The sequence below is a fragment of the Panicum virgatum genome, chromosome 5K, assembly GCF_016808335.1.
Source record: "Panicum virgatum strain AP13 chromosome 5K, P.virgatum_v5, whole genome shotgun sequence".
Lineage (NCBI taxonomy): Eukaryota > Viridiplantae > Streptophyta > Magnoliopsida > Poales > Poaceae > Panicum > Panicum virgatum.
In genome coordinates, this window is record NC_053140.1 from 9,908,229 (window position 1) to 9,979,154 (window position 70,926).

The 70,926-nt window shown below is 48.8% G+C and overlaps 3 protein-coding genes and 2 long non-coding RNA genes across 6 annotated transcripts; 3 read left to right on the forward strand and 2 right to left on the reverse strand.

Annotated features, from left to right (window-relative positions):
• The first annotated feature begins 4,990 nt into the window (after positions 1 to 4,990).
• LOC120710498 lies at positions 4,991 to 6,683 on the forward strand. Its single transcript, XR_005689910.1, has 2 exons — positions 4,991 to 5,673; positions 5,765 to 6,683. It is a non-coding gene; the product is annotated as an uncharacterized LOC120710498 (long non-coding RNA).
• Positions 6,684 to 13,343: 6,660 nt separating this feature from the next.
• Positions 13,344 to 44,816, reverse strand: LOC120706199 (rust resistance kinase Lr10-like). The gene is made up of 4 exons (XM_039990786.1): positions 44,810 to 44,816; positions 34,002 to 34,004; positions 14,820 to 14,843; positions 13,344 to 14,640 (listed from the first exon to the last, which is right to left on the reverse strand). The coding sequence occupies exon 4, from the start codon at positions 14,540 to 14,542 to the stop codon at positions 13,601 to 13,603; it is 942 nt and encodes a 313-aa protein (XP_039846720.1). The 5' UTR covers positions 14,543 to 14,640; positions 14,820 to 14,843; positions 34,002 to 34,004; positions 44,810 to 44,816; the 3' UTR covers positions 13,344 to 13,600.
• LOC120706198 (rust resistance kinase Lr10-like) lies at positions 21,992 to 24,533 on the forward strand. 2 transcript variants are annotated; one of them, XM_039990784.1, is made up of 4 exons: positions 22,022 to 22,354; positions 22,531 to 22,829; positions 22,917 to 23,104; positions 23,199 to 24,533. In XM_039990784.1, the coding sequence occupies exons 1-4, from the start codon at positions 22,253 to 22,255 to the stop codon at positions 24,290 to 24,292; spliced, it is 1,683 nt and encodes a 560-aa protein (XP_039846718.1). In that variant the 5' UTR covers positions 22,022 to 22,252; the 3' UTR covers positions 24,293 to 24,533. The 2 variants fall into 2 exon arrangements, with proteins under 2 accessions (XP_039846719.1, XP_039846718.1); XM_039990785.1 differs by having other exon boundaries at positions 21,992 to 22,829.
• On the forward strand, positions 25,306 to 26,364 carry LOC120706203. The gene is made up of 2 exons (XR_005688224.1): positions 25,306 to 25,665; positions 25,912 to 26,364. It is a non-coding gene; the product is annotated as an uncharacterized LOC120706203 (long non-coding RNA).
• Positions 44,817 to 47,071: 2,255 nt separating the features above from the next.
• LOC120709676 lies at positions 47,072 to 49,295 on the reverse strand. Its single transcript, XM_039995347.1, has 3 exons — positions 48,660 to 49,295; positions 47,775 to 48,432; positions 47,072 to 47,658 (listed from the first exon to the last, which is right to left on the reverse strand). The coding sequence occupies exons 1-3, from the start codon at positions 49,293 to 49,295 to the stop codon at positions 47,072 to 47,074; spliced, it is 1,881 nt and encodes a 626-aa protein (XP_039851281.1).
• Positions 49,296 to 70,926: the final 21,631 nt, after the last annotated feature.

A 70,926-nucleotide genomic window follows, 5' to 3' on the forward strand; every position in this document is an offset into this window, starting at 1 on the left:
ACATATGGTTGGAGTTTCAGTAGTACTTTCTCTCCCACACAAAACTGCCGGTCCGAACGGTGGCGATCGGCCTGTAACTTCATGCGGTTCTGAGCTGTGGCCAGGTGGTCCTTCAGTTCAGCTAACTGTGTCTCCCGAGTCAGCAAGAATTCTAAAGAAGAGGATTGTGGCAGGTCTGGAATAGGTAGCAAGGTGCCTAACTCAGGATCATACCCATAAAGTGCTTTGAACGGGGAGCAACCCAGAGAAGTGTGGTAGTTGGAGTTGTACCATAATTCGGCGAGGGCCAGCCAGGATTTCCATTGCTTCAGGGCTGCATTAACCGCACACCTTAAGTACATCTCGAGACATTGGTTCACCCGTTCCGTTTGGCTGTCAGTTTGAGGATGGTAAGCCGACCTCATCAGCAACTTGGTGTCCACCAGGGAAAACAATGCACGCCAGAAAGTACTAGTGAAAACCCTGTCGCAATCAGACACAATCGACTTTGGGAAACCATGCAACTTAACCACATTGTCCAGTACCACTTTAGCAATCGCTTGTGCTGTGAAAGGATGCTTGATAGGGAGAAAATGACCATATTTTGTAAACCTATCCACCACCACTAAAATTGCATTGATGCCATCAGAAGTTGGGAGACCCTCAATAAAATCCATGGACCAATCCTTCCAAGCTCCCTGTGGTATAGGCAGAGGCTGGAGGAGTCCAGCAGGATGGGTCAATTCATGTTTGGCTTGTTGACATACTTGACATTGTTTGACAAATTCCTCAACATCTCTTTTCATCCCCTTCCAATGGAACAGCTGTTTCAGTCTATGGTATGTTGCCTTGCCTCCTGAATGACCTCCAATAGCAGAAGAATGTAGGGCTGTGATTAACCTTGTTTGGAGAGCTGAATTGTTAGCAATCCAGACCTTGTTGTTATACTTAATCAATCCTTGTTCGAGACTGTAACCTTCTTCATTTGGGCTGTGGACAGCTAATCCAGTGAGCAGGGACTGAGCTTTGGGATCAGTGACATAAGAATTTAGAACTTCTTGTATTCAAACTGGGTGGACCACAGATACTGCCTGTAATGAGAAAAAGTGTCCTACCCTGGACAGTGCATCCGCTGCCAGATTTTCTTTCCCTCTTTTGTAGACTACCTTAAACTGCAGCCCCATAAGTCTGGTCATTGCCTTTCTTTGCAAGTCTGAGTGTAAATTTTGTTCACAGAGATATGAGAGACTCTTATGATCTGTTCTGATAGTGAACTCTTGCCTTTGCAAGTAGGGTCTCCATTTTTCCACTGCCATGATTAAGGCTAAGAATTCCTTCTCATAGATGAACAACTTTTGATGTGCTGGCCCCAATGCTTTACTCAGGAAAGCCACTGGTTGGTCTCGCTGCAGAAGGACAGCACCCACTCCTATTTCAGAAGCATCGGTTTCCACCACAAAAGGCACATTGAAATCAGGCAGAGTCAACACTGGTGTAGTGGACATGGCTTGCTTGAGATTATCAAAAGCTTGTTGAGCATCAGGAGTCCAACAGAATTGTTTCTTCTTTAATAATTGAGTCAAAGATTTGGCAATTAAGCCATAATGCTTGACAAACTTCCTGTAGTAGCCAGTTAATCCCAAAAAACCCCTAAGTTCAGTGACAGTAGTAGGAATGGGCCATTGCACCATAGCTGCTGTTTTTGCTGGGTCAGTGGACACTCCTTGGTCAGAGATGATGTGTCCCAGGTACTTTAACTGATGCTGAGCAAAAGAACACTTGCTTCTCTTCATGTACAATTGATGTTCTCTGAGCTTAGATAGTACCTGTTCTAGATGGATCACATGATCTTGTAGAGTAGGGCTGTATACCAGAATGTCATCTAAGAATACCAACACAAACTTCCTTAGAAATGGACTCAGGATGTCATTCATGATACATTGAAATGTTGCTGGAGCATTGGTGAGGCCAAAAGGCATCACCCTGAACTCAAAATGTCCATGATGTGTTTTGAAAGATGTCTTGGGTTCCTCTCCCTTCTTCATTCTGACCTGGTGGTAACCTGATCTCATGTCCAATTTAGAGAAATAGCTAGTGCCTGCTAGTTCATCTAAGATCTCATCCACTAAGGGCATAGGGAACCTATTCTTGGTGGTAATGTCATTCAGACGTCTATAGTCTACACAAAACCTCCAACTACCATCCTTCTTCTGGACTAGCAGTACTGGAGAAGCATAGGGACTAGTGCTGGTGGTAATGAGTCCAGCAGCCAATAATTCTCTCACTTGCCTCTCAATTTCATCCTTGTGCAAAGGAGAGTACCTGTAAGGTTTGCAATTGACAGGAATGGCATGTGGCAATATCGAGATGGCATGGTCATACTGTCTCTCTGGAGGAAGGCCCTTTGGTTCAGCAAAAACATCTTGGTATCCAGTTAACAACTGTTGCACTTTGTCAGGGATAGCTTCAAGAGCAGGCTCTGATGGAAACACATCCACTACAGCCAGAGCCCAAACATCATTGCCCACCATCCATTTCTGTAGTCTGTCAATAGGTAACTCTTCCAGTGTCTTACGTGAAGTCTGGACCCCTTGTAAAGTAACAGATACACCTTTGTGGTCAAATAACATAGTCTTGGTGTCCCAATGATGAGTAATGGGACTGTGGGAACTCAGCCAATCAAAACCCAAAATAGCATCATATGCAGGCATATCTAAAACTCTCATATAAGTGACAAAAGAATGCCCTTGAATCCACCATGCTAAGTCAGGTACACACTTATCAGAAATCAATATATCCCCATTGGCCACTCTCACCTGTTTTGGTGGAGCTGGTACTGGTACAATACCCACCCTCTGCAAGAATGTGGAACTAACAAAGGAGTGTGAGCTGCCACTGTCAACTAGGAGCAGAAACACTTTGTTTTTCACTAAGGATCTTAACTTCATGGCTTCTCCATGCTCAGTCCCAGCCAAAGCATTCAAGGATAAGGTGCAAAATTCCTCTGCTAGAGCATCTTCCATGTCTAATTGTTTGAGAACTTCATCAGTCAAAGTGATATCTAAATCATTGAGAACTAAAGCATTGACCTGATTTTTAGGCCTTTTTGTACATTTTGCAGCATGTGTAGCATCATAAGGTTCTCTGCAATAGAAGCACAGATTGTTTGTCCTGAAATAATCTCTGAGTTGTCTCTCTTTTGTCAGCTGGAGAGGTGAAGCTGATTTGGGTTGATCATACTTAACAAAAGTAGTAGAAGCTTGTTTGGAAGGCTGATGAAATCTAGACCCTGTATGCTTGGTCTTATCTTGAATGGATTGTTGTATTTTTGCCAACATCACAGCTTCTTCCATTGTTCCTGGAACTTGGCCCTGGACTGAATATCTGATTTTTGGTTTTAGCCCTTTGATAAACTGTGAGACAAAGTAAGTATCACCCATGCCTAGATCATGCATAGCAACCTGATATTGTAAGGCTTCAAACTCAGAAACATACTCCTCTACTGTACCAGTTTGATGTAACTCTAGCAAGTCATCAATAGCATGTTGATAATCATAGGCTCCAAATTTCTGCTCGACTGCTGTCATGAGTTCAGTCCATGTGCCCAGACCATGTTTCAACTTGTATACTTGTAACCATTTTTCTGCGTTGTCGTCCATGTACAACGACGCTGCGGTAGCCCACATTGACTCAGGAATGTTCATCAGCTGGAAGTAGTCCTGGCATTTATCCTTCCAAATCCGTGGGTTTTTGCCATTAAATCGAGGAAAATTCATCTTGGGTGCAAACCCCTTGGGCAGAGAGCGATCAGGCTGATGATCCCGGCTGTGTGCAAACGGATTGCGACCCTGCTGCCCCCGCGAGAAGTACCCTGGCGACGTGGTCTGAACGGTGGTATGGTGGAAGTTTCAGAAGAAGCTGTACTACCTTGTATCTCTTCTTCAGTACGCATCTGTCGGATTGTCAACTGAGCCACTGCCTGTCCTATGGTCTCGATCTGTTTGGCCAGTGTTTCCTGATCCTTAATCATCTGATCTAGTACAGACGCCGAGATATCCACTTTGGCCTCCAATTTGTGTTGCATTTGGTCAACCTCTTCCACTTTGGCAAACAGCAAATCGAAATTCTCATGAATGCTTTCCCAACGCTCCTTGTCCAAATTGGCCTGGTCATCCATCGCAGACAACAGAATTTGGGTTTGCGCGGAAGGCTTAGGGGGAGCCGTGGTGTCTGCACCTCAAGCAAGCGGACTACGATTCGGATTGATGTAACCTCAAAGCACCACGCGAGGCCCAAATCAAATCACACAAGCCGAAGGAATACAGCAAACACTCACCAAAATCCCCGAGCGTGCGTCGAAGTGTTCGAAGCCGCGCCCGTCCGTGAACCCGGATTCGCCGCCGCCAAGCGCGACGAAGTCGACGTCTCCCAGAAGTGTCCCCCAACTTGTCCAGGACGCGGTGTGCGGCCACGGATAAGGTCGATCCCCCCACTACAACCTAAGCGGCGCGATAGGAGTTGGTGGTCGACGGCGCCGGGCGGCTAACCGTCGATTTGCGGTGGCCGACGCGGACTGGGAGTCGGTAGGCGGGGCGTGGACGCCGGAATCGGAAGGATTCGCGGCGGAGTAGGTCGAGATCGCCGTGGTGACGAATCGAACCGAGATGGGGATCGGCGGGTGGACGGAGCGGAAACGGCCGAGGATAACCGAATCTGATACCAACTGTCACGACCCGTGGCCGCCGGCGATCGCCGTGGCGTGAGAAGATCCAGTAATGGCACAGAGGTGGGAGAGGGGGCGGGCGGCGAGCCCTGAGCCCAGCAACTTGTTTCTCAAGAAGGTCAATGCTCATTCACGATACAAGGAGCTCGGCCTATATGCGCGAGTCCGGACACTGACACTCCGGTCCCATTACAGACGACAGCACTAGTAAAGTAACACAAATGCCAATCACACATTCGATGGCGTAGTGTAGGTTCCCGCTTCCTCCGTGTGCGTTACACTGCAGCTCAAACAGGCGCATGCCGTGGGAGCAGCGGGGGGCGCGTTGCGTCCCGGGCAGCAGCGAGCGCTGCGGCGCGTGCCTTGGGGCGACGGATGGCCCCGCACTAGCGGCCGGCGGCGGGAGGCTCGTGGGCCGCGGCTGCCCACGCGCGCAGGCTCCCCGCGCGCCGCCGCAGCCATGCCGCCGAGCGGAGCTGGGAACCCCTCCTCCGGTGATTCGCCGCCGGACCCTAAACCCCCTCGCGACCCGCCCGTGATGGCAGTGCCGCCGCCCCCGCTGATGCTGATGCCGGTGCCGAATCGGGCGTGGAATCGGGGTGGGAGGAGGAGGAGGGGGAAGAAGGCGAGGGACGAGGACCTGCCACCTCTGCCATGGCAGGTGTGGGAGGCGGCCAACAAAAAGGTGGCTTGACGAGCGGGGGAAGGGCGTCGGCCACGACGAGGTCCCGGACGACGCCAGGGCCGTGGCGACCGTAACACCACGGCAGCGGGCCCGGAGGTGGTGCTCCCGCTCCTGCGCTTCCATAAGGAGTGGCTCGCGTGGGTGTTGCCGCACGAGGCCTCAGTCTCGCGGGGCGAGTGGGCGACATCCTCGCCGACGACATCCTCGCCGACGAGATGGGGATTAATGATTAATCCCCTCTCGAGATTCAAAGAAGAAACCAGCCGTCGAAATGCTTGGTCGTGGGGTGAATTCCTCTGGCAATTTCAGCTCTTCGTTGCTAGGGAGAAATTTTGAAATGCTTGGTCGTCGCCGTGAACGCAGAGATGTATTTGCAGACTGATAGAGAAGGTGTGGCTGCTTCGTCCGTCGCCGTGGACGCAGAGATTGGTGAAGTCATACGCCATGCGCGCCGGCACGGAGCGCAGCACCGTCGCCTCCTCCTCCGAACGCAGCTTCTCTTGGCGCCTGCGGGTGGCCACGGACGGAACTGAGGTATGGACGCGCTTGTGATTTGAGAGCATGCATTCAGGGAGGCAGGGAGTGCTTTCTTCGTCCGTTGCAATGCGAGGTGAAAAGGGCATTTCTTCCGAATGGCTTAGTTAGTTTGATGTGCCTTTTTTTTCCTTGCAAAAGAGGTGGTGCTGTGAGTCTGTAGCACAATACTGCTCAGGTATGGCCATCTACATTTATGTGAAATGCATCATCCAAAGGAGTACACAAACCCCAATCTGTTCTGCTACTGTTCTGCTTAGCAGGCTCCATTTATTCAGTGCTGTTATTTTGGAAGCCGAGAAGAAAACTGTGTTCTGCTACTGCTACAATCCTTGAGCTACGCCGCTCGACAGAATATTGGGCGTCAGAAAGATATACTAATTGCTGGCAAAGCTCAGATCACTGGGTGGTAGGCAATCCATTATCCCTCTAAGAAGAAAATCCCCCAGAGATGTCGATCACAGCAGTGAAACCCTGAAAATGGTTGCATGGGGAAATCAGCACAAATTACAGAAATCCAAGAGCCGGTGGTTGGGGGATGGGGTGCAATATAGATAGATAGATGATGGGGTGATCATGCTTACAGCAGAGCATGCATTCCATGAGTGTGATTCATGCAGTTGTTCAGGTCCATTTAATTTGTGTTGGAGAATTAAACTACATATCGCTGACAGCATTTTAAAACATTGGCATGGCTATGCCATCTATATCTATGTGTCCTCTTTTTCATGGATCTTAAATACATCATATTTGATGCTTCAATGTCGATCAAATTATATAGTTTTTTTATTTGATTTAACAGCCATCAATGTCTGTTTCCTTTTCTCCATGGATCTTAAATATATCCTACTTGATGCTTCAATATCAATCAAAACATATAGTTTTTTTTCTTATTTCATTTACAAAGTATCACCAGGGAAAACATATATTTCTTATTTTGGCATGTGGATCATATGTTGTTTTTTATATCTGAAATGTATCCGTAGCGTTAGCACGGGCACATTTACTAGTCAAACAAAGTGATCGGATTTCGGATGGGTGTGAGAGAGCAGTGGGCCTGTTTGCATTCGTGCAGCTCGGCCCAGTTTGGCCATAAGCCTACTTTGACCGGAAGATAACTCCAGAAAACAAAATTTGAGAGAATTTTTTTTGGAAAAAGTCTTTTTTTTCTGACTTCCGAAACTGGTCGCACGACCTCCTTAAGCGGGTTTGAGAGCAGTTTTACTATTTTTCTTTTATATTTATTTTAATTTAATCTTTGAAAAATCATAATAAATCATAAAAAAATCATAAAATAGAAAAGAAAAAATTCTGTATCACCCCCCACCTATAGGGTGGACAACATAACCCCTCAACATATTAAACGGTCTATATCACCCCCTGAATTTTCCAAAACAGGTCAAATTATCCCCTAAAGCAGTTTTGAAAAATCATAGTAAATTATAGAAAAATTATAAAATAAAAAAATCAATTGTGTTCGACTCCTAATGAGTATATCTACAAAATGAATATATAATATAATTTAGTATATTTTTTTATCTTTAGATTTATACTTTTCTTCATAGCTGTAAAACAAATATAATAAAGCATAATATATTATATGTTCACCGAGTAGATCTACTCATTCGGAGTCCAACACAATTTGATTTTTTATTTTATGATTTTTCTGTGATTTACTATAATTTTTGGAGTATCAAATAAAATATGTTTATAAATTTTTTTTTGACAGCCGAGGGCTAATTCACGAGACGAATCTAATGAGTTTAATTAGTTCATAATTTACTACAGTAATTATCCTCTAATCATGAATTAATATACCTCATTAGATTCGTCTCGCAATTTGATCCAAAAATTCTACAATTAGTTTTATAATTAATCTTTATTTAATATTTTTAAATACTAAAGTTTTTTTTGATGTGACGTAGACAAAATTTAACCCCCCAAAATCAAACAACCCCTAAGCGAACTCTGAATACATTTCTACATGGGCCCAACCGAGCCCATGGGCCATAGACCTCCTTGCGCTCATAGGCGACATCGCCACCTCGCGACCTCTCCGGATCCGCATCCTACTCGGTGCTGACAGAGGTAACAGTTGTTCGTTCAAAAATAATAATAAAATACACAGTGGCCATCTGAACTTGTAGCGCTGTGTCAAATAGGTCCACGAACTTAGAAAACTAGACATTTAAGTCCTCGAACTTGCGAACCCGTTCACCCGAGCTCCAGCCCGGTTTTACATGGCTTCCGTGGCACTGTGCGGCCGGGATTTGCTACAGTGACCCCGGATTTGCTACAGCACCGAGATTTTGTTTTTTCCTTTTCTAATTTATTTCGGCTGGATCTTCGAAAAATCATAACTCTTCGATACGACATCGGATGAAGATAATTTTTATATAAAAATTGTAGCCCTCGACGAGATCTACAACTTTCTAGTTTTGAATTTTTTCATTTGACGATGTTAAGGTGCTCAAAAAATTATATAAAATTACAGCAGCATAATAATCACGTACTTTTGCTGGTCGTATTAGAAAATTAATATATTATTTATTTGTTGTCAAATGAAGACATTTTGTATACCAAAATTTTAACACTTTTAATGATCTAGATACTTGTAGTTTTGAGTTTTTACATTTGAAGTTGTTAAGATGTCAATAAGATTATCGACATCTTAACAACTTCAAATGTAAAAACTTAAAACTATAAAAATCTAGATCTTTTATAGTGCTAAAATTTTAGTATACAAGTGTCTTCATTTGACAAAAAACAAAAAAATATATTAATTTTCTAGTGCGACAAGCAGAAATACGTGATTATTATGGTGTTGTATTTTTGTACAATTTTTTTGGGCAACTTAACTTCATGAAATGAAAAAACTCAAAACTAGAAAGTTGTAGATCTCGTCGAGGGCTATAATTTTCATATAAAAATCATCTTTATACGATGTCGTATCGAAGAGTTATGATTTTTCAAAGATTCAGCCGAAATAAATTAGAAAAGAAAAAAACAAAACCGCGGTTACTATAGTAAATCCGGAGTCACTGTAGCAAATCCCGGCCTCACAGTGTCATGCAAGCCATGCAAAACCGGGCTGGACCTGGGGTGAATGGGTTCGGAAGTTCGAGTGGCTAGATGTCTGGTTTCTAAGTTTATGGACCTATTTGACACAGCGCTGCAAATTCAGGTGCCCACGGTGCATTTTACTCAAAAAAAAAAAGACAGAGGTAACAGTAACACCCTTGCTCTTACTTCTGCGTTGCTAGAACTCAGGATTGTTGTGTTACCTGGGGTCTGGGGAGTGGGGAATGAGCACGCACAATTTCGTAGCCCAGGAAGATGATAATTGTCGTGGTGTGGCAAACCACAGCCGGGTGGCGGAATGCACCCGCATAAGCCCAGAGGGTGAGTAATCGGGGGTTAGCTAGGACTAGTTCGATCTCGCTCAAGAACACGATGAACACAACAGGTTTAGAGTGGTTCGGACCGCCGGAGCGTAATACCTTACATCCACTGTGTGTTATATTGCTTGAGTCTGGGTGAGCTTGGAAAAAGCTTGGTGTGTACAGCGAGCGCCTCCCTTTTATATCTCAAGAGAGGCGCGTACATGGCCGTTGGATCCCCGACAGATGGGCCCAACGATGCAGTACAAAATAATATACTGTTCATATATTATGGCGTTGCAGGCGAAGGAGATCTTATACCAAGATTTCCCTGGTTTGTCCGCGGGACTCTTTCGACCGGCGCGCTTTGCCCTGTCTTGTCGAAACGGTGCCAGGGGCAGCTTGCGGCGTCGCCTGCAGCGTAGCTGAACGGGCCGTATAGCTTGCAGCGTAGGCGGCATGATGGAAAAGTGCCGTGCCGTCGTATCTATTTAATGCGGCAGACGGGCTCTGCGCGGATGCGGCGCAGGCGGCTGCACTGTGTACCTTGGTAATACGCGGTCTACAGTGAGACCTGACAAAGGCTGCCCCGCGTGCCGCGGCGGCAGAGCACATCTCAACCACCCCGCATTAAATACGGTGGGTGGGCGTGTCTTCCAGCGAAAGACCCGCGCCTGCGGGACACGCGGCGGCTCCGGACCCCCCCCCCCCGCGGCGGTATGTTGGTTCTACACGCATGGGAGGTCCGGACGGACGCGGGAGGTCCCGGACCCCTATAGGGGGTTTGTGGCCTCGGCTGTTGGCTCGGAGCTTCCCTTTCTCAGAGACACGTGGCGTCACCGGACCCGTCCCAGAGCGGAGAGTGGGTCCGGGGCCGTTGGCCCGATGAGGAAAGAGCCTGACCCGTGGGGCCCGGCTGCTCCGCCCCTTGTCGCACAGTTACGGATGACTACGCGAGTCCTGCCTCGCTGCAGTAGGAACGGGTATCCCTGTTACAGGGTACCGACAGTGGCCCCCGGGCCCACCTCGGCAGAGGTGACGAACACGCAGGCGGGGCCACTACTGTGATTTGGCTCTGCATAACTTGAAGCCTCTTACTGCAGGAGTCTTGACCGGCTTTGACCATCCATCGAGTTTTTCGCTGCGTCATCACATCGCAGCGGCTTACTGACTCGTGCCCCTACGCATAGTGGTTCACCTAGTCACGCGTGCGACGCTCGGCATTGTTGCGGCCGGAGTAAACGGGATATTTCCACCAGCGCAGTTTCCGAAAAGCTTGGTCATGCCAGCGCTTAATGCGCGCACGTCGGCTCAGCTTCCGCCTCGCTTCGCGCGCGGGCGACGGTTTAGATCCCGCATTTTCACACCTTTGTTTGTTACCCGTTCTCCCTGACAGGTGGGCCTGGGCCCCCTTGTCATGGACTGGGCGGTTAACACTAGGTGCGGACGTCGCTTGGGTTCCAGCGATGGTTCCGGGGCGCGCTGGTTGGGTCAGGCTTCATAAAGGGTCGAACCGCATACCGCGGTTACTTTCCCGCATTCGCCCTCTTCCTTCCAACCTTTGCGCCCCTTTGCATTCGAGCCTCCTCTCCCTTTGCTCCTCTGCGTAGATTGCTCCTCGCCTCCATAGCGAGATGGCATCCCTTGCTCATCCCTGCCGTTTCCAGACTGAGGAGGAGCTGAACACGGTGCGCCGCCTGCTTGGGTGGAGTGCATAGGAGACTGCTTGGGGGATTCGAGCAGGCTCGGTTCCCCTCGGCAACCTGTGCACCGGGGAATTTGTGCTGTTCATCTCGCCCATTTCCACCGGATTGGGGTTGCCGATCTCCTCATTCTTTCTGCTGCTGCTGGTATGCACTGGCGAAGTTCGCAGTGAACCTCACACAGAGCTCCTCCCAGGACTGAATTGTCCCAGGAGTGAGGTTCATGAGCTAAGTCCGGGCTGGCCCAGCCAAGCCTACATGAAAGTAACTCGCCATGACGGCGTCATTACCACCAGCTGCTGTGATGGCGGTAACGTACACCTGCAGGAATTCCGACGGGTTAGTGGTACCGTCGTACTTCTCCGGCAGGTGCGGGCGGAACTTGGATGGCCATGCCACCGCGCGGAGGTGCTCCGCCAGCGCAGCGCAGCCCACCCCACCGGAAACTTGGGTGCCGCCACGTCCAAGTGGGCGTTGAGGTTGCGGCCCTCAATGTTGAGGCGGCGCTCCCGCGCCCTCCCCACGGAGATGCGGGCGTACTCACCCGCGCGCCTGCGGTTGAGATCCGCCCGCAGGTCTTCTGTTTGTGCACCCCTCACTGTGGGGGAGCGCACAGACGCCGACGCACCGCCCTGGCTCCGGTGGTAGGGTACCACCGCATTGCCAGGCGGAGGTCGTTGCCCAGTCCTTGCAGAACTGGGGGAGGCCTGAGCCAGATAGAGGAGACGGTCAACGTCGTCCCGCCACTGCCTCAGGGCGTCTGGCGAGGCTGCAGCTGCCGGAGGGTTGCGAAGCAACTCCCTAGCCGCCGCCAGCGCTCCGCCACTCGCAGCTTGTGAGGGGGCCCTTGACGGGCGCCCTGACTCTTGCCGACGTGCAGCGCGCGCCGCCGCCAATGGTGGCTGCTCCACAGGCACGGTTGCCCCTGGAGCAGGAAGGCGAGAGGCGTGTGGCGCGGAGGACGCCACACCCTCTGTCATCTCCACGTTGTCCACCCGAACCATGGAGACGAGCAAGAGATGAACTGAAACCAGCTAATACCCCTACCTGGCGCGCCAAATGTCGTGGTGTGGCAAACCACAGCCGGGTAGCGGAATGCACCTGCCTAAGCCCAGAGGGTGAGTTCTCGAGGGTTAGCTAGGACTAGTTCGATCTCGCTCAAGAACACGATGAACACAGCAAGTTTAGAGTGGTTCGGGCCGCCGGAGCGTAATACCCTACATCCACTGTGTGTTATATTGCTTGAGTCTGGGTGAGCTTGGAAAAAGCTTGGTGTGTGCAGCGAGCGCCTCCCTTTTATATCTCAAGAGAGGCGCGTACATGGCCGTTGGGTCCCCGACAGATGGGCCCAACGATGCAGTACAAAATAACGTACTGTTCATACATTATGGCGTTGCAGGCGAAGAAGATCTTATACCAAGATTTCCCTGGTTTGTCCGCGGAAATCTTCCGACCGGCGCACTTTGCCCTGTCTTGTCGAAACGGCGCCAAGGGCAGCTTGCGGCGTCGCCTGTAGCGTAGCTGAACGGGCCGTGTAGCTGGCGGCGTAGGCGGCATGATGGAAAAGTGCCGTGCCGTCGTATCTATTTAATGCGGCAGATGGGCTATGCGCGGATGCGGCGCAGGCGGCTGCACTGTGTACCTCGGTAATACGCGGTCTACAGTGAGACCTGACAAAGACTGCCCCGCGTGCCACGGCGGCAGAGCACACCTCAACCACCCGCATTAAATGCGGTGGGTGGGCGAGTCTTCCAGCGGAAGACCCGTGCCTGCGGGACACGCGGCGGCTCCGGACCCCCCTCGGCGGTATGTTGGTTCTACGCGCGTGGGAGGTCCAGACGGACGCGGGAGATCCCGGACCCCTACAGGGGGTCCGCGGCCTCGGCTGTTGGTTCGGAGTTTCCCTTTCTCAGGGACACGTGGCGTCACCGGACCCGTCCCAGAGCGGGGAGCGGATCCGGGGCCGTTGGCCCGGTGAAGAAAGAGCATGACCCGTGGGGCCCGGCTGCTTCGCCCCTTGTCGCGCAGTTACGGATGACTACGCGAGTCCTGCCTCGTTGCAGTAGGAGCGAGTATCCCTGTTACAGGATACCGACAATAATGCTGGCATGTCGCCACATTTCGATGAAATTCCAACCTGTGGGTAGGACATGTATTAAAACCTTATTGAGGTTTGATTCCTTAACTGCCCTGCGGTCTGCATGACGATGCTCTTCTGATATTTCGGACGCATTCCATGAACCGGTAAAGTAGAACACCTTAATGTGACGTGTGGAGGGAATTAGAGGAGTAGTACACAATATTATAGTAACAGCTTTTCTAGGTAACCTCAACAATTGAACCATGACACTGGAAATCAAATTCGATGTGATATGTTTCAGATTAAGTTATTACACAGCAAAGACTGACAAAGGCACACTCATGCGACGTGATACAGTGGAATGATCTAAATACATTCTATGTCTATGCATTACAATGTTCAGATGTTCACATGTGAAATTAAGCATAACTCCTGACCATGCTTGCTAAATCACGGTACACTTGAAAAAAAAAAGACCTCCATGTTTTATGTCATAGGATGGCATTCAGATTTAGACTAGATATACGGCTTAGGTGGTATATGTAGATTCTGCAACCTTCCTGTTAGCATGTTTACCACCTTTGTCATTGATGGACGGTTTTGGGGGTTCCACTGAATGCACCAGAGTGCCATAATGGCCATCTGCTTCACCTTTTCTTTCTCCTCTTCTGTAGTATCCCTATTAAGTACCAGGTTTTGCCCAGCGATTACTCTCTCGTAGATCCACTGTGGGAGGTAAACCTCGTTTTGGTTCTCAATACCAGGGTCTGAGTTCCTTCGTCCACTCACCATCTCTAACACCAGCATGCCAAAACTGTAAACATCTGACTTGTATGATATCCCACCAAAATTCCGAGAATATATCTCTGGGGCAATATAGCCCATTGTGCCTCTTGCTGCAGTCAAGGTAACAATGCTTTGGTCCCTTGCACACAACTTAGCAAGGCCAAAATCCGAAATTTTTGGATTGAAGCTGTAGTCTAACAAGATGTTGTGAGGTTTGATGTCAAAATGGAGGATGCGCTGGTTGCATCCTTGATGTAGGTACTCCATTCCTCTAGCAATGCCTTTAGCAATCTCTAGCATTTTGTGAAGTACTAGAAGCTCTTGGGAAATACTGGAATCATGCAAGAATATATATCTCTCCAATGACTCGTTAGGCATAAATTCGTAAATAAGCGCGCGTCTTGTTCCTTCAGAGCAAAATCCCAGGAGGCGGACAATATTTGCATGGTGGATTTGTCCAATGGTTGCTACTTCGTTGATGAAATCTTCTCCCTCGCCTGTAGAGTTCTCTAACATCTTGACGGCCGCTGGTACACCATTTGGTAGCTGTCCTTTGTAAACACTTCCAAATCCACCCTGGCCTACTTTTTCCTTGAACCGTCTTGCTATCTTCTTAACTTCAGAGAAAGTGTACCTTGTGGGTTTGGAGGTGCCATATGTCTTGAGAAACATCTCAACTTTCAAATGTATTTCTTCATTATATCTTTTCTTCAGTAAAAGATAGAGTGCAGTGGTCACCAGAACAACGAAGGTGGCTACCGATGTTGTAGCTGAAATAAAAGAAAATAAATGAGCAAACTGCACAATGAGCAGGAATAGCTATGTCCAGTGGCCAAATTACTTGTTTGGAAAATAATATAGTGGTTGTTGTTGAACATTATATGATAAAATTTAGGGTGTAACAACAAAAAAATCAGTCAGAAAGGTAAATTTTCAGTGGCAGTGTTACCTGCAATGAGTTTGACATTCGAACCTGCAGGTATGAAGAGTGAAAATTAGTCTTCCCATAGTTTGTTTTTAAAATAAAAATTAAAGCACTTCTAAAATGCTGCCTGCAACAGTACACCCTTGCTGCTCTCACTCAATTGAGGTTCTTAACCTTTTGCAGTATCTATTGCAAGATATCGACAATTGCTTTTTATAGTTGTATACTAGTAAAAATGTATATTATAGAAGTGTTTTACATATAATAACATTATTTTCACTTGTACATGCAGGTATATGAGAGCTATTACTCCATCAGACACAAACTTTCGTAATTAAATCACTAACCAATTTACTGATGATTCCAAATGTTCTTGTACAAATGTATCTTATTTCTGTTTACCTGTTTCACCGACCATCACCATTATAATTCAACATTATCATCTGTTGCCTTGGATGACTCTACAACCTTATTGTGTGTCCAGAAGCTAGCCACTGGGCATTGGGTGTCTCTAGTCTCTACTGACTCTACATTAACTTTAAGCTGCCGCAAAGATCTACAACGGAACACTAGCCAGTGACCCAGAAGAACCAATTTCGACTTATTTGCAGTTAAGTTTTATAAAACAATTTATCACTATGCAAAAATCTGTATAATGTAGGTTAACATAATGCAAAGTTCCCTTACAACATAAAATAGATAAACAAGGAGAGTTAACATGATCTTACTGTGCAGAAACAAAAGGCTCGCATTATAACTTTGTAAAACTATTCAGCCGTTGGTGACCTTGTGGGAAGTGTGAGGACATGGATATTTGATAAAGTAGTACTGAATCAACAATGCCTTCTTGGTTTGTTGCTACCGAATCAATTGAGCAACCTACTAGTACTGAATCAAGAAAATCCTGCTGAACAGGTCTATACACATCAGTTGATTGATTTGTTGAGATGAGCTTCTGAAGTGGGCAGCGTGATGATGAGGACACGTGTGGGATGACGTTCATGACAAGATGCCTGAAATATATTGCAGTCACTTTGCAGGAACCAAGAACTGGGTGATCTAGGATTGTGTCATGTCCAGAGCATGACAACTGCATCCCAGGTGCACCGCATGATCGAGGGTGGGTTGAAAGCCGAAATGGGAACCGGATCTCTGGCCCATGATGTTTGCTGCATCTATGTGGTGGACAAGTTTTGAGGAAGTCTTCTTCTTCCCATGATTTGGCAGGATAGGATGCATGGTTCAGAAGTGAAAGCAGCAGTGCTGTGAGAAGAAATCTATGCAAATCCATGGAGTATATGTGGGGATGGACTATGGAGGTGGACGAAGAGAAGGTTTGCAAGTGCTTCAGAATGAGCACCTGTTTGCTTTAACCTCTTGGACGGACGGATGCCGTTCTTATCATTATAGCTGCTTGCTGGAATTCCTGCTGCCAATGGAACTTCAATTGCTGGGATAGTAACGGGGTTTCAGGAAGCCAGTGCTAATTTATTTGTTGTCACATCATACGAAACTATTACGGCACACCCACGGAAAGTCGAAGCTTTCATGCCCTAAAGACTCATGACCAGTCACTCGTCTATCACAAACCCATCATAATTCAAAGCACTCCTGGGTAGCAGTGTTTTAACTATGGAAAATATTAGTCAAGAGTTCCCTAAAAAAAAAAGAGTCAAGAATGCATCTATACCTTCCCTCAAAAAAAAAGTCAAGAATGCATCTATACCAAGCATCTGATAAGAATATGTGGACGGGGGCGTACTTGGTTCGGCACCTGCGCAACCACGACGGCAGTGCACAACAAAAAGTGGTGGGCTGGTCACTAACTACTGCCTAGCAGCCTATGGGATTGGTCGTATGTGAAAGTTAAATGACGACATCAACAAATGGGGTGAACAGTGAAATCTAGTCTAGCCGTCTAGGCCACGCAAAATGGCCCAGGTCATAATTGCACCTCCCGAGTCAAGATGTGTGAGTGTGACCTATTTGAGCACTTCGCAAAATGTATGAATTTCTTGCAAGTTTTATGTTTCTTCGATGTGATTTAGTGCTTAATGTATCCACCATGTGTATCTTCGATGTGATTTAGTCTTACTATTATTAATGCCTCCTATGGGCAAAATAAAACATGGAGTCAGCATCCAAATTAGTTACTCTCTCCATTTTAAATTAGAAAAAAGTCCACTTTTGATCCCTCAACTCTTCGGGAGGTCTAAATTTGACCCCAAACTTCAAAATCATCTAATTTAGGTACCTAAACTTGACAAACTAGTCAATTTATACCCTCAGGCCGTTTTTTGGATTTCACACTGATGTGGCGACGATTTTGGACACGTGACACTCAGGTGGCCGTCAATTTGGGGCTGAGGCCCACGTGCCTAGGCCTGGGCATTTGGTTCTAACCGAACTGATCGGTTCGGTTCATCGATTTTCAGAGAAGTTCGGTTCTTCAAAAATAGGAACCGTTCGGTTCTTTTTAGGATCGAGAACCGAGCAATTTTGGTTTCGGTTAGTTCGGTTCGGTTCCGGTTTGAACCGAACTAACCGAGCTTCGCCTTGCCTGCAGCCCCGTGGCAAGTCCTTTTTAATCCTTTTTGGGATTTTTTAGTCATTTTTAATCTAATATTTTAATAATAATCCGTCCAGATCTAAATTTTCAAGAACTAGTCCTTTTGGTAGCGCCAAGTCTCGTGGCGCGACTCCCTGAAGAGTCACGCTACATGCTTCGGCGCGACCGAGCTGCCACCCTGGTACACGCGTGCCAGCGAGCCTGACGTGGCAAGGCTGAGTCGCGCCACATGCTTTGGCGCGATTGAGTCATGCCATGCGCCGTGGCGCGACTCAGCCTAATACAGGTCCACCCAGCCAGCCTTCTCTTTCTTCTCCCATTTTTTTCCTCCACTCCCCACTTGACCCGACCTCCATGGCGCCGCCCCTCCCTCTCTCCCTTTAGATTCACTCCATTCTCTATCCGATTCGAAGGGAAATCGATCCTTGAAGGTAGCTCCTCCATTCTAACCGATTGATTTTCCTCCATTTCGCGGATTTTTTAGGGTTTGAGTTGGTTAGAGTTTTTGTAGGGTTTGAGTTGAAGTGGGGGATTGAGTACGAATTGGGTCATGTTGCGGCTGCTAAGCTTGGCATAGGGCAAGCTAAGATGAGTGCAAAGTTGGAGAGCGAGGAGATGATATGGGAGGTTCAAACGGAGGCAATGAAGGTTAGGGATGATAAAGGAAAGGGGGTCGCCATTGATAGCAGTTATAATGACGATGACTGTGGTGATGACGAGTTGCTTTACGACAACAATTCCGACTAGATGAAGAAAGCATCTTTTGGTGCATATGAACCTTGTTTATCTATCATGAACTGCTGTAATTTGAATTATTTTTGTAGTGGACTTGTAATGTGCACTTTGTGGTCATCTATTGGTACTACTATTGTTAGACGTGTAATTGAAGACACTTTGTGCAATCGAGTATATTGTAATGTCCTATCAAACTGGTAATGTGATATCTACAATCTTGTGATGGGCAATCAAATATCTTGTCTTGCAAGGAGTCAGACCATTTCTCTTGGCACCAAAGTATCTTGAGCCAAATCTGGTCGGCACCAATGTGAGGATGTCGCGCCATTTCCCTTGGCGTGACTAATTGGTGCGTAATTACCCTACCCCAGATCTGGTCGGTGCTATCACGTGGTGTGACTCCTTTACGAGTCGCGCCGAGTGGCTTGGCGCGACTCTTCAAAGAGTCACGCCATTTCCAGCGGCGCGACACCACTGAGTCGAGCCAACCTTTGACCCCGACCAGATTTGGCCCAGGCCAAATTTTTGCTAACTACTCACGTCAAGATAAATGACGCGACTCTTGATAACTGAAAAGAGTATGAAAATAAAATATAACAACAATTTGGAAAGCGAACATAGTAAAGGAAGTGCTATGCCAAGTTTAGCTTCTCATAAGGAAATCAAGGCCAAAACATCTATCATTTAAAAAAATTGCTCTCCACAGCATTACAGGCCAGGTTTATGCTTTCGCGGGCTGAATGTATCGGTTCTTCGGTTAACCGACTTAGGAACCGATACCGAACCGAGTACTTCGGTTCCTGATGTAAGGATCGATGGACCAAGAGGGGGGTGAATTGGGCCTTTTTCAAATTTCTAAAACAAAATTAAGCAACCTTAACCTATGCAATACTAGTAAGGCTTAATTCACCAACCGGCTAACTAAGCAAACTACACAAACTATAAAGAATACAACAAGATATGAAACTAAGCAAGGTAGAGCTAAGTTATGATCTCTAAGGTCAAGCACATGAATAATTGCATGAAAGTAAGTGCTTGAAAGTAAAGAGTGGGCAAGAGACGACCGGATTTTTTCCCGTGGTGTCGATGTGTTGGCACACATCCCTAATCCACATTGTGACACTCACTAAGAGTCTTGTCACCTCCCAAGTCACCGAGACGAGGGTGCTCACTAAGAGTCTCCATTCACCATCCCGCGCGTGGTGGAGCTCAAGCCACGTACACACTTTTTTGGGCTCCCACAATCAACTTGGCAAGCTCCGGAAGAAACACCTCAATCACCAAGATCGCCTAGGTGCTGCCAATCACCAAGGGTAACAAGCTAGGGCCTTCACTTGAGCAAGAACCGATCACCAAGAATGGATGCACACAAGCTTCTCTCTACTCAAGTCCTTAGTCTTGCTTCTTGAATGATTGAATGGTCAAATGAGTGGAATATGAAGCTCAAGGTGGCTCTCAACAATAGTATGAGTGTATGAATGTTGCCTGGTGTCAAGAGACTTCAAAATGACTCATTGGAGGGGTATATATAGGCAGCTCACGCGGATAGAGCCGTTGGAGAAAAGCTGCCAGAAAAGTACGCATCGCCGGTTAATCCGACGGTCCTCCAAAAGTTATCGTCGGTTTAACCGATGAATGTAAACTGCCCATTTGGAAAACTAGCCGTTACAACTCGGGCAATTTAATCGACGTATCATCGGTTTAACCGGTGAGTGTAGTTGTCCACTGATCAACTGAAAAACCAACTCTCTGGACAACTGCACCGACGCTAACTCAAATCCATCGTCGGTTTAACCCGTGAGTGTAACCTTAGAAACCCCTGGAAAATCCAACGTTCTGGACAACTGCACCGACGTTAATTTCAAATATCGTCGGTTTAAACGGTGAGTATAACCTTAGAAATCCCTAGAAAAACCAACGTTCTGGACAACTGCACCGACGTTAATTTCAAATATCGTCGGTTTAACCGGTGAGTATAATCTTAGAAATCCCTGGAAAAACCAACGTTCTGGACAACTGCACCGACGTTGATTTCAAATATCGTCGGTTTAATCGGTGTATGTACTTGTCCAGACTCTAATAACTGCGTTTAACCAACGTATAGAAAATTGGAGTCGTCGGTTAAACCGGTGTATAGACTTTTTCTGATTTTACCTTTTCTGATTTGAGTCTTGAAATGAAATCCAAATATTCTTGAGATATAAGTTAAAAACCACTTATTTGATCTTCTAAGAACCTGAGTGACCATAGTGTGCATCCATTTTTGATTGACCATGTCCATGCTCAAGTTACTTGGCCTTAACCCCTCTTAATAGTGCGATCTCTACAAAACTATAAAACCTATACTAACCTAAGTGTCCTTCTCATCCTTGCGACACTTAGGACTAGAAAGATCCTTAGTCTTGTTATATACTTGAGTTGAATACTAAGATCACCTTTTTGCATGATGAAATTTAGGGGCCTCTTTAACATATGATCTAATGAGCGATAATATTTCATTAAGCTGCACAAACTCATTAGTCACAATAATGGTTGTCATTAATCACCGAAACAAACCTTAAGGGCCTAGATGATTACACCTGAGAATCAGGAACCGAAATGAACCGAAATTCTCAGTTTCGGTTCGGTTCGGCTCCGGTTCTCGGTTTTTTCGGTTCGGTCCTCGGTTCTCGATTTTTCGTGCCCAGGGCGACACGTGCCATAGTGAGAGAGAGAGACTCAGGCCCTGTTTAATTTCTAAAAAAATTTCTACAGTACCCGTCACATCGAATGTTCGAACACATACATGAAACATTAAATGCAGTTGAAAAAATAACTAATTACACAGTCTAACTAATTAGCACGAGATGAATCTTTTAAACCTAATTAGTCTATAATTAAACATTATTTGTTAAGTAACAACGAAATGTGCTACATACCAAAACCAACAACTTTTTACCAACTAAACAAGACCTCAGAGAAAGGGAGTAGAGCTGCATCGATGGCGGTGGCGCGGGCACGCGGGCCGGGGCTGCCGTGGCCTGCGCGGGGGCGAGGAGCTGGTCACCCTGCCCGACGCAGTCATGCGCAGGGTGGCCAGGACAGTATTTTTCTTACAATCTTTGAATTTTTTTATTTTCTACAACCAATATTAATGAATTATTTTTTCATTTGTATTTATTTGCTGGTGGCCTGATGCCTGCTCTGGTTCTGTAGCCTGCGGAAAATTCATATCATGCCGCTAAGGATGCATATTTTTAAAACACACACCAGGTGTGTTATTTCCCACTAAGGAGTAAAACTTACATAACAGGCTGATTGAAGGTAGTTTAGCTGGCAAAATTTCTTGCGGTGGAATTTGTTTGTCCGAATTAAAAAAATAATATTATACTCCTACCTCAATTGAACCGTTAAACTTGTTTGTTCCTCTTTAGTCCCATTTTTTATGGGACCATGCGGACCAAAAAAGAGAAACGGAAAAGAAAGACACTACCACGTCAAAAGTCAGTGGCATATCCACAATCATGTAGTGCCATTCGGTCCGTCAAAGGGGCCATGCGCATGCGGACCAAAGAAGAGAAACGGAAAAGAAAGACCAGCAAGTCAAAAGTTAGTGGCATCACAAACATGTAGTGCCAGTATATTCAGGCCTTATTTAGATGCATAAAGTTTTGGGTGTAAAATACTGTAGCATTTTCGTTTGTATTTAGTAATTATTGTCCCGCCATGGATTAACTAGGCTCAAAAGATTCGTCTCGCAAATTATAGACAAACTGTGTAATTAGTTATTTTATTTAATTATATTTAATATTTCATACATGTGTTAAAAAATTTGATGTGATGGAGAATCTTGTAAAATTTTGAAAGTAACTAAACAAGACCTCATTTTTCTCGCACAAATAGTGATTGATTGCTCCTCGGCTGCTACCCACTCATCTTTGCCCTCATTCGTTGGTTTGCCATTCTGTGTAGCACGAACCTTCCTGTGCCGTGGCGATGTCTGCGACATCTCATGGCTCTACTACTACTTCCCTGCGAGCCTTATCTGTATTATTATCTGTGTTTGCAGTTCTTGTTGCAGATGTAGGGGGGCGGCATCATGTTGTTTGTCCTCCTTTCTCCTGCGGTGGTTTGAGCAACGTATCATACCCCTTCCGTCGGCAAGGTGATCCACATGGGTGTGGTGTTCAATCGTACGAGCTGGTTTGCACGGAGACCAGTGCTACGATCCGCATCGGCAGTGGAACATACAACGTGCTTGGCATCGACTACACAGGTTCTTACTTCTTGGTTGTTGACGTCAATTTGGGCATGCAAAATAGTTGCCCCCTTCCGCGGTGGGATTACGGACCTTATTATTATCATCATCACTACTATGGCAAGTCACATGGCAGCATTGAGCTGTACCCAACCTGGAGTGGTCCATGGGCTACCTTTATGAATTGTTCGCAGGAAATAAAGTACAATGATTCATGGCCGGTCAAATGCCTGAGCACAGCAGATTCTTTCATCTACGTGTCAATAAGGCCCGACTATATTGCCGTCGAAGCTGAGTATTTTGCGCCCTCATGCGGTTTCCTGGCTATGACTCCATTGGGCGGTCCAGAGACGATGCCTGAGAATGAAAGCTATTCAAATGTTTTTGAGGGAAGCTATATAGATGTTATTAAGCACATGAGGAAAGGATTCGCTCTTCGATTTCCTTTTAAGGCTGGTCGGAACATCAGAGACTGCCTCGCAGAGTCGAAGCGGTGAGTATCTGATCATTATATGCGAAGGGTAAATGCGTTATTTGGTTCCCAATGTAATTCCTTTCTATGCTATGCATGATCTTGCAGTGTATTTCGTTATAATTTTCGTAACGATGGCACCAAGCATCGGACTTCGGACATTCTTACAATTGATCTAGATTTCTGGTACTGTGTTACTGAGCAATTTATGTCAGCTAATCGTGCGGCATCTTTTCTCCGCAACATCATCAGTACAACACTACCGGTTGCTATGTTGGTTCTCCAGTTTATTCATGGTACTCACTTTAGATACCCAAGCATCATTCTATTGTATTAAAACATTCCCGCTAAATCATTTTTTGCACATACACAACCTTGGTTTCTATGCAGTTCTTATCAGGTACATATTGGTGCCACTAGCATTGTTTGCCTTCCTTGCCCATAGATACTGGAAAACAAGAATAACCATCGATGCAGTCGAGAAGTTTCTACGAATGCAGCAAATGCTTGTAACAACGAGATACGCCTACACAGACATCATTGCGATCACAGGCCATTTCAGAGAGAAGCTCGGCCAAGGAGGCTATGGCTCCGTATACAAGGGTGTGCTGCTGCCAGGCGGCGTTCCCATTGCTGTCAAGATGTTGGGCAGCTCCAGCTGCAACGGAGAAGAGTTCATCAGCGAGGTCGCCACCATTGGCAAGATCCACCATGTTAATGTGGTGCGCCTCATCGGGTTCTGCTCCGAGGAAACGGTCAGGGCACTCATCTACGAGTTCATGCCCCGTGGGTCTCTCGACAAGTACATCTTCTCGTCAGAGAAGAGCTTCTCGTGGGACAAGCTCAACGACATTGCCCTGGGCATTGCTAGAGGTATCAACTACCTGCACCAGGGGTGTGACATGCAGATCATACACTTCGACATCAAGCCGCACAACATCCTTCTCGACAGCAACTTCGTCCCAAAAGTTGCTGATTTTGGGCTCGCCAAGCTGTTCCCAAGGGATAACAGCTTCGTGCCGCTGAGCGCTATGCGGGGAACGATCGGCTACATAGCTCCGGAGATGGTGTCACGGAGCTTCGGCGCCATATCCAGCAAGTCCGACGTGTACAGCTTCGGGATGCTGTTGCTGGAGATGGCCGGAGGGCGCAGGAACGCTGACCCGCATGCTGGGAGCTCCAGCCAGGCGTACTACCCATCGCTGGTGTATGGCCAATTGACCGGGGAGCAGGTTGGGGAGATTAGTGAAGATGTCGACATGCACGAGTTGGAGAAGAAGATCTGCGTTGTTGGGCTTTGGTGCATCCAGATGAAGCCTTGTGATCGGCCGACCATGAGCGAGGTCATAGAGATGCTCGAAGGGGATGCGGGCACTCTGCAAATGCCCCCGAGGCCGTTCTTCTGTGACGAGGAGATGCTTCCTGAAGTGGCTCCGTACTCTCTGTCCTCCGAACTGAACGTGATTGAGGAGGAGGATGAGTGAAATACTTTGTTCCTGCGTGTCTCAAATGCATGTATGAAGACATATGTTTGTCCGTTTGTAGCTTGTCATACTAAGCTCAGGGTTGTCAGTGTGTTAGACAGGATTGTGTAGTTTCCTAAAAAGATCTCTGAGGGGACAAGTTGTTTTCTCTTGCCTCATGAGTATTTGGCAGCTATGCTTAATATAATGCAGAAATATTGATGCTTATTAGCATCACGTACTGCCATTTAATGTTTTATCATTCCACTGTATTATCCTCCTGTGGCAAGAGTTACCAGATTTCAGTTCCAAATTTCCAATTTAGCATTTCACTAGATTCCTAACACTTGTTGACATGATTTCTGCACCCTTGCATATACGTGTGTACTACTCCTCTCTCCTTTACATGGGTAAGGAATTCAGGATGCGCAGTCGAAATGCCTCCGTTAACAATGAGGACTTGTTGATTAGGTCACGCAATGCAAGTTCTGAAATGTGAGCGAATGGATTGGGATGATTTTTTTACTGCAATTGAACACACAGACAGCGCTCGAGCTACTCTCGAAGATGTAGCTATAGGCGTCTAGGTACATTGGATGAGGAACACCGACTCAGTGGTGGGTTCGCAAGTCTTGGCAGTTGGCACCATCCCTATTATTGCAGCAGTTCTTCTCCTGATCGAACACCAGGCACGCGTTGCTGCGGCTTCCCGGCGGCAGGTGGAATGAAAGTTAGTATTTAACCCAGCGGGCACGGCATATGTGAAAGCTACTATTCAGATGCAGCCGCACGGCATATCGCTTTGACTGACCAGTGATGCCCTCAACTATGGGGCAAGACGTCTCATTCCAAGACATAACCTTGAGATTGTGAGGTAGTCGTCGGTCATTGCGGGTGGATTTTTTTCTATGACTTGGCTACTATGACATTCTTGTGATCTAGCTAGATTATGAAATGTTTGTACGATAGCATCTCCAACAGCTTTTATATTCTGCCTCCGGTGGCTAAAAATAGAAAAGGAGAAAAAACTCTATCCAACACCTACGACATCCTCCTCGCTATCTATCCGCGCTCGCCATCCTTCACCTGCCCTTTAGCATTTTTTGCTAGCGCCGCACGCTAGCCATCACGCTCTCGGCCTCACCCGTCCTCCTCTGCCGGGCCTCCCGCGTCGGCGCCTCTCCTCCCTCCGCCGGCGCTTCCTCCCCGTGGCCTCATGCCATCGGAGAACGGCGCGTTGGAGGCCAACGCAAGGCGGCTCGGGGCGGCGAGCGGAGGCTGCGGCGGGCCCGTTGGAGGCTGGCGTGAGGGCGGCCGGGGCGGCGAGCGGCGGAATGCAGAGGTAGGGCGGCAGGATGCAGAGGTGGGAAGGAAGAAGACAAGAAGTATGACATGTGGGGCCCATTAGCACTGTAATATACAGATTTTTGAGAGTCTGTTGGTTTACCACTCAGTTTAGATGGCTTTTTATGTTTTTGGCTAGTTTCATAATCTCTAAATAGCTAGAATTATTGCTAGTCTCTTGGAGATGCTCTGACAATGATAATGATACGCATGCCATGCTATCCTATGGAGAAAGGTCAGAAACATAAGAAAATTATTGGCAGTTGATCTTGATCGTTGGGCTCTGGTGCATCCAGATGAAGCCTTGTGATCGGCGCGAGGTCATAGAGATGCTCCAAGGGGTGCGGGCGCTCTGCAAATGCCCCGAGGCCGTTCTTCTGTGACGAGGAGATGCTTCCTGAAGTGGCTTCGTCCGAACTGAACGTGATATGGAAGGATGAGTGAAATACTTTGTTTCTGTGTGTCTTAAATGTATGAAGACAAATGTGTGTCCATCTCTGTAGCCTGTCATACTAAGCTCAGGTTGTCAGTGTGTGATACAGTGATTGTGTAGTTTCCTAAAAAAGATCTCTGAGGTCACATTGTTTTCTCTTCCCTCGAGTATTTGGCAGCTATGCTTAATGCACAAATATTGATGCTTAGCACTATCATTTAATGTTTTAGCATTCCACTGTATTATCCTCCTGAGTCCTGAGACGAGAGTTGCCGCCGGTCTTCACCATGTAATACACTAGAAACATATTGCATCAGATTTGAGTTCCAAATTCCCAATTTAGCATTTCATTAAATTCCGAAAACTTGTTGACATGATCTCTGCACCCTTCCATATGTGTACCACTCCTCTCTGCACATTCCAGTAAGGTGTTCATCTTGTCCTTTACATGGGTCAGGAATTCAGCTAGGATGCACAGTCGAAATGCCCCGTATCATGCGAAGCGGCAGTTAAACAATGAGGACTTGTTGATCAGGTCACGCGAGTCCTGAAATGTGAGCTACTAATGGATTGGGATGAATTTTGACTGCAATTGAACACACAGTGCTCGAGCTACTGTCGAAGATGTAGCTGCAGGCGTCTAAGCACATCGGATGAGGATCGACACCGAGTCAGTGGTGGGTTCGCAAGTCTTGGCACCATCCCTATTGTTGCAGTTGTTTTCCTGATTGAGCACCATGCACGCGTTGCTGCAGAGCAGCCTCCCGGCAGCAGGTGGACTGAAAATTAGTATTTGACCTAGCGGGCACGGCATATGTGAAAGCTACTATTCAGATGCAGCTGCATGGAAACAGATCAGCCGTAGTCGCTTTGACTGACCAGTGATGCCCTCAACTATGGGCCAAGGCGTCTCATTCCAAGACATAACCTTTGCGATCGTGATGTCGTCTGTCATTACGGGTGAATTTCTTTTTCTATGACTTGGCTACTAGACATTCTTGTAATCTAGCTAGATAACGAGATGTTTCTATGACAAGGATATGCATGCCATGCCTATCCTATGGAGAAAGGCCAGAAATAGAAGAAAATTATTGGCAAGTTGATCTTAATTGAGGCGAGCATCTCCAGGCTCATGTGGTTTATGACTGTGTGTCCATTTCATTTGATATGGAGATCTAGAGAAGCATGATGGATGTTGGATAAGCTTTTTTATGTCTGCGTACTGCATGCTATAGAGAGAGGGTATTTTCATTCAGTCATGCTTCTGCAGGTAACACTGTCATGTCATATGGCCACTGGATATAACTGCAGGTAACATTGCGAGATGACAGCCCTTGTATCAGACTCTTAAGGAAGAAGTACTTGGGGCAGCAGAGCATTTTCCAAAAGAAGACTAGAGGTGGCTCGTTTTTCTGGGCAGGGCTCCAAAAAATTAAAGAATGGTATAAATTTGGAAGAGACATACTTGTTGGGGATGGAATCAGTGCAAGATTTTGGCTTGACAGCTGGAGTGGAGGCGGCCCTTTAAAGTTGAGATACCCCAATCTGTTCAGAATCTTTGAGGGACCGAAACCGACGACCAGAGGGGGATGAATGGGAGCCGATCAAACCTAGGACGAGAGAGTAGCTATGGACCAGCTATCTCCTTGTGGAAAGTCCAAGGAAGCTACGCGGAAGCAAAAGAGTCAATACGATGCAAATTGCAGAACTCGACTGCCTGGACTGGTCTGACCGGTGCAATGGACCGGTCTGACCGGTCGTGGCCTGAACAGGTCTTGACCGGTCTGACCGGTCTTGCCGTCCGGTCTGACCGGGGCCACCCAGAAAAACCCGTGAACAAGACTTCAAAAGAAGAATCTCGAGCAAACGAAGTCCAAATCCAGTGAAACTTGGAGGATACCTCCGCAACTAACCTGCGAACATATCCCCAAGAGATCTTTCCCAAAAGATCAAAGAAACTTGAGAATTTAAGGAAAGATCAAGAAGGATAGGGGTTTTCTCAAGAACTCAAAAACTTCAATTTGTGAGAACTCATGATTCCAAAGGATTTGGGATAAGGCTAGGGGTACGGGAATCACTACAAAAGCTCTACGAACCGTCACGATCATGTGCACCAAAAACGAAACAAAAATCCATCACAAAAGAGCACAAGAGGGACGGGATTGGATTGATTCAAAAGCCCAAAGGGCACAAGGAGGAGAGGGCCCCCTTTCCCAACCAAATCCAATACAAAGTCTCACGAATCCATAAGCAAATCCTATTCTAAAGAGAAGAACGGGAGGAGAGAGACACAGGGGCGGCGGCCTGGAGGAACAAGCAATCCACGGATAAGTTACAAAAGCCACACTAACCTAATACAAGTGAAGGGGTATTTATACCCGCGGAGACCCGTCAGACCGGTTCCATGGACCGGTCAGACCGGTTGGTTAGACCGGTCAGACCGGTGCCAGGGACCGGTCAGACCGGTTGGTCTGCAGTATCCCCCTGTACACGATCCCATCTGACGGCTGAGGTTCTTTCTTCGGAACAAAGTCTTCTCCACGATGCCGCCATCTTGATGATCTGGTCCACGGTTTTGGAAGGTCCATGAAACCCGGGTAGGTGGCCGGTTTTGAGAAAACCGCCAAAACTCCTCGCGCGGGAAGATTCCTGCTTCCACGCCGTGGCCCTAGACGCCGTTCCCACCTCGGCCTTCTGACGGCCCTAGACGCCGCCCGACGCCCGTCACCTCCTCGCCCGCAGCGAGGCCCTAGACGCCGTCGACGCCCGTCGCCTCCGCCAATCCCGAGACCGACGCCCGTGCCTCCACGACTTGGCGTCTTCAACCGCCGTCCGCCTCCTTGGTTTTTTGGCGCAAACCAAGAAACCCGCCTTCCGTCGCCGCTCGCACCCTCGATTCAGGAGTGGACGCCACAGCTGCCGCCCAGCCTGAACTCCTCCACGGCAGCTCACCGTCGACACTCGACGCCCGTGTACCTGCAATCCAAAGACCAAGTGCACGATCACACCGCACGGTTGACAATTCACTCATCACAGGCAGGATAGAGTACTCAACATTCCTCAATCTCCCCCTTGATGAGTGCATTGTCAACACACCACCTGAAAACAGAGAAGTGATAAAATAGAAGCAAGAAAGTGAAGAACTCAAGCAAGTGACAAAAAGCTCAGAAAGTCAAGAATAGTCACTTACTCAAGCACAGATCGATTCCCTAAGACAAGGGCAACGGCTCGACGCAATCGATCAAAAGCCAAAACATGACTCCTCAAAGACAGAGGTAACACTCGACGCAGTCATGCAAGAAGCAGAGGGAAAACGAGGAAACCAGGAGCCACAACCAAAGCAGAAACTCCCCCTAAAATGCATTTTCCCTTCACACGTGCAACTCTCACAAAATGATGCACTCTCAAAGCCCTGTGCACAACAAGTTTTTCAAAAATCAAACAAGTCTCCCCCTTGTTCGATCACTTCTCCCAAATTCTCCCCCTTATTGGCACATGCACACATCAAGTCTAAAAAGACCTAAAGCTCCGCCTGAAGCTGAAACTCCCCCTGAACAGATGCTATGCAAAAAATGCAATGCAAGAGGTGTAAGTGAAAGCATTCAGGGATACAATGATATGAGCAACATCTAGTCACAAGCACGTGTGCATCCATAAACAAGACCTGCATCTAGCTCAACAGGGTATATCAAATCAGTCTAGAGCTAGGCAAGTTTAGTTTAGGAGAAATAAAAGCATCATCCATGATCTATCACTAACAAGTAGGGAAAGGAAAGCTGTGCTAATCATACTCATACATGTGAGCCAAACTAGCCAAAGCATGTTGCAAATATTCATTTTTTAATCAAATTATGTCAAGCAACTCTTAATGCCAGGGGTTGAAAGCTTGTCATAATTTACTTAGCAACGAGGCCAAGCCCATGCCAAAGACAATCAGAAGCTTAAGGCACTCGTTTCAGTCATGCACAGCCTTGCCCGGGTTCTCACAAGTGCAAAGTGAGCCGTCCCGAAAACTCGATCAGTGCGACAAGCAATCCCACCTGGATCTTTTCAATCCATTTCAAGAACAGTTCAAGCAATTTTATTAGATTTAGATCATTTCAAGTATGAATTGCTGAACAAAAAGCTACACTAGCATGAATAAGATAGCAAAGCATATCAACACGCACTAACATGCTAGTAGCCAAGACAGGGTGATCATGTTTTCAGATTTTCAAATCAAAATAGCTTAACTCAGATGATGTTATATACACAGTGGAGCAAGCTATACATGATCAAATTTATCAACTCACACTAGCAGGCACTAGAGGATCATAGCAATGTATACAAGAATGCTAGTGCAAGTGAGGCAATGCAAAATACAAACATGTACAATGCATATGCACAATGCAACTACCAATCCTAGAAAACAAAGAGAAGAGCAAACAAAACCTACAAAGCTAACCAAAGAAAAGTCAGCGATCAAAAGGGGTAACAAACCCCAAGCTCCCCTCGCAAGCGAGCAAAAGTATCCTGCTCTAGCGGTTTGGTGAGGATATCTGCGGTTTGCCTCTCTGAAGGGACATGGATCAGGTCTATGTGTCCTCTCTCATGATTATCTCGCAGGAAATGGAACCGGATATCTATGTGTTTGGTTCTGGAGTGTAGGACAGGGTTCTTTGCAATGCTAATAGCTGACATGTTGTCTACAAAAATGGGAACCCTACCGAAACTCAAACCATAATCCTGCAAGGTTTGTTTCATCCAAAGTATCTGGGAGCAGCAGCTAGCAGTGGCAACATACTCAGCTTCTATGGAAGAAAGAGCTATACTAGCCTACTTGCGAGAGGACCAAGACACCAAAGATGTACCGAGAAATTGACAAGTGCCGGATGTCGACTTGCGATCCAACCGACACCCACCGAAATCGGCATCAGAAAAGCCCACCAAAACCAGAGAAGAATCAGCAGAGTACAAAAGACCAAATTCAGGGGTGAATTTCAAATACTTGAAGATGCGTTTCACCACCTGCCTATGGAAGGTGCGCGGCGAAGCCTGATACAGCGCACAGAGGCCGACGCCGAACTGAATGTCCGGCCGCGTCGCCGTCAGGTACAGGAGAGAGCCGATCATGCTCCTGTACTCCTTCTGGTCCACCGCCTCACCGTCCAAGTCCTCATCAAGCGCCGTCGAAGTGCTGATCAGAGTCGGCCAAGGTGACAAGTCACTCATGTCGAACTTCCGCAGCAAGTCCCTGGTGTACTTGGCTTGATGGATGAAAGTGCCCTGAGGAGTTTGCTTAATCTACAGCTCGAGGAAGAACTGCAGCTCACCCATCATGCTCATCTCGAACTCCCTGGACATCTGCTCAGAAAACTTGGAGACAAGAGCGTGAGAAGAGCCACCAAAGATAATATCATCCACGTATATCTGAACTAATAAAAAATCAGTGCCAGATCGCATGAGGAACAAAGTTTTATCCACATCCCATTTTAAAGCCCCGAGCCAACAAAAATATTTTCAGTCTATCATACCAAGCTCTAGGTGCCTGTTTCAAACCATAAAGTGCTTTCTGAAGTTTATAAACACGGTTTGGAAACTTGAGATTTTCGAAACCAGGGGGTTATTTCACATAAACCTCTTCTTCGATAAAACCATTTAAGAAGGCAAATTTAACTTCCATTTGAAAAACTTTAAAACCCATAGAAGCAGCAAATGCAAGAAAAATCTGGATCGCTTCCAAACGAGTAACAGGGGCAAAAGTTTCCTCAAAATCAATCCCTTCTTTTTGGCAAAACTCCTGGGCAACAAGACGAGCCTTGTTTCGAACAACCAACCCATCCTCACCCTGCTTGTTTTTGAAAACCCACTTCGTTCCGATGGGATTACAAGTAGGTGGAGGCTCGACTAAAACCCAAACTTGATTTCTTTCAAAATTTTCAAGTTCCTCATGCATAGCATTGACCCAATTAGAATCAGAAAGAGCGTGTCCAATATCCTTGGGCTCAAAAGAGGCAACAAACGCTGAATGAGCAAAGCCAGCGATACTTGTTACCTTGGACCGTGTGACTCGCTCATTGAGGTCACCTAGCATCTGTTGAGGTGGATGACGACGCTGAATGTGTCGCGGTGCTTCCCTTGTCGAAATCGCCTCCTCCTCAACCAAGTCTGGTGGCTCCTCAGGTGCAGCTAGTGAAGCCTGAGTCACCTCCTCGATCGGCCCCCGTGAAGTAGACGTAGTCGGATCGGGGCCGTCATCATCGTCCGAGCTCGTGGCGGAGGCAACTGGGTCCACAGCACGCGTGGTAGCCTCAGCCTCGCCCTCCGCAGCTTCTTCCTCCTCATCTTCAAAGATAGAGGTGCCGAGCTCATCATCTCCTGCAACTTCAAAGACAGAAGAATTGCACAGTGCAGTCTCGTTGAAAGTGACTTCACAAGTCTCTCTGACGATGTTAGTATCAATAATCAGCACACGGTACGCTCTAGAGTGAGAAGCATAACCAAGAAAAATGCCGTCAGACGAGCGAGACTCAAACTTATCAAGATTTGCATCTTTCAGCACAAAGCACCGGCAACCGAAAACTCTGAGATGATCAACACGGGGCTGGCGTCCAAATCGCAACTCATAAGAAGTTTTTGGCATGAAAGCACGCAAGAAAATGCGGTTGGACACATAACAAGCGGTGTTAACCGCCTCAGCCCAGTATTTGTGAGGTGTCCTATGCTCATCGAGCATCGTCCTCGCCATCTCAACCAGCGTCCGATTCTTTCGCTCTACAACTCCATTCTGCTGTGGAGTGTAGGGAGAAGAATACTGGTGTTCAAGCCCTTGATCACTGCAAAAAGTGTCAAAATGAGCATTTTTGAATTCCGTGCCATTATCAGTGCGAATCGCTCGCATAGCCTAGGGTAGCTCATTTTTCAACCACAAGATCAAGTCTCGAACAAACTCGAAAGCCTCATCCTTGGTTCTCATGAAAAAGACCCAAGAATAGCGAGAGAAGTCGTCCACGATCACAAGAACGTACCACTTCCCACCAACAGACATCACCCTAGAAGGACCAACTGTGTCCGTGTGTAGCAACTCTCCAGGGTGAGCGGTCATCACCTGATTAACAAGCGGGTGTGAAGTAGCAATCATCTTCCCGTGGCGACACGGATGGCAAATAAGGTCCTTTTCAAACTTCAATTTGGGCAATCCTCGGATTAGGCCAAGTGAGCTAAGTCTCGACAACAAATCGAAACTCAAATGTCCAAGTCTCCTATGCCACTTCCACAAATCAGAAGAAGGACCAGCCAACAAGCAACGAGAAGGGCCAAGAGGAGTCCCGAGAAGTCAACCAAGAAAACCCGATCGCGAGGTGTAATCCGGCAAACCAAATCTCCTTTGGAATCCAAAACACACGAACAACGCTCCTTGAAGCGAACCTCAAACCCCTCATCAAGAAGTTGCGAAACAGAGAGCAAATTGAACCCAAGGTTCGAAACCAAAGCAACCTCTCTCAGGGTAAAGCGATCAGAAACTCGAACAGCGCCAAGTCCACATACCTTTCCTCTTCCATTATCTCCGAACACAATGTACTCCTTTGAGCATATCGGGGTGAGGCTGGAGAACCATTTGTCATTCCCGGTCATATGGTGTGAACAACCAGAGTCCATGATCCACCTGTTCTCCAAGCCTCCAACCTGCACATCAGTAGTGAGACAAAGGGTGAGCAAATGTCTCAACACTGGGGTTAGCAAAGTGAGAAGCAAACCAGTATCGAGTCATTTGCTCTACAGAAGGGTTAGCAAAACCAGGCAAAGCGTATCCCCCGTCCCGTCTACCGCGTGACTGACGAACACCACTGCGAGGAAAGCGTGGTGCATCGTAACCTCCTCCAAAACCTCGGTCCCGTGGTCCATAGCCGTACTGAAAACGACCAGGAGCACGACCGGCAAAGCGACCACCCACTGGAGCACGGTAACCACCACCGTCTCCCTGACCTCCACCTACACGGCGTGCCCTAGCAACTTGCCTACCATCACGCCGAGGAGGACCATGTACCCGAGCAGAGTACATGTTCGAGTTCCGTCTCTCCTGCTCACGCCTCACAGCCCGCTTCCTCCTGAAGCAAAACTCCTCCAAGTGACCCTCTCTGTCACAGTACTCACAGTGGTACCTCACCTCTCTCTTGGGAGGTGGAGGCCTAGCCTGCGGATAGGGAGGAGCAGCCCCCTTCTTCTGGACAACCTGGGCTGTGGCAGCAGGGAGCGCATCGAGGGGATTCCTCAGCTCATTGGGCTTTGGAACCAAAACCTGCTTCTGTGGAGGTGCTTTTTGTGGTTCTTTTAGCACACCATCCACGGGATCAACAAGCGAAGGCTGTGTGCTCGTACTAGCAGTGTTTCCAGCAGCCTTGCTGATCTTACCATACAACTTGTCAAAGTCTGACTTTGTGTATGTGTAACCGACCCCTAACCCATCACCACGCTTAAACTGTTTGATCATCATGCCCAACTGCGGCTCACTAGCAGAAACCCAACTAAGAATCGCCCTAAGATAGGTATTCTCATTCTCCAGGTTGGCTTTCTCTATCGCAAGATTATCCAAATGTGAGATTAAACCAGGGCAAACATGACAATCAATAGGTGAGCTAGACTCCACAACTTTAGTCTTCCCCAAAGACTTAATCAAAGTGTTTTTCTCATCTAGCTCCGACCTAAGCGTGGGACAAAGCTTGCAAGCACCAAGCAAAACTGGCCTAGACTTTATCTCCTCTAGCTCGCACATAATAGTAGCAAACTTGGACTGCAACGAAGCTAGATCGGACTTAAAGATGGGACACTCATCACATTCAAGCACATCGCTAACAATAGGAGCGTCCTTAACCAGTTCTAGTTCATGCTTGGCCTTAGCGAGCTCATGAGACACGTCCAGCAAGCGTAGTCTTAGCAACATCTAAGTTCGCAACGTTCTCATCATGCTTGGCACGGAGAGCAACAAGATCATTCATGTGAGATATGCAGCCAACGCACTGATCCTCACTAGATTTCTCCCTAGCACAAGCCAGCTCAGCCCTATGCTTTCTACGCTCTCTAGCTGCTTCCTTAAGCAGCCTTTTCTGATTGTCGAGAGCGGCGTACAACTCCCTAACCTCTGTATCTAGCAGGTTGATCGTGGAGTTTACCTCTGAATCACTCTCAGATCCAGGAGAAGAGTCGGCGTGCGTCGGTGTAGCATGTCCACCTGAAGACGCTCGAGCACCATCGGCTTCGCCCGCCATGGTGCAGAAACCCTTGCGCTGACCGGCCGCCAAGCATAGGCCGATGAAGCCAGTGGCTTTCTTGTCCCGCTTCTTCTTCTTCTTGTCGTCGTCATCGGAGGTCGGTGAAGAAGAGCGGTCGGTATCGGAGCTCTTGTCGAGGTCGCTGAGCTGAGCCAGAAAGGCCTTCTCCTGCTTCTTGGCCTTGTTCTGGAAGCGCTTCTTGAGCGACTCCTTGTCGAAGCGTCCTCCCCGGTCACGAATGCGGTGCTTGTGGCGCCGACGCTCCTTGTTGGAGCCTCCCTCATCGCGGTCGCGGTGGCGGTAGTAGTCGAAGTGGTTGTTCTGGCCGCCGCCGAACTTCTTGGGGCAATCGGCGATGAAGTTGTTCAAATCGCGCAGTTGTAGCACCCGGGGTTCTTCTTCCTCTGCCTGTTGTGGTAGACACGCTGGAACTTACTGATGAGGAGGCACAAGTCGTCATCGCCCAGCGTCTCCAGCTGCTCATCTGTAATAGAAGGCAAAGAGGCAAGAGAAAGACCAAGAGCAGAGTTAGCGTTAGAGCTCGATCCACCTGGGCCAGTCACAAGAGTGATGCTCTTTCAAGGAGGGGCACCATTGAGCTTGGCTCATGTCTGGTTATCCACCTCCGTGGCCTTGAGCTTGCTGAAAAGCTCGTTCACGGTCAGAGTCTCGTAGCCAGCAGACTCAATGATGGTGTTCACCTTGAGATCCCACACAGAGCGGTCAAGTGCGTAGAGCAGCTTGAGGGCCTTCTCATGCTCTGTGTACTCAAGGACATCAGTAGATCTGTTAGCATTGACCTTGTTCACAATCGATTGAAACCGATTGAACATGTCGCCAATGCTCTCACCCGGCCCCTATGTGAAGTTCTCATATTCACGCCGGTGAGTCTCGAACAGTCTGGCCTTCACCTAAGGTGTGCCCTCGTGGTAGTTCTCAAGGCACGTCCAAACTTTGTGGGCTTCCTGAAAACCCTGGACGCGTGAGAACTCCGCACGAGAAATGCCAGCGAACAAGGCATTGACAGCCTTGGCGTTAGCCTCATGCTCGGACACCTGAAGAGGTTTGGTCCGAATGGCAAGCACCTCGTAAGCCTGGTTCCTGGTAATCTCCCAAACCTCGGCTCCCATGCTTTGCAAGAAGGCTCGCATACGCACCTTTCAATAAGCATAGTCCTCGCCGGCAAACAAGGGGATCTTACCAAGACTCACCATGGTCGGCAAGTGGTTTTCGAATCGGTTAAGGTACTGAAAACCTCAACCAAGCTCTGATACCAATTGAGGGACCGAAACTAGTGACCAGAGGGGGGTGAATGGGAGCCGATCAATTTTTTTTCGAAATCGATCCATCGGCCTATATCCCAAAAATCACCACAAGCCCTCAAACCTAGGGCGAGAGAGTAGCTATGGACCAGCTATCTCCTTGAGAAAAGTCCTAGGAAGCTACGCGGAAGCAAAAGAGTCAATACGATGCAAATCACAGAACTCGACTGCCTGGACCGGTCTGACCGATGCAATGGACCGGTCTGACCGGTGGTGGCCTGAACAGGTCTTGACCGGTCTTGTTGTCTGGTCTGACCGGTGCCACCCAGAAAAACCCGTGAACAAGACTTCAAAAGAAGAATCTCGAGCAAACGAAGTCCAAATCCAGTGAAACTTGGAGGATACCTCCGCAACTAACCTGCGAACATATCCCCAAGAGATCTTTCCCAAAAGATCAAAGAAACTTGAGAATTTAAGGGAAGATCAAGAAGGATTGGGGTTTTCTCAAGAACTCAAAAACTTCAATTTGTGAGAACTCGTGATTCCAGAGGATTTGGGACGAGGCTAGGGGTACGGGAATCACTACAAAGAGCTCTATGAACCATCACGATCATGTGCACTAAAAACGAAACAAAAATCCATCACAAAAGAGCACAAGAGGGACGAGATTGGATTGATTCAAAAGCCCAGAGGGCACAAGGAGGAGAGGGCCCCCTTTCCCAACCAAATCCAATACAAAGTCTCACGAATCAATAAGCAAATCCTATTCTAAAGAGAAGAACAGGAGGAGAGAGACACAGGGGCGGCGGCCTGGAGGAACAAGCAATCCACGGACAAGTTACAAAAGCCTCACTAACCTAATACAAGTGAAGGTGTATTTATACCCGCGGAGACCGGTCAGACCGGTTCCATGGACCGGTCAGACCGGTTGGTTAGACCGGTCAGACCGGTTGGTTAGACCGGTCAGACCGGTGCCAGGGACCGGTCAGACCGGTTGGTCTGCAATATCCCCCTGTATACGATCCCATCTGACGGCTGAGGTTCTTTCTTCGGAATGAAGTCTTCTCCACGATGCCGCCATCTTGATGAAGATCTGGTCCACGGTTTTGGAAGGTCCGTGAAACCCGGGTAGGTGGCCGGTTTTGAGAAAACAGCCAAAACTCCTCGCGCGGGAAGATTCCCGCCTCCACGCCGTGGCCCTAGACGCCGTTCCTGCCTCGGCCTTCTGACGGCCCTGGACGCCGCCCGATGCCCGTCACCTCCTCGCCCGCAGCGAGGCCCTAGACGCCGTCGACACCCGTCGCCTCCACCAGTCCCGAGACCGACGCCCGTGCCTCCACGACTTGGCGTCTTCAACCGCCGTCCGCCTCCTTGGTTTTGTGGCACAAACCAAGAAACCCGCCTTCCATCGCCGCTCGCGCCCTCGATTCAGGAGTGGACGCCACAGCTGACGCCCAGCCTGAGCTCCTCCACGGCAGCTCACCGTCGACACTCGACGCCCGTGTACCTGCAATCCAAAGACCAAGCGCACGATCACACCGCACGGTTGACAATTCACTCATCACAGGCAGGGTAGAGTATTCAACATTCCTCAAATCTGCTGGGAGCAAGAAGTATTTGTGGAAGCGGTGATCTCTAGAAAGAAAAGGTTAACATTCAGGAGGCGTTTTGGGCAGGTAGAACAAGAGGAATTTGCTCTCCTACAAACCGAATTGGAGATGGCAACTCTGACAGATGACTGTGACAGGGTAGTGTGGAGATTGAGCAAAAATGGAATCTTCTCAGCCAGATCCTTATATAGGTTCATGATCGACCCCGGATGTGTTGATCTCAGGATGGTGGAGATCTGGTCCTCGAAACTACCCCTGAAAATCCAGATCTTTCTATGGATGGCGTGGCATGAGAGGCTCCAGACTACGGTCCAACTAAAAAAGAGAAAATGGGATGGGTAGATCGGGTGTAAACTTTGTGGTGAACAGGAAGACATCAGCCACCTATTGTTTAGGTGCCCGATTGCTGTTTTTGTTTGGTGCTGGGTGAGGGACAGCCTACAGTGGTGGAGTGTGCCGATCAGTATAGAAAATTTCCAAGCTGAGATGCTAGGGCCAGCAGGGTCCAAGCAAAACTGTTTGCTTATTTTCATTTTTGCAGGCGTGAGCTGGGCGCTTTGGCGTACCAGGAATGACTGGGTGTTTACAAACACCTTGGTGAACCATCCAAAACACATTGCTCACAGGGCTTTTGGTTTTCTTCAGCACTGGATCCAGCTTTTGTCGGTGGAGGCGAGGAGGGAGATGGAGGTTCTATTGAACAAGCTTCACAATGGGCTCCAGCAGCTCTGAGAGGTGCAGCCATGGTGGGCTGACCGCGCGTGCTCACTACATCGTGGAGGAAAAGCGTGAAGACAGTGTCGGAGCGAGGACTGGGCTGCGCCAACGATTACGCGAAGCCAGCTTGGAGGATGTTTCCACTTTCCCCCCTGCTTAGACTGTGTGCGTTGAACTATTTTTCCCCTTTTGTTGGGTCTGTTCTGGGGGTGGATGAGAGTAGCTTTGTTTTCTACTCGTTGTCGCGTACTGAACCTTGTCTTTGTAAGTTGGTGTCTCCAGCAAACAAAAACTCTCCGTGCTTTCGTTCTCTCAAGAGTTTAGATTTATTTTTAGTTTACATCATCTGAGTTACACATTCATAGCTTAGATTTTGTTAGATACATCCAATCAGCTATCTCAAGCCGGTTTTGTCGTTTAGTGCATCGGCTGATCCTGCCGACGCGCTCGTTTATTACACGCTTATATTCAATATTTTTTTGTCGTCTACTGTATCGACAAAGCCTGCCGATACGCCTGTGTGAGAGATATTCAGAATCCTAACCGATACACTCTCGAATTTGACTTTATTTATCTCCTTGTCAATTTCAGGTCAAATTGACTAGCACGCTTGGTTGACTTTCCGGAGCTTGGTGAACACTTGCCCTCGGATTCTAGTTTGTTGATTTTTTCATCAACACATCTTTTGGCTCGCCCGGTGGGACAAAAAGCTTCAACATGGTGGAACTCACTGATAAATCTGAGGTCAATGAAGAAAACCAGATTCCTATTCCTGAAGACAAGCTCAAAAAAGAACAAAGGAAGGAATATGAAGAGTTGGTGGAAAAGTTTAAATGTGAATGCCTCAAGTTGTACAGCATCACCAGATCTGGTGAGGTGATCAAGAAGTTTAATCTTCCATCTTTCCAGCCATTGACAGAAACTCAACGTGAAAACAAGATGATGGACGCGGTTGGCCAAGCTGTAGCACAAGCTTTCCTCAAGAGTGCAACAGTTATGTGCAATACGGTGCACAACGCAGTGGTAAAAACTTTCGCTGAAGGCACGTTTCCAGGGTGTATGGATCCTTGTTATATACAGCCAGATCAGATGCAGTATGTTCCTTTGGAAGTGTCTATGGGAGCAGCTCTGTCGGCTCAAAATAGCCAGGCAGGAACGAATAACAGTCAGGTGCCACCACAAATTACTACTACAACATCTGCAGCTACGACAACTCCTGTTTACACGACCACTCCATCCATCCCTATAGCCATGCAGGGTGGATCTGCATCTGGATTCCCCAAAGGGTGGGATCCGATGACTGGGTATGGTATGCACCCAGATTTCTTTACCACACCAGTCAAAGCATAGTTTAATGCATCGGCTTCTCAGCCGATAACCTCTCAGCCTGATCCATCGGCCACCCAGCAGATGGGTACTCAGCAGGATGCATCGACAACACAGCTGAATGCGCAAGGAACATGGAGCCCACAGATGACTGCGCAAGCTAATGCATCGGCACCACCACTGATGACCCCACAGCAGCGTCTTGCTAGCCTGCTTCAGCCCCAGTCTCCTTCAGAAGTGTTGATTTTGCAATCTCCTCATTAGAAGGGAGTCAACTGGGTTTTCCACAATCAGGCAACTGGACAGATACAGTGTGTCAGTATACCATACATGGAATCTACTGATCAACAATCGGCTAGTCCATCAGTTCCATAGTCGACGATGACTCAGCAGACACCTAGTCGGGTGCCCTAGCAGGTACAACAGATGCAATCGGCTGGACAGCCGATGATGCATACACCACAACAGCTTGCGATGATGACCAATACAGCAAGCATGGCTTCTCCTCAACAGATGCCAGTAGTTGATCAGCAAGTTGATTGGTGTACAAAAATAGCTAAAGTGATGAGAGGGCAGTTTGGCTTGAGGCCAAAGCAACAATCTGTTATGTACAAGACTCCCTAGCCTCCGGCTTACAATCAGATTCCTCTCCCACACAAGTACAAGATGCCCGACTTCACAAAGTTCTCGGGGCAGGGAGAAGTTTCTACAATGGAACATATTAACAGGTTCCTTCTACAGTTGGGAGAAGCGGGCAACCATGATGCACTAAGAGTTCGTTTATTCTCCTTGTCTTTGTCTTGATCGGCCTTTGCTTGGTTCACCACTTTGCCAGCAAACTCCATATTATATTGGGCCGATTTGGAAAGACTATTTCATTAATTCTTCTACTCTGGGATTACTAAATTGAAGTTGACCGATTTGACTGGTTTAAGGCAGAGAAACGGTGAATCGGTTGCTGCTTTCATTCAAAGGTTCAGAGATGTCAAGAACCGATGCTACAGTTTGGTTTTGTCCGATCAGTAGTTGGCAGAGGTAGCATTTAATGGACTCTTGCCACACATTAAAGACAAGTATGCGTCTCAAGAATTTGACAGCATTAGCCAGATTGCAGCCAGGATGTCAGGAGAGACTCGATCCTATGAGTCCAAGAAGCCTTTTCAGAAAAAAGATAAACTATGTGGAATATTCTGCTAATGATAATTCTGAAGAGGAGCAAGAAATGGTCGCATCGGCCGAGTGGATACAAAATAGCAAGAAGCCGGTGACGTGTCCATTTGGAAAGAAAGAGCCTGAGTCATATGGGTTTGACATCACTAAAGCCGACAAGATCTTTGTCTTGTTATTGTCGGAAGGGTTAATCAAGTTGAAGCCATATCACAAGATCCTGTCGGAAGAAGAGCTCAAGCATATGAAGTACTGCAAGTGGCATAATGCCACGTCGCATGATATAAATGAATGCAAAATCTTCCGGCAGCAAATTCAGATGGCTTTCGAGCAAGGGAGGTTGAAGTTTGAGATTCCAAAGAAGACGATGAAGATTGACGGGCATTCTTTTGCCACAAACATGGTTGATGTGGCCAGAGACAAAGGTACTTCTCAAGCCAAGGTTTTGACATCATCATCGGCCAAGAAATCTAGGGCTGTTGACCCCAAAGCGCAGATAACGGCCGATGAAGTCAAAGAGAAGGGTTCACAAGAGGATGCTGGACGTTCATCGGCGCCACGTAGGCGTGTTACGTCTCAAATGTTGCTGAATAGGTTTCAGCGTGATCGTGAAAGGCAGCAGCGCAGAGAAGAAGAGGAACATCGTCAGAAGGAACATTGGAGGTGTCCTTTCTTTGTCTACTGTTTGGAAGAAGGGTTGACATTGCCATCGGCATATGATTGTCCCGAATGCAATGGTCAAGGCAGCCGATCATATAAAAGGCCACGTCATATTGATGAACCCTATCGACGTGAGCGCACTCTCGTGCATGATCGGCTAGGAAAAAAGGTATCGGTGTATGATCGACTGGGGGGCAGGACCATGCTACGTGACCTTGCTAGAAGAAGAGTGCCTGCACATGATCAGCTAGAACAAATGGCCGATGACAAAGTGCAATACTATCCGCCGATGCAAAGAGATCCAAAGCGTGAACCTGATCGCACGAGTCAGCCTCAATGGTGTCCAGGAGGTTTGTCCAGATCCCAAAAGTGACATGTTCAAAGGCTGCGCCAGTTGGAGATCATAGAGGAGGAAAAAGAGCAGACTCTAAACAAGAAGGGAGTCAAATCGCAGATCTGGCATGTTAAGGCTAAGGCCGATGATGAATCGGCCAGTAATAGTTCCGCACCAATCCAAGCAGTTGGTTCTTTAGAAAGTTTCTAATGGATGAGTTCCTAGAAGAAGAAGGGAAGTTGGGACATGGGTTTACGTCGGCCGATTTACAAGAAGAAATTGATATCGAAGATGGTGATAGACCCAGGCTGATGTTTATTAGTGCTAACCTGGATCCCGAATACAAGCAAGAATTGAACAGTTTATTAAAGGAATACAAAGATTGCTTTACTTGGGAATACTATGAGATGCTTGGCTTGGATAGATCTATTGTGGAACATCGTTTATCTATAAAATCGGGATATCGGCCATATCAACAAGGAGCAAGACGATGCAATCCTAAGATTTTGCCAGATATAAAGACCGAGATTATGGTTAATTGAAGCTAATTTTATTCGGCAATGTAGTTATGCCGAATGGATTTATAATATGGTTCCTATTTACAAGAAGAATGGCAAATTACGAGTGTGCATTGATTTCAAGGATCTCAACAAGGCTACGCCGATGTATGGTTACCCTATGCCGATAGCCGATATATTGGTAGATGCCGCTGCTGGGCACAAGGTGATCCGTTTTATGAATGGTAATGCTGGGTACAATTAAATCTTTATGGCAGAAGAAGACATCCACAAGACTGCGTTTAGATGTCTAGGACATCTTGGCTTATTTGAGTGGGTAGTCATGACCTTCGGACTGAAAAGTGCCAGTGCCACATATCAAAGAGCCATGAATTATATTTTTCATGAACTCATCAGTAAAATTGTGGAAATATATATTGATGATGTAGTTGTTAAGTCAAAGGGGCACTAAGAACATTTGGCCGATCTGCATAGAGCTTTGGAATGCACAAGAAGGCATGGTTTGAAGATGAATCTGAATAAATGTGCCTTTGGTGTGTCGGCTGGCCAATTCTTGGGTTTTATGGTATATAAGCGAGGGATTGAAATTAGTCAGAAGACTATATTAGCCATTGACAAAGTCGAAGCCCCTACGACAAAAGTTGAACTTCAGTCATTGATCGGCAAGATTAATTTTATTCGAAGATTTATATCTAATCTGTATGGAAAAATTCATCCGTTCAGCTCTCTACTGAAGTTGAAGGCCGATCAGGAGTTTGTATGGGGAGAGGAACATCAGAAGGCATTGGATGAAATCAAATATTATTTGGTAAATCTTCCAGTGTTGGTTCCTCCCCAAAAGCACAAGCCGTTTAAATTATATTTATCGCCTGATGAGCGTGCTATCGGATCGGCCCTTATTCAAGAATTTGAAAGAAAAGAAAGAGCTATATATTTTGTGAGCAGAAGGTTGCTGGATGCCGAAACCAGGTATTCTCCTATCGAGAGATTATGTCTTTGCTTATACTTTTTCTGTACTAAGCTTAGATATTATTTATTATCGGCTGAATGTGTTGTCACGAGCAAGGATGATGTTATTAGATACATGCTCTCGTTGCCGATTTTAAATGGGAGAATAGAAAAATAGATTTTGGCCTTGTCAGAATTTGATTTGAGATATGAATTGGCTAAAGCAGTTAAGGGTCAGGCCGTAGCCGATTTTGTCGTACAACATTGTGGGCCAGAGCTAAGCATGGTAGATATTTATTCTTTGATGGATCTTCATGTGGGAATGGTTCTGGAATTGGTGTGGTGTTGATTTCCCCTCGGGGGATAAATTTTGAGTTTTCATTTCCAATTGAGGCATCCGCAACCAATAATCAAGCTGAATATTGTGCTATTCTCAAAGGAATTCAATTACTACGAGAAATAAAAGCCGATGTTGTTGAAATTTTTGGAGATTCAATGCTGGTAATTAATCAGTTAATTGGACAATATGAATGCAAAGATGATATTTTACAATTATATCATGAAGAATGTCTCCGATTGCTGAAAGAGTTCAAGAAGGTAACCATTGAGCATGTTCCAAAATTTCATAACAATGATGCAAATCGGCTAGCTCAGCATGCTTCAGGGTATTGGCCGATGGAAGGGGTGATGGCCTTGGAATTAACGGCCGATGACTGGAGGAAGGAGATTGTTGATTACTTGAAGGATCCCTCCAAAAAAGTAGATAGACAGATCAGATTCCAAACAATCAAATATGTGATGTTGGAAGAAAATTTGTATTATCGGATGATTGATGGAGTTTTGCTCAAATGCATCGATAAAAAATAAGCAAAAGTATTGATGGGTGAAATTCAAGAAGGTGTCCGTGGGTCCCATCAATCGGCCTATAAGATAAAATGGATGATCAGGAGAAACGGGTATTTTTGGCCAACGATGCTGGAAGATTGCTTCACATATTACAAAGGTTGACAAGAATGCTAGAAGTTTGATAGTGTGCAAAGAGTTCCTGCATCAGCTATGAATCCAATAATCAAGCCGTGGCCATTCAGAGGATGGGGAATTGATTTGATCGGCCAGATATACCCCCATCTAGCAAAAATCATAAGTTTATCTTGGTGGCCACTGATTATTTCACCAAGTGGGTTGAAGCAATTCCTCTGAAAAATGTAACATCGAAGAAAATGATTGAATTTGTCAAGGAACATATCATCTATCGGTTTGGTATTCCACAGACTATTACGACCGATTAGGGTACTATGTTTACATCAGATGAGTTTGAGGAATTTGCCACTGGAATGGGGATTAAGTTGCTAAATTCTTCTCCATATTATGCCCAAGCTAATGGTCAAGCAGAAGCATCTAATAAAGGAGTCATTAAGTTGATCAAGAGGAAAATTGATGAATATCCTAGAAAGTGGCATACTGTGCTTAATGAGGCTTTGTGGGCATATAGAATGACTTGTCATGGTGCTACAAAGGTGTCTCCATATCATTTGGTATATGGACAAGAAGTTGTTCTCCTATGGGAATTGAAGCTTGATTCACGACGTGTCACGTTTCAGGAGCAGTTGACGGCCGATGAGTATTCTGCTCTAATGAAAGATGAATTGGAAGATTTGGCTTGCCATCGGCTGAAAGCTCTTGTGAATGTTGAAGCGAACAAAACTTGAATTAGCCGATGGTGAGTCAGATGGACATGGCACGAGACCCGCTCAACTTGGGGAGGAAGAAGAAAGTGCTTAGTTCATACATTGTCTGATGTCCTCTCGTCTCGATCGGAACACTATTATAGACTATTACATGGGCTGGGCCCAAGTACGTGCACGCAGGCACTAGCGTTACTTTGAATCCTGCCTTGGGCTTCCTGGCCTCTTGCTTATCATTGGCCCATTCTCTGGTAGTTGATCCCTAACATTCTCCACCTCTTAAGATTCGGCTTGCCCCCAAGCCGATGCATAATATCAATTCAACCGGGATCCTAGGAAGGTTCCAAGTACTTAGTGCTTGTCACATTCTTCATCTGAATAACCATATAGGAAACAACTACTAGAAGATGCACTTACAATTTGAACATAGATTCGACAACCAGCAATGGAAGCCACTCTATCACTTGCACTTTGGTCAGAGGAAAGCTAATAGAAAACAGAAGGATAGAACCAGGCATATTGCACCACGAACCACCAAAAGGTTGTTGGAGTATCTCCCAGTAGACAAGCAAAACTGAAATATTTAGTGGAACCAGAACTGCTTGTCTAGTATTTCATTGGAAATTGAGAATCCATAAGCACTGACCATGGCTGTAGCAGAGCCATATGATTTGACAATAATAGGACCACAGGTTCAGTGAATGAGCATACATCTTGTGATCCTTGGAATTCTTCAAGAAAGCCCAATACAGATAGCTGTATATGCAGTTCCACAGCGAGAAAGTGGGAATCCAACATTATAATACCACCAAGTATCACCTCAAGAAGGGACCTAGAGTGTACAGAACATCCTTTTGTGAATGCCATAACTTCTCTAGGTAGCCTGTGCTGTTCATCGCAAAGCTGTATGGTCATTGTTTTCGAATAGACAAATGATAAACTTTCAAAAAAAAAGACAAATGATGGCTTCTGGAGCACACCTGCAACTCCAGTTGGAGAGCACTGAAGGAACAATTGCACATGAATAGGCACTATAATTACACAAATTCATCTCCGACCAAACATATCACTGGAGCTTGTGACCAAAGGAGTTTCCACTGTATCCATAAAACATGTGCTTTGCAGTTGTGAGACTTGGAGCTATCACAGTTATCCATCAACGACACCACAAGGAGCAGTACTTGCTTCAATATCGTCTTGCTAATATCCAACCCAAACATAAATAGAGAATCACCACCTAGATCCCAAGGGATCACTTGCTGCTCCTCTATTAAGCTAGACAATAAGACATAACATAACCGAACTTCTGTTGTGGGTTTACCAGATATTTGTCAAGGGCGTTGGCACCTAGGGTAGCTGGCCCTCGACTACGAAGCTCGTAGACACGGCCGGTATGGTCGCCCGGTGGTTGTTCTGGCCGATCTATGGTGAGTAGGAGGGAGATTAGGAAGAAGAGAGGTTTGGGAAGGTGTTTGTATTGCTTGATTTGATCCTCACAATTACAACTGAATAAATAGAGTCTTTGCCCAACAAACTAGGAAGGAGATCCTATCTTTCAGGCTTGGACGGCGGTAGCTTCCAAGCTTGCGGCGGCGGCATCAGATGTGGGCCAGCGGTTCTGGCGGGTGTACTGCCGGCCCCACATGACATCTCTTCCCCCTGGAGAAGCAGCTCGTCCTCGAGCTGGAACGTCGGGTGTTGCTCAGTGAAGGAGTCAATGTCCTCCCAAGTTGCTGACACCGGCGACTCGCCCTTCCACTGAATGAGCACCTGCAGAACGCCACACGCCAAGCATGCACATACCGCGCGTTCTGGCTCGGGAACAGCAGCCCCATGGTGGATGTTTGGCAGCGGCGGTGGAGCTTCCGGCGGTGTGCCCACATACTTCTTGAGGAGGCCGATATGGAAGACATCATGGAGACGAGCGCAGGGAGGCAGCTGTAGACGAACAGCGACCTCATTGATGCACTCGATGACGCGATACGGCTCGTAGAACCTAAGTTTGAGCTTGCCACGCGTGACGGAGGGTAGTGAAGCCGGGGCACGATGTCGAAGACGTAGCCAAACCCAATCGCCGATGGCGTAGGAGACATCGCGGTGACCCTTGTCATAGTGGCGCTTCTGGACCGCCTGAGCTTGCTCCAGCCAATAGCGAACGTTCGCCAAGAATTCATCCCTGTCCACCATGTTCTTGGCCACCGCAGCGACCCGAGTGTTGCCTGGCTCGTAGGAGCGGATCGTGGGGGGTCACGGCCATAGACGATCCGGAAGGGCGTGTCCTTGAGCGATGACTGGTATGCGGTGTTGTACGTGTACTCCGCCCAGGGAAGCCAAAGAAGCCATTGCCGCGGACGTTCGCCGGTGAAGCAGCGCAGGTACATGATGATGACCCAATTGGCCGCTTCGGTTTGGCCGTCCGATTGCGGGTGGAACATTGTGGTCATGTGCAGCTTCGTGCCCATGAGGCGCATGAGCTCCCGCCAGAACGCCGATGTGAAAATAGTGTCACGGTCGGAGAGCAGGGACTGCGGCACCCCATGCAGCCTGACGATGTCGGAGAAGAACGCCTGCGCCACAGGCTCGGCCGTGTATGGGTGAGCGAGCAGAATAAAGTGGCAATACTTACTGAAGCGATCCACCACCATCAAGATCACGGACTTGCCCCCGACGCGAGGCAGAGCTTCCACGAAGTCCAGACCGAGATCGGTCCAAACCGCCGTCGGAACCAGCAATGGCAGCAGCAAGCCGGCCGGGTGGAGATGTTCAGATTTGTACCGCTGGCAGGTGGTGCATTCGCGGATGAAGTCTTGAATAGTTCGTCGGAGGTTGGGGGCGTGGAAGTCACGGCGCAGCCGATGCAGCGTGCGCTGGATGCCCTCGTGGCCGTCCTCATGGACCGCGGCGATGATCTTCGCCAACAGAGGAGACGACGGCGCAATATAGAGGCGGGCAGGCGTCGTAGGCGACAAGGCCGTCGATGATGGACCACGGCACCAAGCATTGGCCCGCGGCGATCTCCTCCTAAAGCGCGACCAGGGCTGGGTCCGTGGCCTGGGCCTGGCAGAGCTTGTCGATGAAATCAAAGTACGGGGCTGACATGGCGAGGACGGAGGTCTCCTCGGTGTCGCGGCGTGACATTCGCAGCACCTGGCTTGTAGTCGACGGCGAAGTCGAACCCCAGGAGCTTGCCGATCCAGTGGTGCTGTGGAATGGTGGCAAGGCGCTGATCCAACAAGTACTTGAGGCTATAGTGATCAGTACAAACTAGGAAGCAGCGGCCCCAAAGGTACGGTCGCCAGTGTCGAATAGTGTGGACCAAGCCGATCAGCTCGCACTCGTAAGCCACGAGGGAACGATGGCGAGGCGCCACTAGTCGGCGGAAGAATGCCATCAGGTGCTTGTCTTGCAGGAGCACAGCGCCGAACCCGTGAGTGGAAGCGTCACACTCGACGACAAAGGGCTGGTCGAAGTCCGGCAGGCACAGCACCAGAGTGGACGTGACCGCTGTCTTGAGGGCCTCGAACGCCGTCGTGGCCTCGGCGGACCACTGGAAGCCCTCCTTGCGCAGCAAGGCGGTGAGAGGCGCCGCGATCGCCCCGTAGTCGCGCACGAACCGGCGGTAGTATCCCGCGAGGCGAAGCCGCGTACTGCCCGCGCAGAGTGGGGCTATCGCCACTCGCGCACCACCTGCACCTTGGTGGGGTCCATGGCGACGCCGTCCGCCGAGATGATGTGGCCCAAGTACTGGATGGAGGCGACCCCAAAGGCACATTTGGATTTCTTGACGAAGAGCTGGTGCTGCTAGAGCGTGCTGAGGACGATGCGGAGATGGCGCAGATGATCAGCCCATGAGTCGCTGAAGATCAAGATGTCGTCGAAGAAGACGAGGACGAAGCGACGGAGGAAGGGCCGCAGCACCATGTTCATGAGTGACTGGAATGTCGCCGGCGCATTGCAAAGGCCGAACAACATCACCAGGAACTTGTACAGGCCTTCATGTGTACGGAACGCTGTCTTTTGCACATCTGCAGGAGCCATCCGTACCTGGTGATAGCCGGACCGGAGGTCAAGCTTTGTGAAGAATTGCACCCCGCGGAGTTCATCAATCAACTCAGTCACCACCGGGATGGGGAAGGCATCCTTCACCATGATGGCATTGAGGGCCCTGTAGTCGACGCAGAAACGCCAGGACCTGTCTGGCTTCTTGACGAGCAGCACCGGCGAGGAGAAGGCGGATGAGCTATGTCAAATCAGCCCTTGTGCGAGCATGGCAGCGCACAACCGCTCTAACTCATCCTTGTGGGAGACGGGGTAGCGGTTTGGTCTGACCGCTACAGGCTGTGCACCAGGTGTGAGCGTGATGTGGTGGTCGCAGGTGCGGGCCGGCGGGAGGCCCTGGGGCTCGGCGAAGATCGGTGCGAACTCGGCGAGGACGGCATCTAGTAGGTTGTCGGCGTTGCAGGCGTGTAGGGACACCGTGGGCGCGCCAGTCACGCCGTGCCAGAGCACACGGTGATCGCGGTGCCAGAAGGACATCGTGCGGGCGCCGAAGTCCCACAGGATTGGCCCCAGCGTGGCCAACCACTGTGTGCCCAGCACCACGTCATGCCCTGCTAGTCGCCGCACACTGTTCGCGCAACTCTAGCTTGCGAGCCAGACTCATGGCGAGGGCGAGAATCTGGGGGTTGTGGATCTCGATGTCGAGGGAGTGCGGCGGCTGCAGGCCCACCGTGAAGATCTGGATGCGCTGGGCTTCAAAGAGGATGCCGGCGCGCGGGAGCAGGGCCTGGAAATAGTCCTGGTACTCGACAATGAAGCTAGAGCGCTTACACGACATGAGCTCTCCCAAGGGGTTGGAGCGTGTAGGCGGCCCGAAGCGCAGGTAGAGGAGCCAAGGCGGCGTGCCCTCATCTTGCTGCACCTGGATGTACCACAACTGAGCGCCATCTTCCAAGTTGTAAGATGCCATCCAGACCTTCTCCTCCTCGGCGATCCGCTACTGCCGGAAGTACGACTCGCAATGGTTGATGAAGATGAGGGGGTCGGACTTGCCGTCGTAGCGAGGAAAGTCCATCTACTGGAATCGCGGCGGCCGATCCATGTAGTGATCACCGGCGTGTGGCCCTCGGCCCCCCGAGGACGAGGAGTCGGAGGTTCGTTGTTCGAGCGTGTCGAACTTCGCTTGCAGGGTCTCGACGGTCGCAGCCAGCTTGGTGATGAGAACCGCGAGGTCGGCCGTCGTCGGGTCCGTCATTGGCGATGAGATGGATGGCATCGGGGAAGGCGGTGCAGCGGCGGCGGGCAGGTGGAATGGTAGCGCAGTGGACGAGGATCGACTGGAATGTGATAATAGGTTGTCAAGGGCGTTGACACCTAGGGTAGCTGGCCCTCGACTACGAAGCTCGTAGACACGGCCGGTATGGTCGCCCGGTGGTTGTTTCGGCCGATCTATGGTGAGTAGGAGGGAGATTAGGAAGAAGAGAGGTTTGGGAAGGTGTTTGTATTGCTTGATTTGATTCTCACGATTACAACTGAATAAATAGAGTCTTTGCCCAACAAACTAGGAAGGAGATCCTATCTTTTAGGCTTGGACGTCGGCAGCTTCCAAGCATGCGGCGGCGGCATGAGATGTGGGCCGGCGGTTCCGGCGGGTGTACTGCTGGCCCCACATGACAATATTGCAATTGAAATGAATTCTGAAGAAAGTGCTTTCTGGCAAGTTGTTGACTGTATATGACATAGAATTTAGCACAAAACCTGATCTGGTCCAAATTCTGACCCTTCCAAGACATATTGCTCTTGCTAACAGAAAACAACACATAGCCACTGAATATTAAAAATTTCACTCCATTTTGGTAGCACTGAAACAACAGAAACTTCCTTGTTGTTACTGACACCATAAGTTCATCTCCTAGCCGAAACGCTAGACTTCTCATGTGTCCAGATGGTGTAACTAGCCCCCCTTTTCCAAGTTGCAGGAGGGTCCATCTATTAGTAATGAAATGCGCAAATAATGCAACTATACACTGGAAATTCCAAGGAGACCAACTGAATAGGCCTGCCCTAAGCCCTTTGCCATGCAACTGATAGCACTCAACTTCATCTAAAGTATCATCCTGCAGCAGCTGAATAAACCCAAACTGCACTTATTCATGGTAATAGGTGAGTACTAGCCATTACAGTTATAGTGTAATAGCAATATCCATAGGAACAAGTGATGATTCTGGCCCTAAGTGTAGCAGCCTTATATCATCATGAAGCAATTTTGCAAACTGATCCATATGCCGACTATATGATAGAGCTTGCACTAGTTGCGCAATTGTATCACAACCAAAGGAGGGCCAAGGTGTGGGCCTAAGCTGTACACAGGTACTTTGAATCCCCGGTCATCTCCGGTAGCTGGCCATGGCTTGCCTTTGATGTACAATGACCCAATCCCTACTGAGTGGCAGCAACAAATTGAAGCATAGTGAAACAATTTCCAAAAGCAAAATGTAGGAGTGTTCCTTAGCTGGTGACCCAGGTCCAATGTCAAACACATGAGCAGGTAATGGACCTAACATTATTGCACTCTGACTTCTCATGCCCTCTAACACCTCAGTGACAGTACCCAATTGAGCCACGCCTACATAATATGCTGGGGCAAAGCTGGTGATATACCTTTGCTGTATTTCATGGAACACCACCTGAGAATCCATGGAGGTGGATGAAGGCTTGCTTGTAACCCCCATCAAGGTTGTCGACAAGGGCTTGGGTATGTCCTGGAACTCAACCGCAGGATGCATAAGTGTGTCCTCAACATTCAGGGAAGCAAGTGCAGTAGCCGGCGAGGTGGTCATCGACGAAGTGGCCGGTGCCAAAATAAGCATGGGCAATAGCTCGTTGGTGCCGCGACTGGGGCAATCAGTCGTGCACCTGGTAGGCGTGCTGCCAGTGCTGTTGTCCATGGCACTGATGAAGATTGTGGTGTTGAGCGTCGTGGTGGCGGGCGGTGTATATGATGTAGCCAATGTTGCCGCGTTGATGATAGGTGTAGATGTAGGAGTGGGAACATTTGTCGAACACCTTGTGGGCATGGTGCTGGTTGGTGTCATCCTCAGAGACGATGTGCTGCGTAGTGGAGCGCTCGCTGCCGCAGTCAACGAAGATGGTGTTGCGGATCCTCGTGGTGACTGCGGCTGCAGGTGAAGTAGTGGGTGTAGCGGTGGTTGTGGCCGACGGCGAAGTGGTTGGCGAGAACGTGGTGGGTGCCGGGGCGGCCCCCGGAGTAGTCAGCTCGTCGGAGGTCTGGGCCGGGAGGGTGCCCACGCGCGAGGCCAACCGCTGATCCCACCTAGCATCTTGAGCACCGAACCACCGATCCCATTTGGCGTCCAGTGCATCAAAGTGCTTGCTAAGCGCATCGAGGATGAGCTTGGTGTCGAGAGACATGGCAGCGTAGTAAAAAAAATCCAAGAATTCCAATAGCTCTGAATACCAATTGTTAACAGCAGGGTAGCAGGGAATAGAAGAGAGAATGGAATTTGAGGAAGACAGCAAGAACAGAGAGAGAGTCAGATGGACATGGCACGAGACCCGCTCAACTTGGGGAGGAAGAAGAAAGTGCTTAGTTCATACATTGTCTGATGTCCTCTCTTCTTGATCTCCACAAGCTCGCTGCTAGACTCTACACGTCTCTTACCAGTTACCACTTACCAGTCACAAACACGGCCATGCCAGTCTTGATGGCAAGCAGGATCTCCAGCTGTGTCTTGTTAGCCCGTCCCAAAGTCTCGGCTGTCAGGTCTGATCGATGCTCCAGCTTCCATTGGAGGCTTGACAGTTCATCTCTCCTCTCTGGAGCATCAATCATGCTCCGCACCGTCTCCCGCGGCACCTCGAGCGTTTCGCTCGGGAAATCCTGCAGCACCTGCGCCATGGTAGCCACCGAGTCGGACATGATCTCCCGCAAGATCCTATCAGGCCGCGAAGAGTGCATCCCGCCACGGCTACCGTCGAAGCTGCCGCCCGCGCTGAACACCGCTGCCGACGCTACCATCCTCGCGGGGAGCTCGGTTGGGAAGAAGGAGGATGTGCCCTCCTTGAGCGGCGTCGTGGCGAAGGCGACGCTGCCGTCCCCCATGGGGCGGAAGTTGAAGTGGCTGTGGACAGAGCCGTTGGTGCCCTCCACGGTGGCGTAGATGTCGGTGGAGTTGTGCGTGAGGGCGCAGCTCGGGTTGTGCGAGAACACCGAGTAGGAGTAGGACATGTCGCCGGAGTTGATGCTCCGGGTGCGTTGTAGGCGGGTATAATCGGGATGGGTGAAAAAAAATTGATTGTAGACAGAAACATCCTCCAATAACATGTTGTTTTTATAGGTCTACACCCCCTCCCATCTCCCTAGACTCTGACAGACGGATCCAGCATGAGGGGTATGGTGGGTCCGATCTGAGTAACAAATATTTTTAATTATTTTAGATCTTTATATTTATATATAGATTAATAAGAGAGCGTTGAAAGAAACCACTCTGTCCGCCGAGAGGATCTAAAATTTCCCACATTAATCTAAAAAGAAGAATAATTTACACCGTCAAATTTTATGAAAATCTAGTGGTCTAAACTGATTAGAAAAGTCCATGGCAAATTCAATAAAAGTGCAATGGTCAAAACTAATCAAAAGAGTCCAATTCAAGCTAAAGCTACCGCATGACAAAAGAACCTGACTTGGCTTACCACATGTATTAAAATATTCCATAACGTGTACATATGTATGTACTTGGAAAAGGGACCGGTCAAGAAAATAAGGCAAAAACATTGTCTACAAAGAGATATTGTAATCAGTTATAGACACATGCTCCGCATATTCAGATTACTACACGTACGGCATAGTCCTCCAGTAAAATGTCATCTCAAACATAATAATTTTCGTAAATGAAAATATATAATCAGGCATTGCTACAAAAATATAACATCAAGGTAGGAGAGAATAATGAGATGTATTCCTCCAACCCTAAAAGGGTGGGATATATAGTTCCTATACATGGGCCTCTATATAGGTTTCTATACATGACCTCACATATACACCAACACCCCCCACAGTCTGAACTACCGGTGCAGCGGTGTTCAAGACTGGACAACAAGAAAGCCAACACCCCCCCCCCCCCCCCCGCAGTCTGAACTACCGGCGCAACAATGTTCAAGACTGGACAGAGAGAAAGTACACGCAAGGCAAATACCCACCCGCAGCCACAACTAGCCACCGGCTACGTTGAGGCTGGAGCGAAACTCTGCGAAGGTCGAGGAGGGTAGTCCCTTGGTGAAGATGTCGGCAAACTGGGAGGTGGTCGGGACATGGAGTACCCGAACATCGCCGATTGCGACCCTCTCATGCACGAAGTGCAAGTCGATCTCCACATGCTTCGTCCGCTGATGCTGGACGGGGTTGGTAGAGAGATACACGGCGCTGATGTTGTCGCAGTAGACGAGTGTGCTTTTGGCGAGCGGGATGTAGAGCTCCGCCAAGAGCTGTCGGAGCCAGGACGCCTCCGCCACGCCGTTAGCGACATCCCGGTACTCTGCCTCGGCACTGGAGCGGGAGACAACGGGCTGCCGCTTGGACGACCAGAAGACAAGGTTGCCGCCAAGAAAGACGGCGTAGCCGGAAGTGGAGCGTCGAGTGTCCGGGCGGCCAGCCCAGTCAGCGTCAGTGTAGACAACCAGCTCAGCAGAGGGCGAGCAGTGCAGAACCAAGCTGAAACCAACAGTGCTACGGACGTAGCGGAGGAGACGCTTCAATGCAGCAAGGTGTGACTCCCGGGGATCATGCATGTGAAGACAGACCTGCTGCACGGCATATGTGAGATCCGGCCTGGTGAAGGTGAGGTACTGCAAGGCACCGGCAAGACTTCGGTAGCTAGTCGGATCAGCCACGGGATCACCCAGATCAGCAGACAGCTTCGCCTGAGTGTCAACAGGAGTGGAGCGGGTGTAACACCCTAGGATTAATCTCTGGTGCTAATAACGTGTTGAGTCGCTAATTAGGGTTAATCAGGGTTTTAGTGCTAATCAAGTTGTCCAGTGTATTACATTCAACCGAGTTCGAGCACGTTTTTATCCTTAATCCAAGCTCCGAATCAATTTTCGCCCAAAACCAAAGTTGTAGAACTACTCTTTCTCTAAAACTTCTATTTTGGCCAAATTTCAAGTTCCAATAGGAAAATTTGAGTTTGGGCAGTTCAAACTTCGAATCTGAAATTTCGAGCTGGGACCCGTCAGACCGATTTGGGGGCACCGGACAGACCGGCGAACTCCAATTTCGCCCAGTTCACCGCCGATCTCGGCGTTGGCGCCTCCACGCGTCGCCGTGTGCCGGTGAAGCCTCTCACCGCTTAAGCGGTGCAGCCACATCGTAAGCGAACTCCCTTTTCGCTTCATCTTCATCCTTCTCGCGCCCGCGCGAAGCAAGCAGGCGAAGCAGAGCCGCCGCTCGCCGCCGCTCATCGCGCCGGCCGCCTCGCCGCCGTTCTTCGGGCCCGAGCCATCCCGAAGCCCGTCCACCTCACCCCGCACCTCCACAGCTCCACCACGGGCCCAATTTCGCTCTCTATTGGACGGAATCAAGGCCGCCGCCGTCGACCACCCAAACCCTACCACCGGAGCTCCGCCCCTCTCGCCGCCGACTTTTCTCCGCCTTTCCCCGACTCGAATCAAGGTCGCAGTGAGCTTCATCGTGCCTTACTTCACCTCCCCAGCCACTTCCCTTTTCGATTTGGGTGCTGCCGCCGCCGGGAACACGGCTCGCCACCGTGGGCGCTCTGCGCCGCCGCGCGCGCACGTCGCGGGCCGCCCTGCGTGGGGCCCGCAAGCCGCTGCCGCGCGCCCTGAGGCTGCCGGGCTCCCCTAGCCGCGAGGCTGCTCCATCCGCCGCCGGCCGGCCTCCCCACCGGCGGGGAACGCCGCGCCGCCGCCCATGCCCACGTGCGCCGCTGTCCTGCCCCGCGTGCGCCCCTGTGTACTGCTCCGCACCCCAGCATCCCCGCTCCTCCCTGGCCACGGGCCAGCGGCGCTGCGTCGCCGGCCGGCCCCCGTCGGCGAGGCACGCCGCCGCCGCGGGATGGCCTGGCCGCGCGTCGGCCTTGGCGCGGGCAAAAACAGGGGAGGGCTGGGAGCTGGGCTCCCACTGACATGTGGGGCCCGGCTGTCAGCCCTATTTAGGTATTGATTTTAAAAAATTATTATTTTGGCTGAAACTTTGAAAATGCATATCAATTCACAGAAAAATGCTATAAATGCAAACTCAATTTTGTTAGTTTCGTGAGGTCTAGAGCTTCAGAGGAAAATTATCTATGCTCTTGAGCTGTCAGTTTTGCTTGTGCTATATTTTGCTTTGTGTTTAATCTTAATTAGTTTATTCCTGCTAGTTCGTTGTTCTAAAAATCATGAAATTTATGCAGTAGCCTAATCTTTGTATGTGTAATCCACTGTAAAAATTTCATGTGCTGGTACAGTGCACTTTTGTGTAAATCTATTTATGTTAGTTTAACTTGCTAGAGTTAAAATAAATGGTTTCGGTCAGCAATAAATGTTGGAAAAATTGTGTGGCATGCTTTATCAAAATCATATTATCCTGGTAATTCTTGTGGCTTGATCATATCTGCAAGTTAGGTGCTTGCTTTTATTTTGTTCCTAGCTAGGCTCGTATCTTTTATAATTGTGGTAATTAATTCTTTCATGCATGTGTTTTTGCAACAAAACAAGTCCCTGGTTAATTTGACCCATGTTGTTCTAGGGTTGTAATTAATACTTCAAAGCGAGTTTAGTAACTTTTGCTTGATAGGAAGCACTTTAGGCTAAAAGGCATTAGAATCAAAGCCTGTACGTCAGTTCTAAACCATTTCCGTCGTAACCCTAGTTGTGAGGTTGCTCCGTAGACGCTTTTGGAGTTTGGTCCATGCTTTTCATTGTGTGTAGTGCATTGCATCATTTCATGAGTCTCATGCATGGCATATTTTAATCGTATAGATGCAGAAACTGAAGTTGCATACGAGCTAATTACAGAGCCGGTCCAGGAGCCTTCCGCAGAAGAACCGCAACCAGGAGAAGTCGTTGATCAAGCTCCTGAAGAAGCCACTAACCCTGCTGACCTGCAAGGCAAGCCCCGGAGCATATCCCTTATTTTAATTACTCCATGTTATATTTAAAGTATTGTGCATTTACATTCAAGGAATTGATTAGAACCATAGATGCATAATCTTGAATACCCAGTGTCTTTACTAGTGCAGTTATCGCTAGCACCGCTATGCTTAAGTAAACTCGGTAGAAGACGGGTGATTTCCTGTCACCCGCGAGATATAGGGTTGTTACTTTAGGCAGTGTTATGAGAAATAATGCAATGAGAAGGGAATTGGAGACCAGGCGGAGGGAAAGTTGGACATGATTTTGGATTAAAAGAAAGTTGAGTCTCCGCCTGTGTCGATTAAGGACCGTTCCGTTGTTGGCCCTTTGACCGAGGATTGAACAGTACTAACCACATGCCGGAAGTAGAAGGTAGTCGAAACCGGTAAGCTAATTACCTAAATTGCGTCGGAATCTGAGTCTCGACCTGCGCTGCTGGGTAGGGATGACGGATGGTGATGTGGCCCACGGGTTCACTGGGTGTTCGCACGTGAGGGGCTCATCATCCGGGTGTTTGCAGGCTTGATTCAGACTTCGGGATAATTATGGGAACAGTTGCGTGGTGTGACTCGACGGGGTCGCACTGGGCGTGTGAGTTAGGTCCACTTTGCAAGGTTAAATGGGATCGATTCGCCGTGACTCGCGGATATGAGAGCCTTGGTCAATGCGTCGCATCGTAGTAAGGATTGAAAGGACAGAAAAATGAAAGGTGGATGTATGGTTATGTTCTTTAAAAGATAATATGATCATCCATGTGTGTATTAGCTGTTTAGGCAAATCTAGTGTTATTTATCAAACTAATTGCAGCTAAAATATTGAAAGTGAGGATCCAGTACTAGTGGCTTTTCAGCAAAAGAACTCCAGAGCCAAAAGCCTTGCATATTTAGGAGTCGGCTAAGTATATACCAATAGTCGGGTAAGCCTTGCTGAGTATTAGAGTACTCAGGGTTTGGTTGTAACCCTTCTGAGTAGGCTGTTTTCCGGAAGACTTCGAGGAAATCTGTGCATCCCGGATTGGTCAGCCTCTTCCTCTAGGTTGGACAGTCGAGTGGGTTCCGTCTTCTCCGTGAAGTGCAGGCAGGTGAGCCTCACATCAGTGGGCAAGATGTGAAGCTCTTCTTTTGTCATCGACGTTACCTACCGTACTGTATTTTGAAGCTTGTTTCAAACTGGTTGTATTTTTCCGCTGCGATTGAACTCTGTATACGGAAGGTAACCCTGGCTTACCAAACTTTATTGTAAATTAATTTGGAGACTTTTGTTTAACTCTGGTTGTAAGTTAAGTTTGAAAACTTTGTTGCTTGTAATCACCTGTGCTCGTCTTTTGGCGAGAGTTTCCGTGTAATCGATCCTGGTTATAGCAGGCAGTCTGGGTGTACTGGTGGAGTGCAGTATCAGAGGATTAAGTTAAATGGTTGATTAGTGCACTTGATCGGTATTATTTGGACTGTTCTGTGACAGCAAGGCTTGCAATCAGTCTTCCCAGCCCGCTCCAGAATGTTGAGAGCATACTGCCGCTGGTGAAGGAGAAGGCCAGACGGGCGATGCTCAACAGTAACACCCAAGAAGTGGTGGAGCTGACCAAGATCCTTCATAGCAAACTCATGCTGCAGGGAGGAGATGACGCGCTGAAGCAACTACTGACTGGAGGCTGTGAGCACAATGTCATCAACATAAAGCAGCAGGTAGGCAGTCTCATCCCCACAACGGTAGATGAAGAGAGAAGTGTCAGACTTGGCCTCGGTGAACCCCAATGTCAGCAAGAACGTGGCGAACCGAGAATACCAAGCCCGAGAAGCCTGCTTCAGACCATAGAGAGACTTGTTGAGCCGACAGACCATGTCCGGATGACTGGAGTCCACAAATCCCGCTGGCTGAGAGCAGTAGACTGTCTCTAACAGAGTGCCATGAAGAAACGTATTCTTCACATCCAGCTGGTGCACAGGCCAAGAGCGAGAGAGCGCAAGCGAGAGGACCATGCGCATAGTAGCAGGCTTCACCACTGGACTGAAGGTCTCCTCATAGTCCACTCTAGGCCGCTGAGTGATACCCCGGAGAACCCAGCGAGCCTTGTAGCGCTCCAGTGTGCCATCAGCCCGATGCTTATGTGTCCAGATCCACTTGCCGGTGACCATATTGCAACCAGACGGACGCGGCACGAGGTCCCACGTCTAGTTGGCAAGAAGAGCCACGTACTCCTCTTCCATCGCGCGACGCCAGTGAGGATCCGCTAGGGCATCGCGGACAGAGAAGGGTACAGGAGAGACCCGCGGCTCTCCCTCGGTGGCGGAGAGAGTCGCGGCCTGAGACACCATCCGCCGAGTCACCATGGGATGGACATGCCGAGGATCCCGATGGATGACTGGCGGGTGGTACACCGCCGGTTCGACTCGAGAGCGAGTCGGTGGCAGCGGCGGGGGTGGCTCCGGTGTAGATGGCGGCAGCGACGACTCCGGTGTAGGCGCCGCAGGAGCCTCCGGAGCCGGAGGCGGCGCCGGTGTCGGTGCCGAACGATGCCGGTACACCTGCACTAGCTGAGCGTACCGCGGCGGCGCCGGTGTTGGCGCCAAACGACGCCGGTACACCTGCACCGGCTGAGCGTACCGCGCAGGTGCAGGGGGAGGCATCGGGGCCGCGCGTGGCGCAGTAGGAGACACCGGGTCCGTGCGCGGCACGACCGGAGGTCCGGGGGCCGCGTGTGGCACGACAGCGGCACCGGGGCCGCGCATGGCGCAGCAGGGATCACCGGAAGCGGTGCCGGTGTGCCGGGAAAACCTGCAGGGAAAGGACAGATAGATAAAGGTGGCTAAACCACCGGGTCAGTCGGAAACAGTGAATCCAACTCGGGGTCAGGAGAAGGTGTGGAGGAGGTGGAGTAGGGGAAATCCGACTCGTCAAAGATGACGTGTTGGGAGATCAGGACGCGGCGATAGGTGAGGTCAAAACATCGGTACCTTTTATGGTCAGGGGAGTACCCAAGGAACACACAACGAGTCGAGCGGGGCGCCAGCTTGTGAAAAGCGGTGGCAGAGGTGTTAGGGTAACACGCACACCCGAAGACCCGAAGGTGGTCGTAGCGAGGAGTACTGAAAAGAGCGTGGTGTGGAGTGAGAGCAGGAGAAGCAGTGGATGGAAGACGGTTGAGTAAGTAGGTGGCAGTGTGGAGGCTCTCAGCCCAGAAGCGCGGGGGCAGAGAGGCCTGGATCAAAAGGGTGCGCACGACGTCGTTCGTCGTGCGAATCATCCTCTCAGCCTTGCCGTTCTGAGGTGAGGTATACGGACAAGACATACGCAGCCGAACACCCCAAGAGAGGAAGAAGAAGCGGGAGGTGGAGTTATCGAACTCACGCCCGTTGTCACACTGGACGGCCTTAATGGTGAGGCCAAACTGAGTGGACACCTAGGCAAAGAAGTGGAGGAGGGTAGGGAAGGTCTCAGACTTGGCGCGCAAAGGAAAAGTCCAAGAGTAGTTTGAGAAATCATCGACCACCACCAGATAGTACTTATAGCCAGAAAGGCTGAGAACAGGAGAGGTCCACAGGTCACAGTGAACAAGATTAAAGGCATGCGTCGCATGCGAAGTAGAAGAAGAAAAAAGAAGTCGAACATGACGACCAAGCTGGCACGCATGGCAGAGGTGCTCAGCAGGAGTCCTAGTACCAGGAACATCGGTACTACAACTGAGCTGAGCCAGAACGTCGCGGCCAGGGTGACCAAGACGGCGGTGCCAGGTGGTGAAAGATGGCGTCGCGGCAAAAGCGGCAGACGAAGAAGAAGGCAAAGAAGAAGGCGAAAGAGGTGCAGCGGAAGGCGGAAAGCGAAGAGTGTAAAGGGGCTCTGTGCTGTCACACCGGAGGGGCGGACGCCGGGAGGCCGAATCCTTTACAGTAAGGCCAAAAGAATCAAATTCGATGGAACAAGAATTGTCAGCGGTAAACTGACGAATGGAAAGAAGATTATGTACCATCTGAGGAGCAACAAGGATATTGGGAAGAAGCAAAGAGCCAGGAGCAGACCCCACGGTGGTGACGGGAAGGCAGGACCCATCACTAACCATGATGGAAGAAGGACAAGAGGGGTGTGGGGGCTGGACAGAAGAGAGGATACCGGCATCTGGGGTGGTGTGGAAGGAGGCACCCGAGTCGGCGATCCACTCGGTGCTGACCAGCGGCTTTAGCCCCATGGCGCTGAAGGACTGTGCCAGTGCGGCCTGGTCCCACCCCCCAGGCCAGGTCGGCTGCTGGCTGGGCTGAGCGGGCGGGGTCCAGAACAGCGCGACTGCGGGGGGCATACCGAACGCAGGCCACGCAGGCGCGGGCACGGGCATGCGCGCCATGGCCAGCGTGGCAGTCGCGGGCGCAGGGAGGGGTGGCACAGCAGGCGTGTGCAGGGGCGCGGGCACCGCGGCCGTCGCGGGCGCGGACGCGTGCACGGGAAGTCTGGCAACAGGGGCGGCGCCAGGGGCCCCGGGGAAGGCGGATCCGGCGGCCGGGGCGGCGGCGGCGCCCTAGGGCAGCCACGCACCGAGGGCGGCGACCTGCGCGGCGCGCGCGGTGGCGAGGGAGGCAGCGGCCCGCGCGGGATCCCTGGGCGCGAAGACCTGTGCGGCGGGCGCGACGGCCTGCGCGGTGTGCACAAGGCGAGGGAGGCGGGCGCGACGGCGGCCTGCGTGGCATGCGCGGCGGATGCGTCGGCCTGCGCGGTGTGCGCGGCGGCGAGGGAGGCGGCGGCCAGCGCGGCGTGCGCCCGGGCGGCCTGGACGAGCTTGGCCTCGAGGTCCCGCAGCATCTCCTGCGCGCGCTCGTAGGCCTTGAGGTGCGAGGCGCCGCGTAGGTCGTCGACCGCGGCGGGGCGCACCTGCTTGCCGGCGCCTAGGACGGCCATGCGCACGCGCCGGGGGCGCCCGTGCCACTCGCGGCGGCGGCTGCGGCCTGGATGGCGGCAGCGGCGGCGTCGGCCTCGGCACCCGCACCCCCTGCGCCTTGAGTGGCTGCGGGCACGGGCTGCAGCGGGAGGAGCGGCTGCAGGGGTGCAGCAAGGGCGTCGGGGGTGTCGTGGGCGTCGGCGCCAGGGGCAGGGGCAACGCCCGCGCCCGCGCCCTGCCCGCCCAGGTAGTGCGCCTGCAGCAGCACGCGCGGGTGCTGCCACACCGGCGGCGCCGCGGCCTGGTGTAGCACGAACGCGGGGACGGGTCCGCCGGGGGGAGGGCTGCCCGCGACGACGACCAGCGTGGCGGCGGCGGTGGGGCTCGCTGCGGGCTGGGCAGCACTCGCTGCGACAGTGCTCACTGCAGCAGGGCCTGCGTCCCCCGCGGCCTGGGCGCACTAGGCAGGGGCGGGCGGACCAGCGCCCCGACGGCCAGCGCCCGCCGCGCCAGATCGAGAAGCAAGGGAGAGAGGACCGGCGGCGGCAGCAGATCCGGAAGCAGGGAGATGAGGGAAGGAGAAGGGAGGGAAGGAGGAGAACGCCGGCGGTGGCGGCGGCGGCGGCGCACAGTGACCCAGTGGCTGGAGATAGAGAGCTAGGCTATTGATACCATGTAGGAAGAATAATGAGATGTATTCCTTCAAACCCTAGAATGGTGGGATATATAATTCCTATACATGGGCCTCTATATATGGGCTCACATATACACCAACAATATCAAATTAGTGTTATATATATATGCTATGCAACAATTAAGCTTACATATCACCATTCCCAATGTTAAGCTTGATGTAAAGCGGAATCCAATGTACAATAATCTATTCGAGCAAAGCTACCAACAATTCCACTAACAAAGCATGCGATGCTTTAACATTGATTAGCAAATCTCAAAATAAATAGAAGCAAAGCTTAACGAAAAGCTGATCAAAAGTCTCACCAAAAATATTATCTAATCACCACAAAAGAGACCCCTAAGCTAAGCATGTAAAGACTAGCAAGAATTAGCAAGAATAAACACTAATTAAGCAAGCAAATTAAAGTCAATGTGCTTACCCCGCCGGCCTGCTATGCTCCCACGCCGTGGGCTGCTTGCGAGCTGCCTGCTCCTGCTTGCAAAGCTGCAACGTGGGCTGGTCCGCACGCCCAGTACTTGGGCCACGTACAGCGCCTCCCCACCTTGGGTGGTCACTTGCTGCTGGCCCAGGCCTGGCCGCTCGCACTGCAGCAGCCGGCCTGCTGGCGCTTCGTGGGCCGCTGCGCGTCGACTGGGCCGCTCGCCTTGCAAGCTGGCGCACGCCCAGCGGCGTCTTTTTTATTTTTCAAAAAAAAAATTACAGAAATATATTTTTGGTTTTAGATTTTACAGTTCTATGACCTATATGTAAACAAAAATATTTTTTTTTGCGCAAAGGTTCTTGGCGGGTGCCTGCCGCCCCCCTGTCGGGCGGCAGGCCCCATGCCGCCAAGTGGTGGGGCGGCAGGGGGGCGGCAGGTTCCCGCCCCAAATATAAAACTCCGTCCCTTCCCTCACGCCCTTATTTTCTGCCCACGAGATCCAGACAGGGAGAGAGGAGGGGTGAGGGAGGTAATTCCACCGGCGAAGCCCTGCCGGATTTTGGATCCGAACCGCAGGTAACCAATATTTCTCAACTATTATAGACTTGTTTCTAAAATAATTATGAATTAGAATAGATTTAGTTTTTGGATAGTGAAATATAGAATAGTAAACTTAGAATGACAGTACTTTTACAATGCACATAATTTTGACGCATAACCCTTTCCTAACACCTTCTTGAAGGATAATTTTTTGGTATAACTTTATGATAAGTAAAATTTCTAATGCATAGCTCTTTAAAAGAGCTTGTAGCGGACAATTTTTTAGCACAATTTCTATAAAGATGTTATCAGGAAGCCTTCTCGTAGAACCTTTTCATACAAGTTAACTATTCAACTTCTAAGCACTTACTCGATATAGTTTGTTTAGCCCGATTTCCATAAAATAGATGTCAAGAGAACTTCACCAAAGAAAACATAATAGAAGGTAAGGGAAAACCTGAAAACAAATGACGACACTTTCCATTACAGAGCGTAATGTAAAGCAAATGGAAAGGAAAAGAAGAAAGCAAATTAATAAGTGGCCTATCACGTGGGCGGCCACCCGGCTACAAGTAACGTCGCGCTCCACGGAGTGGCATGGGAGACAGCAGACAATGTCGTGCGCCACGAAGCGATGTAGGGTGCGATCCTCTTATTGGATTTCCGCGCTAGAACGCCTCGATGTTGGCCTCCTCGCCTGACGACGTTGTATTTTTTTTATTTGTGCCTCATATTTGTTGTTCGGGTCCGTGATGGTGACATAACAAGGAGGGAAGGGGGCTGGCGGGGCGAAACAAGCAGATTAGGGAGAGAGGAATGAACATATCGTTGTCGACGAACAAGCAAACGGGGGGAGTGGGGGAAGAACGATTACTTGTGGCATCGGAGTTGGGCTGCGCATGCGTTTATAGGTTGGACCAATCTGTTGCATTGGGACGGATAAAATCAAAATTAGAAGCAGAAACCTTACGTGGTAGTAGAAGTCTAGTAGAGATAGAGATTTCAGCTATGCATAATTATCCTTTTCACCTTATTTGGCTCTATCTTTAATTATATAACAGGGTTTTCAATGTGATGGGCGACTCTCAGTTTCGGGATTTCATTATTTGGATATTTTCTATCATACCAATGCCAAAAAGGGGTAGCGCTCCCTTTTGGTCTATTACTGTCAGGCGTCTTGCCGTTCAAATTACTGTGCGAGGAGGTGACGGGCGTCGGGCGGCGTCTAGGGCCGTCAGAAGGCCGAGACGGGAACGGTGTCTAGGGCTACACGTCTCTTACCAGTTACCACTTACCAGTCACAAACACGGCCATGCCAGTCTTGATGGCAAGCAGGATCTCCAGCTGTGTCTTGTTAGCCCGTCCCAAAGTCTCGTCTGTCAGGTCTGATCGACGCTCCAGCTTCCGTTGGAGGCTTGACAGTTCATCTCTCCTCTCTGGAGCAACAATCATGCTCCGCACCGTCTCCCGCAGCACCTCTAGCGTTTCGCTCGGGAAATCCTGCAGCACCTGCGCGCATGGTAGCCACCGAGTCGGACATGATCTCCCGCAGGATCCTAACAGGCCGCGAAGAGTGCATCCCGCCACGGCTATCGTCGAAGCTGCCGCCCGCGCTGAGCGCCGCTGCCGACGCTACCATCCTCGCGGGGAGCTCGGTTGGGAAGAAGGAGGACGTGCCCTCCTTGAGCGGCGTTGTGGCGAACGCTGCCGTCCCCCATGGGGCGGAAGTTGAAGCGGCTGTGGACAGAGCCGTTGGTGCCCTCCAAGGCGGCGTAGGTGTCGGTGGAGTTGTGCGTGAGGGTGCAGCTGGGGTTGTGCGAGAACACCGAGTAGGAGTAGGACATGTTGCCGGAGTTGATGCTCCAGGTGCGTTGTAGGCGGGTATAATCGGGATGGGTGAAAAAAAATTAATTTTAGACAGAAATATCCTCCAATAACATGTTGTTTTTATAGGTCCACACCCCTCCCATCTCCCTAGACTCTGACAGGCGGATCCAGCATGAGGGGTAAAATGGGTCTGATCTGAGTAACAAATATGTTTAATTATTTTAATAGATTAATAAGAGAGCGTTGAAAGAAGTCATATTAATCTAAAAAGAGTCCAATTCAAACTAAAAAGGATCCAGCCGAGAGGATCTAAAATTTCCCATATTAATCTAAAAAGAAGAATAATTTACACCGTCAAATTTTATGAAAATCTAGTGGTCTAAACTGATTAGAAAAGTTCATGGCAAATTCAATAAAAGTGCAATGGTCAATACTAATCGAAAGAGTCCAATTCAAACTAAAGCTACCGCATGACAAAAGAACCTGACTTGGCTTACCACATGTATTAAAATATTCCATAACGTGTACATATGTATGTACTTGGAAAAGGGACCGGTCAAGAAAATAAGGCGAAAACATTGTCTACAAAGAGATATTGTAATCAGTTATAAATACATGCTCCGCATATTCAGATTACTACACGGCACAGTCCTCCAGTAAAATGTCATCTCAAACATAATAATTTTCGTAAATGAAAATATATAATCAGGCATTGCTACAAAAATATAACAGCAAGGTATCAAATTAGTGTTATATATATATATATATATATATATATATATGCTATGCAACAATTAAAGCTTACATATCACCATTCCCAATGTTAAGCTCGATGTAAAGCGGAATCCAATGTACAATAATCTATTCGAGCAAAGCTACCAACAATTCCACTAACAAAGCATGCGATGCTTTAACATTGATTAGCAAAGCTCAAAATAAATAGAAGCAAAGCTTAACGACTGATCAAAAGTCTCACCAAAAATATTATCTAATCACCACAAAAGAGACTAAAGACTAGCAAGAATTAGCAGGAATAAACACTAATTAAGCAAGCAAATTAAAGTCAATGTGCTTACCCCGCCGGCCTGCTATGCTCCCACGCCGTGGGCTGCTTGCGAGCTGCCTGCTCCTGCTTGCAAAGCTGCAACGTGGGCTGGTCCGCACGCCCAGTACTTGGCCCACGTACAGCGCCTCCCCACCTTGGGTGGTCACTTGCTGTTGGCCCAGGCCTGGCCGCTCGCACTGCAGCAGCCGGCCTGCTGGCGCTTCGTGGGCCGCTTCGCGTCGACTGGGCCGCTCGCCTTGCAAGCTGGCGCACGCCCAGCGGCGTCTTTTTTATTTTTCAAAAAAAAATTTACAGAAATATATTTTTGGTTTTAGATTTTACAGTTCTATGACCTATATGTAAACAAAAATATTTTTTTTGCGCAAAGATTCTTGGCGGGTGCCTGCCGCCCCCCTGTCGGGCGGCAGGCCCCATGCCGCCAAGTGGTGGGGCGGCAGGGGGCCTGCCGCCCGGCAGGGGGGCGGCAGGTTCCCGCCCCAAATATAAAATTCCGTCCCTTCCCTCGCGCCCTTATTTTCTGCCCACGAGATCCATAGAGGGAGAGAGGAGGGGTGAGGGAGGTAATTCCACCGGCGAAGCCCTGCCGGATTTTGGATCCGAACCGCAGGTAACCAATATTTCTCAACTATTATAGACTTGTTTCTAAAATAATTATGAATTAGAATAGATTTAGTTTTTGGATAGTGAAATATAGAATAGTAAACTTAGAATGACAGTACCTTATTGTTATTGCAGCATAAGGCAATGGCTGCCTCCAATTCTGTTGGATTTTCATGGACCGAAGAAAAATCTAGTATATTGTTGGCGCTCCTTAAGTACCCATTTTATTATATGATTAGGAGTGGTTTTGGTAAATTCTTCGGGATGATTCATGTACTAACCCGCCACTTGGCACCCAAACTTGACCGTTTTCGATTTTGTCCTGGATTTTGGAGCATGTTGTGTTTTGGCAGGAAATTGGACATTTTCGGAGATGTTTTGACGCATGGTCACAACTGGGATAAGATGAGGAATAAAGAGAAGAGGCCGCATGCGAAAGATGGGACCGAAAGGGGCCAGAAAAGGCCCAGGCCGGCCGGCCTGGGGCCCTCTGAGCCGGCCGGCCCAGCCCATTCCGGGGCCCAATCGGCCTCAGTTTTCTTCAGCGCGAAGTATGCGTCAACCCTAATCTGTGTTTTACCAAAACCGCCGACCAGAACCGCCTATATATACCCCGAAGCCGCCGTCAAAGAGGGAGATCGCAGAGAGAGAGCATCCAGAGACGAGTTTCAGAGATCCATTCAAGTTAGACACAAGAGAAAGGCGACACCGGAGGCCTCATCGTCCCTCGGCGCCGCTGCAAGTTGGAGGACAGCAAGGGATCCATCCCTTGCCGGAGATTTCGTCACCATGATCGACTACGCTTCGCTTAGCTTCATGGGGTAAAGTCCTCGTTTGTTCATGGGGTTGTAATGAGATCTTGAGTTGTAATTGCCGAATCCTTTATGAGATTGATCTATCACGATTCTTGTTGATGATGCTTTGATGCTTAATAGTCCGCGACTTGGCTTTGGGTTTTCTTTGCTCTTGCATGATTTACCTAGAATACATCAACTATCGTGTTCTTGTTGTTCGTTACCGATTATCCTCGTGTAGTGACAGTATGCGGGAGGGAAATGTTTTGATCTTGGAACACACCTTTGGTAGATTAGATCCGTTCTTCGTTGCTTGGCGATTACATCTCTAGTGATCCTAGACCCTATGGATAAATGCTCTTCATATCTTGTGCACACACATATCATTGCTCACTAGTCTAGATTAGATTAGATTGGTTAGATTAGATCTATTTCACACTCAATCATTCAATATAGATCTTTTACCAACATCATTAGTGCTTAGTTAAGCATAGTAATACACTTGTTCCGTGGATTGATAAACCTTGGGGGAATACTCTAAGAGAAAAGCTACACGATCCGTGTGCTTGCGGTACGTAAATTGGCGCTCTAAGGAGCGTCAACATATATTTCTTGAGATCATGACACATCTTGTCATCAGTAAGAAGTTGGATCCACTGTGAAAATGGCTTAGCATGTCCAAGTAATGAATCTATAGAACGTCTCCTGCTGGATGATGAGGCCTGGCTCTTAAGCAATTCAGCGCTCATGTCACAAATTATACCCCACAAAGCATCGAACTTCCTCTGCTGATTCTGAGTGCACAATCGCTTGAACAAATTCATGAGATCCTTATTCTTGAACCGCTCATAAAAGTTAGCAGCCATATGCCTCACACACCAACTATTGACAACATCTGGCCATATAGGAGGTGAAAATTGACTGCCTTCTTGGAGCTGCCTTATAGTTGCAAGTAGACCTGCATGTCTATCACTGATAAGGCAAACATTAGGCCTTCCAGCAACAACGTGAATCTTCAGATGTTCAAGAAACCAGTACCAGTTTTCTGTTTTCTCATTCTCAACAAAGGCAAAAGCGATGGGAACTATCTGCTTGTTGCAATCAATTCCGATTGCCGTCAATATTGTTCACTTATATTTCCATGTCAGGAAAGTGCCGCCAATACACAGAATAGGAAGGCAGTAAATGAATGCCCTCACACATGCTCCAATGCAGAAGAAAGCTCGCAGCAGAATGCTTGGCCCCCGTGACAAGCTTGGTACACTGAATGTATCAAAAGCACTTCCAGGATTTCTGTGCACAATTGTTTCAAGCATACGAGGTAGGTTGTCATATGATGCCTCATAAGTGCCAAACCTCATCTCAAATAATTTTTGTTTAGCCCGCCAAGCCTTTACATAGCTGATCACATACTGGAAATTCTGTTCAATGTCCCTAATTATCAATGTAGGCTCGTAATCCATTTTGTCAAGAATCACCCCATACATTTTCTTAGCCACGAAAGTTGATGTGATATTACGATGATGTCCCACAACACCTGTCAATCTACAAGTATGTGGTGTAACAATTGAACATTCCCAGTGTGTCTTGAACTTTCCCTTGTATGCATGCACTCGCCATGTACAGTCTCTATCTGCAGACCTCACCTCATATTCTTTGCTGCTAGACTTCAGTACTCTGAATTCCTTCCTCAGAGATACAGCCCATAGCTTCACATCATCCTTCACATCCTCAATGGTACGATACTTTGCCCCTTGTACAACCTCATTCACTCTGTATTCAAACTCCGAACTCTTAATATCTTGTACCACTAGATTCCCAAAACCCTCTTCACGCCATTCACCTAGCACTGGGAAGCGCTCATCGTCCTCATCGTCCGATGAGTCCCCACATTACTCCATTATTCGCGCATCCTGGTTTTCTTTCTCCATTTCCTCCACAATTCCAGGTATCCGCTCGCCTTCATCTGCCAAATCTTGTGGTTCTGGTTCTGGTTCTGGAGCTTGCATGTTCTCTTCTTCTTTATCCTCTTCCATCTCTTCATTGCAGTCAGATGTTGTGTGTGTTGACCCTTCACCTAAATCACCGGTCTTCTGGTGAATCTGAATTAACATTGCGAGAGGCCACCCACTTTCAAGAGCTGCGTGCATGTAATGTTGTCATTCTTCCGTACTACTTATATGCGTCAACTCCCAGAAATCCCCATTAGTTTCCCAGGAAGTCAAGGTATGAACCGTAAGCAAATGGGTCTTTGGATTCACATTGAACATCCTGTGAAGACATTTTCGTATGGACTCAAAACTCCTCTCTAGGGGTTTATCTAGACTGCACTGTCTTTTTTCCAATGCTGATAGATTTACTCCATAGGAATCATGGGTAATTCTATAGAAGTCACCGTAATGAACTTGAAATGCCACTTTGCTCGACATATCTGGCCATGC

Excerpts from the sequence above, each read along its gene's own strand:
- LOC120706199 (XM_039990786.1), bottom strand. The coding sequence starts at position 14,542 with ATGTTTCTCAAGACATATGGCACCTCCAAACCCACAAGGTACACTTTC.
- LOC120706198 (XM_039990785.1), top strand. The coding sequence starts at position 22,075 with ATGTCTGCGACATCTCATGGCTCTACTACTACTTCCCTGCGAGCCTTA. Across the intron at positions 22,830-22,916 it reads TGCCTCGCAGAGTCGAAGCG|TGTATTTCGTTATAATTTTC; the intron begins GTGAGTATCTGA and ends ATGATCTTGCAG. Across the intron at positions 23,105-23,198 it reads GGTTCTCCAGTTTATTCATG|TTCTTATCAGGTACATATTG; the intron begins GTACTCACTTTA and ends GTTTCTATGCAG.
- LOC120709676 (XM_039995347.1), bottom strand. The coding sequence starts at position 49,295 with ATGTGCCTTTGGGGTCGCCTCCATCCAGTACTTGGGCCACATCATCTC. Across the intron at positions 48,433-48,659 it reads ACAAGCCAGGTGCTGCGAAT|ATCATCGCCGCGGTCCATGA; the intron begins GTCACGCCGCGA and ends CTGTTGGCGAAG. Across the intron at positions 47,659-47,774 it reads CTTCCGGATCGTCTATGGCC|CTCAGGCGGTCCAGAAGCGC; the intron begins GTGACCCCCCAC and ends GGCTGGAGCAAG.